Raw genomic sequence first — 72,089 nt, 5'->3', positions numbered from 1 at the left:
TTTGCAGAATAGATTTTATGGGCATGTTGGGTCTCCAATTTCTAGTCTCTGGTTAATCAGAAATAATTTTCTAGAAATCTGGAGCTACAAGATTTTATAAACCTCAACCCAAAGTAACTTCTGGACAGTTAGATGTAAGGTAGACTAGCTATGCTCTGAGTTCATAGAACAGTTAAGTCTTTATATTAATATCAATGAGATTAACTAAAATTTTCTGGTTTATGGAGAAGAAAGCAGTGTGGCATCTGATAATGGGTCTTGCAGATCTACGATATAACATCCTAGGGACTTTTAGCAGCAAGGACCTGGGCGAGAGGAAGATGGAGGAAGAGAGTGTATCATGGAGGGTACTCTTAGGAAGAACAAAGAGTGAGAAGATGGGACCAAGAAGAAGACCATGATGTCCTAGTTGAAGGGCATAACTCTGTCTCTTTTCAAAGGAGTCTTTTGAGATGAGTAAAGGATGGGTTGGAAATTCTTGATGGACCCTTCAATGTCATGATGTTTGCTTTGTCATTTCATAGACAGGGATACTGAGGCCTACAAGAGGTGCAAAAACCTTCCTTAAATCAGTAGCTAAAAAAATAAATAAATTTAAAAGAAAATCATGAGCAGTCTTCTAAGTTATAGTCTACTGAACACAGAAAAGTTATTGATAATGTTAAATATGATACTTCTGTGTCTAATATATCATATTTATGAGCAGGCAGAATCAACCAACCAAGCAATCCACATGGATAATCTTTTAAGTTTGCCAATGTGGTGGACTCATGATGAATTCAACAATGCTTCGGGTTTACTCGTTTGCCAAAATATTTCTGGATGTGATCTAGTCTGATTATTTTCTGTTATTGCATTTCAAATAACCACAGACTTAGTAGCTTTAAATAATATCCATAAATTAGCTCAGAGCTTTGTAGATCAGAAATCTGATGTGGCATGACTGGGTTCTGGCTTCAGGGTATCACAAGAGTGAAATTGAGGTGTCAACTAGATGAATTTTTTATCTAGAAGTTGTAGAGAAAATTCCTCACCCACGCTCATTCTTGTCTTTGGAAAAATTCAGATCTTTCTGATTTGTAGGACAGAGGTCTGAATTTTTTGCTGTGTTTCATCTAGGGGCTACACTAAGCTCCTAGAGGCTACAATTATTCTTTACCATGTGACTTCCTCTTCACCTATAAGATAGCATGCTTTTCATGTTTCAAATCTCTGACTACCTCTGTCTTTCACTCCTAGACATAATTTTTTTTTCTTTTTTTTTTTTTATTGTTGGGGATTCATTGAGGATACAATAAGCCAGGTTACACTGATTGCAATTGTTAGGTAAAGTCCCTCTTGCAATCATGTCTTGCCCCCATAAAGTGTAAATTTAAAGGCTGATATGTAGGCAAAGCCCTCATGGATAATCTCTTTATCTCAAGGTCAACTGATTTGAGACTTTAATTACAACTGCACAATGCTTTTTGCCATATAACATAATCATGGTATTAGTAATCACCATATTCACAGTCCTGCCAGTTATACTGAATATGTACATCCAAAAGCAGAAATCTTGGGCATAATCTTAGAATTTGCCCAATCACACAAGCTAACAGTATAGTGAATCTTACTGAAAAACAATATTTATTAAATAAGAAATTATTAACAAAACTTGCATGCAATGTGACTAACAATATGATGAACATCATAAGTGATTTAGAAATTACTTGAATAGATGTTTATACTTTTTGAATATGGCTCAAAATTAATAATAAAACACAATACAACAAAATTACTAGGTTACAGGCAGAAAAATATTGGGCAACTTTTAACATTCTTTTTGAGCCAAAGGCAGAAACCAAGACTTGCAGGAGAGTTTGGAATTGCCATCCAAACCAGATAGAGAAATAGCTCTTGCATATTAAAACCTATTTCAATAAAATAAAGCCTTAATATTGTATATTGCACCAATATAGTATCTTATGTAATAGCCAATGATGGTTTATAGAGACAGTTATTCATATACTAGATAAGATAAACTCTGTGCCTTGAGATTATAACCATTTCTTAAATGATACTTGCTGCTAAAAATACCCTCCCATACTTCTATCCAGAGATTATGCTAAGATGAAAGTGCAGACCATAAAATCTGAGTGCAGAGAACAAAGCAGACTAACTTGGAAGTCTGTAACATTGCTCCATTGGTGCATTTCTAGCTCCAAGGTTTAAGAACAAATTTTCCCAAGAGATAACATGAAGTAGTACCTGCAAATATATTAGAATGAAAATATAGAAATGAAAGCAACAATGACCCTGCTTCTGAAAATATTCACAAAGTGCATCCTCCAGCAATGCACAAAGCTTCTGTGTTTGGGATTGTATCAATGGGACAACAGCAACACTGCTGATCAAATTTGGGAGTCCAGATGTTGAACATCTGGACTTAACTTAACCTTCACTGTGGTCAGCTATCATGAGGATTCCCCATACATTTCCCCAAAAAAGCTATATTAGTTTGCAATCCCACCAACAGTGCATAGGGTTCTCCTCCTTACAATATAGCATGGTGTACTACTCAGCCATAAAGAAAGATGGAGACTTTACATTTTTTTGTATTTACCTGGATATATTTGTAGAACATTCTCCTAAGTGAAGTATCTAACGAATGGAAAAGCAATCATCCCTTGTACTTAATACTAAGTGGAAACTAGTAGATTAAGAACTATAGGCCAACATGAGAGAAAAAAACAAATTCAGCAATGGAGGAGGAGAAAGGGATTCATAAAATTCCCACCTAATGGGTACAATGTAGGGGTGAAGGACTCAATGCAACTTGAATCTTACCTTACAAATAATCATTAAATACCCTCATATTAATCTGAAATTAAAAAGAAGAGAAAAGAAAAGAAAAAGAAAAAACTTAAGAATTTGGTGACAAAATAATGATCCAGAAGTACCCTATTCTGGACCAGGCAGCCAAAGCAGATCTTGCCCCACCATTGACTTCCCTCAGTTAAAAGTATTTGTGCTCAAAAGTTTCAAATCCCATATTTTAACATCAAACTTTTTAAATAGATCTAGGAAAAGTTTTAATAATAAAATCATTATAATAGTAAACATTTTAAATTAAGTTTCAGATTTAATTTTCAGTATTCTTTGGCCAAAAGGCATATTTGTTACAATTATAGTTATAAATTCTGTATTTTGGATTATCCAACATTTTATTCTTCATTTTTTTTAAAGCCTAAGTTAACCATATAGTCATGTATTTCTGATCTTGAGCGAATTAGTAAAAAATTGTATTGATTTGCCTTTTTGCTTGATGAATGGGAATTTTTATTTTGTGAGAAACTACACTATTCAGGATCTGCATTCATCCTAATTATCTGCAAAGAAATACCTAAAGTAAAGTCAACATTGCCTTGAGTTTTTAAAACTTCTACTACAGCTGAATTTACATCTACTGGTAACAGTTTGTTTGCAGAAACATAAGAAATGGCATTTGTCTAAAACTACTTTGTATTAGACTTTAGCCATAAAATTAAGGAAAAATAACTTTAGAGGCCAAAGAATTATACTTTTCAGTGAGAAATTTATTTGTGGGCAAGGAAGTCATGACCAGGTTAAAAATCTTTTTTGTGTATTTATAAAATGGTCATAAATATTAAGGAGTTGGAGGAACAATGTTTTCTCTCAAATATTGGATTGAACAAATTGGACATTTATGTTTATATTAAAGTATAATATAAAATTAAAACATAAAGGTTTCAAAAATCCCTTGTAACACATATTGAAATATATAAATATAATTACATTATATCACACATATGTCAAGAACAAACTTTTCAGAAAAAATATATAATTTCTTAAGGATTTTTAGAAAGTCCATCTTTATTTTAAAACCAACATAGGGCTTGATTCATTTTTCTCCTTGAATTATTTAACAAAGTGAAGAAAAAATAGAAAACACAATTAAAGAATCAAAGAAATGTGTACATATAATATGCAATATTCTCTCTATTTAAATGATAAATAAGCTTGTAGGATTCTAAAATACTATCAGCTCACCCTTACTGTAATAGATACAATTTTTCTAATTGTTAGTCTCTATCTTTAAAATCTCACATCTTGCTGAATTTAACCTCAAATGGATTGTTAACTCTTTTAAAAGCCTATTCAGAGAAATAAGCTTTTAAAGTATCTTAACAGTTTCACGTCTACTTAGATGATTTGCTGAAATAAGCATGAGTCTTCAACATAGATTCTGATCAAAATTTCAAAAAGTCAATGACCTTTTCTCTTCCTAAATAAGCACATGAAGAGAGCAGATTTGTTAAAATAGGTTCATAACTAACAGACACGGTTTTAGTCAGAACTCCAAAGATCTCAAAGCAGAGGAAATTCTATCTGATTTTATTTTATTTCATTCCTATTTAATTTTATTTATTTATTTAGATAAGTGTGGGAGACGCATACAAAGATTATGATAAATTAGATTATTGATGCTTCTGAAACGATCCCCCCAGGAGCTGTCAAAAGACAAATTGACAACAAATTTATGTTAAAGATCTTAATTGGCTTTCACTGTGATCACAGACTTAGGGAACACTTCATTCTATGTTAGAATGAATGTTCTAATAAGCTGAGCAGAAGAGTTTTGCTTCCTAAAAAAGGACTGAAGCAGAAAGAGAGAACAGAAAGTGGGTTCCCCAATTCAAAGTTATTTTCCTTTTTAGGTGAAAGCCAAAGGGACTTCCTTATCACAGGAGCTAAAGGTAGTGTGTCTGGGGATTTGGCTATTATCTCTCTCTCTCCTGATTTCTCAGAAGATGGGATAAACAACTTAGTTTCGGCTGGTGGTGTGGAATTTCCGCCTGAGTGACTCCATTTGGTTTGGTCTGTTGAGTGCTGGAGCTCAGTCCAAACAAATAGTCTTCCACAAATTTTATTTAACAATAATAAAGCCAGCCGAGATTACAAAGAAAAAGTCATTAAATCACATAAAATGATGTGACAGGCATCTTAGGCATCAGCAATCTTCCCAGTCCCCTGCATTCATATATTCCTAAATTAGACGACAATTCCTCGGGGACGATTCTTTCTGGAGAGGCTCTGTCCCCACAGTCCTACTTGCTCCAACCACTCCTTACCCCAACACATGCATATTTTCTTTTCTGATATGTTTGACATTACTGTCGTTTAGTTAGTCCTTAATTATATTTTCTGCCAAATAGCCCTATTAAGATGACTTGGCATGTGTCTCCTGTGCCTCTGATATTTATAGTTTTCATTTAGTTTTGCATTTCAAAGAGAATTCTTGATTTAAATATTCTGTCCTATTGTACTTATAAATGCACTCATATTTATCAAATCATATATCCTGGATTTCAGTTTCTGAAATAACATCCTGGCACTCTTGGTTGGAATTTGACATTCTCATGGAATTTTTTTTTTTCCCTCAAGGAATAATATTATAAATGTTGGTAAGACTCCCAGGCAAGCCTAAAGCTCCTTTAACCCATAGTTGAGTATAATACAGATAATATAAATGAATTATTTATCAATGAATCCACAAGCCTGCACTGATTTCTAGTGGACAGAGGTCAGAGAGCATCTGAATATTGTGGGCTAAAGTGGGTGATAGGTGAACACTAAAACAGAGCAGGGCAAAAAAATACAAAGAACTGATAGATTTGTATGTGGGTGAGTTAAGCTTTTTCAGATTGTAATTAACAAAAATATAAGCAATTTCTCTCAAGTAATGAAACCTTATGGTATGGATCCTCAGGGAAGTAAGCGAGAACAGAAGAGAATTCCAGGGTCCTGAGAGCTGAAGTCGTGAGAGAAACTTGGAATGAATCTGAGACGAGAACAGCATGGGTGGCTGTCCAGACCCAGCAACAGCTGCAGCCATCTGGTTGTCATTTTGTGCCCTCTGCAGCAGTGCTGTGCTGTGAGCAGCTATTCTCTGTTTTACCTCTTTCAATTTCTCCAATGAGAGACTAGTATCGCAATACACAGTCCCCATCTAATGCCCTGAGGGCCACTTCATGGGCTGCTATTCACTCCATAGACTACCTCTGTTGGGAATGCCACCAATCTTCAATCTAGTCATTTGCTGTGAAAGTGATAAATGGAGCAGGTCATATGGCCTAGTTTGTCCTGGTTTGTCCCAGCTTACATCTATCATATTGGTATCATGAATAGCCCCTTTTCATTCTCAAAAAGTGTTTGGTTTGTGTACAAATTATATGGTTGCTCTATGCAGAATCACATTGAATGAAAGCACGAGGGTTTTTTAGGTCAGAAAATGCCTGCAGGAAGGCGAACACTGGCATTTACCCCAACCATCTGTCCAGTTCAGTAGGCTATCACCTCAGCAAGGGTCATCCATTAAATTGCTAGACTGTAGGACGCATTGTTACCAATAACATGCAACTCATCAGTTCTAGATGCAAATGCTACACTCAATTTTTTTTTATGGAGTGCACTGTTTTGTTCCAGGCACTATTACTGCAGGTGAAGCAGTAAACAGAATACATGAAAATCCTGCCCTGTGGTGTTTACACACAAGTAACTTAATTTTATAATTAAGGCAAGTATTTATTGAATACTTCTAAGTGCTGAGACTATTGTCATCATATTAAATACATTCTCATCATGTCCTAAAAATTACTGCATTGTGTGGGTCCTATCATCATCATGAATGAGTGAGCCAGACAGAACCATGTCAAGGTAAGACAGATGATGAGTGGTGGGCTTAAGACTTGAACCCAGACACTCTGGGTCTGAGTTCCTGATGAGGACCACTATAATAAAAGGATTCTCTGTTCATAGGAAATGTAGTCTCCCTCTTGCAAACTTCTTGGAATTATAGAAGATTATATGAGTTCAAATGAGGCCAGTTCCACTTAAAGTCCCAAAGAAAAATTGAAGTGACATCTGGACAAGCTATTACTGTCCATGACTTTTCCCGCCAATTTCCAACATATATGGGATAGTTGGTCAGATTTTTGTCCATTCCATGAAGAAACCCTTGAAGGCCCGTTACCCATTAACACCTCAACCTTGAAGGTTACATTTTTCTTAGATCACAGACATATACTTAGTCATTGTTCTCTAAGTCAATACCTCATCAGATTGATTGAGTTCTGAAACATTTTCATCCTATGTCCATGGAACAGAAAGATCTTCTGTTTCCATGGTTCCTTCTTGCTGACTCTGCCCTCCTTCTCTTTAACCTGGGCCCTTCTCCTTCCAAAGCAATCATGTGAGCATCAAAGATTCAATTTTTTTAATGTAAATAACTGAGATAGAAAAAGATTGTGCAAATTTTTCAGTAGAAAAAGATTATACAGATATTTCAGTAGCCTGTGTTTAAGTTGCTCAACTTAATTAGAAAGGTTTTCCTTAAAGATAACTTCATGACAAATACATTACCTGCTCTACTTCTCAAACATTGGCAATTCTAAGATGATATTTCTTTTAATCATCTTCTTAATATTGTGCAAGTTTTTGTTATTGAAACCTTTACCATTCACTTCATTATTTCTAGCTCCAAGATATTTTCTTGTGGACTTAACTCTCAGAAATCTTGACACACAATTGTAAGCTTCATAATCAACAGAAGAAATACTAAAGTTAACTTATTCTGGAATTTTGCAAATGGAGAACTCATAGTTGAAAGGAAATTAAATATACAAAAATTAATCATTTAATGTTGTCTATAGTATCTCAAAAACTGCAACTTTAAGCAAAACATCATATAAGGAAACCAATTATTTTTTTCATCAATGTTATAATGCAACAATATTGAAAAAAACGATGTTGTGGCATGACACCAATCTATCTCACAGCAACCTCAAACTCCTGAATTCAAGGGCTCTTCCTGCCTTTGTCTCCCAGAGTGCTAAGATTGCAGGTCTGAGCCACCAGCCCAGCCAAAACAATGTTATTTTGAAGATCTACTGTATGTCTTTTGTTTAAAACAGTAGTTTCCAAGAACCTGTGGAAACAATAAATGTTAGAAAATACCAGTGGTATTTACTATACATGCCAGCTCTCAACATTCAACAAACATTAACTAAATTATTTTCTCATTTTTTTTTTTGAAACAGTCTCACTGTGTCACCCAAGCTAGAGTGCCATGACATCATAGCTCACAACAACCACAAATTCCTAGGTTGAAGCTATCCTCTTTACTCACCTGAGTAGCTGAGTCTACAGGCACCTGCCACAATGCCCAGATAATTTTTTTCTGTTTTTAGTAGAGACATAGTCTTGCTCTTGCTCAGTCTAGTCTGGAATTCCTGAGTTCAAGTAATCCACCCTCCTTGGCCTCCCAATGTGTTGGGATTACAAGCATGAGCCACCATGCTCTGTCCTTCACTAAAATCTTAATGTGAGAAGGCACAAAGAAGTACAAGTTAGCCCAGCCTTTAAGAAATTTACATCGTTTATTTTAACCTGGATAGAGTTGGAACACATTCTTCTTAGTAAAGTATCACAAGAATGGAGAAGCAAGAATCCAATGTACTCAATTCTAATATGAAGCCAGTAGATGATCTAGTACATACCCACATAAGAGGAAAACTAACATCAATTCAAGGTGGAGGGGTGAGGAAAGAGAGAGCAGGGAGAGGGGAGAAGGTAGAGGGATGGAGGATTGCAGGGTATGGCACACCTCTTGGGGGCAGGACACAATTATAAGAGGAACTTAACCTAACAAATGCAAACTGTGTAACCTAATTATTTGTTATCAATGAACCCGAAACAATACCTAACAAATGCACACTGTGTACCCTTATTATTTGTACCCTCAATGAACCTGAAACAATAAAAAAAATTTATAATATAGCAAAGAAAACACACAGGCAATTAGTAGTATTTGCTAACATTTACCAAACACTTAGGTGGTGTTATCTACTATGCTAAACATTTTTCCTATGTTGTTTGATACTCAAAACACTCATTATTATTACATCATTCCCATCTTACAAATGAAGAAACCGATGTTCAGTGTTCAACAGTTTATTCAAGGACATATAGTTAGTAACTGAAAAATCTACAATTTGATGCCAATAATCTAACTCCAAAGACTGTACCCTAAACCCCACACCCTTACAAAACAATAGTCAATGTGTATCCTTCATAATCTTTTTAAAGTCATTTTAAATTAAAAAGATTTTTATGTGAAACTTAGTAAATGTAGAATGTAAATGTCTTAACACAATGACTAAGAAAATGCCAGGAAGGCTATGTAACCAGAGTGATGAAAATGTGTCAAACGGTCTATAAAACCAGTGTATTATGCCCCATGATTGCATTAATGTACACAGCTATGATTTAACAACAAAAAATAATAAAAATAGTAATAAATTAAAAAGATTTTAATTAAATCTTTTTAAATCTTTCTATTCTTGGCACATAGTGTCTGGAAAAATAACAACGTATTACTCATAATACTTTATTATCAGAGTACATTAGACTATTTGCCACCAAATCAATCACCTGTTGTGCATATTGCAAGGGTACATGTCAAAGATATTAACAGTAGAGTACAAATGTCTAAACACAACAATTAAATAAGTATGGTGAAGGCTATGTTAACCAGTTGGATGTAAACATTCCAAATTGTATGTAAAATCAGCACATTGTACCCCATAAATGAAGTAATGTATACAGTTATGATCTAATAAAAAAATATATATGTTCATGTGGTAGGTTCTATACCATCTTTTTTAATATAGTATATAATTTAATCCTTATGGCAGCCTATGAAATTATTATTATTATATGATAACATTATTGCATTTGAGAGACTGGCCAAGTTAAGAAATGCATTCAAGGACTACCCAAACATTAAGAAGCAGGGCTGGCATTTTCTATACAATTTGAAGAAAGGACTTGAGTATTTCTTTCCACCAAACTAACATTGTTTGAGACCTTAGAAAATGTAAAAGGTTTTTATATCCCAGAGAAGAATTCTTATACACTTCTTTCTTATTAAGTTGTCTGGGGTTGAGCTCGCACTAACAATGTAAAATGTCCCTGTTTCTGATGGATCTTCTTTCTTTAGTTCTAACATTGACCTGGAGGAACTCTTTTGGGAATTGTTGGAAGTATTTCTTCTCCAACATATGATCTTATTCTTCTCACCTGATATGAGAGATACTAGACGTTCATTCCGACTGTACTCTCAAGTCTCCTGCCTCAGCTAAATTTTCCCCTTCTGAAAATAAAGCTGCCACTAATACCGTGCGGGGAATTGAAAGACAAATTTTACTTGGCTTCTCCAAAGCTAAGTCCAAATGGAAGAATTCTTCCTTTAAGGTATTTTGTCCTAACTGGGCAATTATAGCTTGTCTCTTCTTAGCTAATTTTCCTAACTCTAACTCATTATTTACTCACTAAACCAGCTAGAAATTGCATTCATTTTAACTCTCTAGAGGTTTTGTTTGTTTGTTTGTTTGTTTGTTTCCTTTCTGGCTGAAAATAGAAAAGGAAAAAAAAAAAAGAATTACCTTAAATGATTGCATTTTGTCAAGTGGTGTGAATGGGAGATAGCTGGTTCCACTGTGGTGTTTAACTGTGGACTTTGGCTTCCTAACAAGGAACAAGGCTGACAGATCCACCCTCAAAAATTCAACAACATCACTTATTCTATCTATAATGTTAGGCCAAATACTTTGTAACAGCCTTGAGTCTCACCATCTTCACCCATAAAATGAAAAGTATATTTCTTAATACTAATCTCAAGGGACTACCGGAGAGCTTCTGTGAGCTAAGGTAAGAATAGTACTCAGCCCAAGTTCAGGTATAAAATATATGTATTCAGAAATATTATTAGCACCTCTCCCCTATTCTTTATTTTATTCATGCAGAGTTAACAAATCCCTTGTGGTTCCAGTTCAAAGCTATCAATTAATACAACCTTACCTAAAGCTTTTTTCCTACCAATATCCTTTACTGGAAACTTAAAAACACTATCAATATGTGCCATTATTATGTACCAGTAAAAACAGAGGCTGAGTGTGGTGGCTCAGGCCTGTAATCAATCCCAGTATTCTGGAAGGCCAAGGTGGGTGGATCACCTGAGCTTACAAGTTCGAGAGCAGCCTGAGCCAAAGTGAGACCTCGTCTCTAAAAACAGCCAGGTCTTGTGGTGGGCACCTCTAGTCCCAGCTACTTGGGAGGCTGAGGCAAGAGTATCACTTGAGCACAAGAGTTTGAGTTTGCTGTGAGTTATGATGCCATAGCACTCTACCTAAGGCAACAAAGTGAGATTGCCTCAAACAAACAAACAGAAAAACATTTTTCAGTCAGCTGGGTTATCTGGATATTAAAAAAATCAAGTTTGGGCATTTATTGTGTTATTCAATGTGTGTGGAAACAACACAAAAATACTGAGGTTGTCAAAAATGCATACACATTTTAAGAAAGAAAAAACTGTATAAAATTATAATACTCAAGTCATGTTTGACTTCTGCAATTACAGGAAGTGCTCAAACATGACTTGTATTCATCTTTTGTTATTGTTATACATTGAGCATTACAATTTTAGTACAATTCTTTCCTTTCTTAAAATGTGTATACACTTTTTTGGCACTCTGTGTATATTTTTGCTAGTACATGGAGAGAGAAAGATTATAAAATAAAGGATTAATAGTGATTGTCTCAGGGAAATGGGATAATGAGGCACTTTGACTTTTTCCTCTATTAAAAATTTCTATAATATTTTAATGTTTTATCAAGGAGCATAGATTACTTTTGTAATTAATGAAAACATTTTTGAAGGGCTAAAAAATAGATTACTTAAGTAAATTCAGATTCCTTTGAGATGCAGATCCATAGTGACAGTGTGGAAAATAACTTCAAGAGAACATGAAACGAGAGAGAAAGCTACTATGCTGGATGCTAGATTTAGGAATTCAAAAGGATGTTATTAAGCTCTAATTATGGGTTGAATCTGACTATAATCTAACAAGGATAAATAAAAAATCTAGAGCACAAGTCCAAAAATATAGTAGCATACACATAGCCTTTGGAGGGTTTAATTTTCTACAAGATTTATAAGAAATCAACGATCTATCTGTAATTTAATACACACTAAAAAGTAACATATTATTAAGGCCCATGCTCTCCTTTAATTCATCTTCAGAATGTGGAGATTGTCAGAATTATTCCATCTAGTCTGCATTAGTGAGTATAAAGTACCAGAACAAGAAAGAGTATCCTATTTTACCCTGAGCAATCATAACACATTTAGATGTAGTTTGGGGAATATGAGAGAATGAGCTTGTGGCCCACCAGAGTAAGTGCTGAGGAATGGTGTAAAAGTGGGTAGGAGGATTCAATATAATGGCATAAGAGCTGTGGGCTAAGTCTCTATGGAGAGGGAAGGCTTGTGTGGGACATTATAACTGACCTCACATATTATGAAGAGAAATTAGACTTCCTTATATGTGCCTTAAAAAGTAGCACAAAGAACAATGAGCATAATTTCCTGGGAGCTGGATTTCATTTAAATGTAATGAAAAACTTCTCAATAATTATATCTAATATTAGGATGCATTGACTGAAATAAAAAAGTTCAAAGCACTAGTGATTTTAAAACAAAAGTATTAGCTTTTTCTTTCACCAATGATCTCCAGTGAACCTTACAACTAAAAGGCTATTATTTTAGGATACACACACACACATTTTATTTCAGTCCTTCTATCTGGAATTTTCAGTAAAGTGAACATATACACTCTGAAAAGGTACCTTGGGGGGGGGACAGTGTGAACTTGATTGATTGATTGATTCTGAGACACCACCATTGCCATATAATTTGCTTAGGTTTTTTCCTATTGTTTTTGTATTATGAATCCATCTCTTAGCAAATGATAATAGTGTTAACAATGGCTAATGTGTATTAGTACTTACTATATACAGGGCATAATGCAAATGCTCTCCACTGATTAGCCCATGTAATCGTCACAACAACCCTAGTCCTTTAACATACATGTACTTCTAACTGTATTCAGTTAGGCTATGGCTATACCCATTTTACAGATGAAGAAGCAAAGAAATGACGTATGATTATTTTACTCATTGTTCCTTATACTGTTCCTTGGGGCACACAAAATGTAAGTCTAATGTTTCTTTGCAGACTCTCTGAAGTCAGTTTTATCATCTCACAATTCAGCAACATAAGCAATAGTTGGAAATATCAAGAGCCCCTCTCAAGACACTCCAACTCCAAAATCTAATTTCTTCATTTTTATATATTTTAGGGATAAAACAGAAGACCACTGAGAAAATCACCAAAAAATTTTTCTGTTACTAGAAATTTTAAAACAAAATTTTACTTCCAACAGAAAAAACAATTCTCCAACTAATTTTCAATGAATAAGTTATTAATTCTTTCTATATAGATATAAATGACCACTGATAAATTTTGGATGATAAAAACAATTTTGCAACAATATTTACTATTATTAATTGAAGACAAGTATCTTAGACTTCTTGGTAATTCATTGTTGACTCTCACAACAAAATCTTAAACTACCTTAAAGGAAATGTCCAATTTCTAGCCAATGAATTTCCACAAACGTATTCAATTCTAGATACATCTCAATGCTAAAATAATCTGCCAAAATTATTGCCTTTTGGTGTACCGAGGTTTGCATTTACCAAGTATTATTAAATGATATGTCCAAGATGCTCATTTTAAAATGTGGCTAAGATTTTGTTCTAATCTAGAAGAGCTCAGAGTCTTTAGGGATTACAGATACATAATAAGATTGTATCATCAAAATGAAAAAAAAAAGATCAAATATAGGCTAATCTAGGGTGCTATAGAGTGCACAAAGTTTAAAAATGTGTTAGTCAGGGACATGTCCAATAAAAAAAAAAATCTCCAAGTGATAAGAAAGTAAGCTTTGTGGAATAGTATTAGAAGGATTCTGAAGCAACATGCAGAATCTGAAAAAAATTATTCAGGAAGCAAAGCTATTCTGTATACATCAGAGGTTGGAAAGGGAACTCATCATCATTGGAACTCTTCTCTCTCTTGTCTCTTATTGTCTTTAATTTTTCCAACAGATAAGGGCTTTTTCTTTTCCATCTTAAAGAGCTGATAGGCAGTAAGATCTTTCCTCTTTAGTTCCTGTTATAGTAAGTTCTGCCATCTCCCTTCTACTGGAGTCAGAACATCCAAAACTGTAGCATAAGTGGGGAGAAGAGAAGGGTACTGGGCAGAAAAAAAGGCTATTATCATAACCTACCAAGGCACTTTGCTTAAAAGCTTCTAAAACATCAGAAAAGAGAGCTAGGCAAAAGTGTTTAAAAATTAGTTAGTTTTAATCTAAATCTTATACTAAAAGGGTAAAATTATAAGAATAAGCAAAGCTGGGGTGGTGCCTGTGGCTCAAGGAGTAGGGCTTCAGCCCCATATACCAGGGGTGGCAGGTTCAAGCCCAGCCTTGACCAAAAACTGCAAAAAAAAAAAAAAAAAGAATAAGCAAAGCTAACTCAGCAATCATCAACCTGATATTTGGCCTAGGTACAGTTTGAAGGGGAGATTACTAGAGATGGGCTGAAGTGTCAGGTAAGGGTCAAGTCATGGAGAACCTTGTATATTCTGCTGCAAATCAAAAATGATTGATTAACCTATATGATCCAAAAATCTTAAGTTTTAAATTTCTAAGTCTGCCTAAGATTTAATGAACATGTTATGTCCCTCATAGGCAAAAGTCTATGCTACCAAAACCCATACCTCTGTCCTTCATTTATTCACCACTCCTGTTCTTACTCCATCATACCATTTGTCTACTATAGCCTCAGCCTTATCAACTCTGATGGTGTCACACATTTGTATGGTAACAAGCTCAGGGCTGCACAAAATGGTGGCAACTCTTTTCTTCCTGGCAGGGTTTTGCATCTTCAATCACTTTTCTTTCTACCATTCTATTTTAACTGAGGGCATAAAATTCACTGAGTTTGCCAATCCATTCTGCATCCTGTTGTTTGAAATCTATTCATCATTTTATCCATAGAATTGCTTAGGAAGGAAGTCTTTCTTGAGACATGCATAGAGTGAAGGTCCAATATAAAATAAGTGGAACCAATGGAGAAATGAATTTGTTTCAGCTTCATTAATAATGTGTTTTATGTACCCTTTCAACCTTAGCCTCCCTCCAATTTATAGTTAATATTCCAAAGTCTTGATTGCAGAGTGTATACCCAAGAAAACTGTGCTGTTCTTTCTTTTGATATTTTTTTGTTCACATGCCAAGCACGGCTGTGCAGCCTTCTCAGGAGAATTCTATTTCAACTACAAAAAGTTGTTAACATAAGGCTGAGTCTGTACTATGACCCTATTATGACAGCTTGTTCAAAACTACAAAAGACAAAGGACATGGAAAGGTTTGGAAATCATGTCTGTTATCTACACACGTGGTCCCTACAATATGCTAACTTTGGGAAATGGTGGGGGCTACTGTCCTAGAAGAAAGCCCAAAGCAGTCAACCATTCCTGATTCTATTCAGCCATTCAATAGTAGGCAGCTCTTCAGAAACAAAACTAAATCCAACTGATGAAATGCAGGGATGGTAACTGTTTAGACTGGAAAGAGACTGGAAATATTAATAAAAATATTTATTAATTTGATTCAAATTATTCAGACTTTTAGGTAAATTCTGAGTTTTGCTATGGAATTCTCACTGCCTATGAAGGTGAAAAACCCCTCTGCAATTCCACTTTGCAAAATAGCTTGGACCATTTATTGTCAAGCTATACATATATATATATATACACACACACACACATACACACATGTACATATGTTATAATATCAAAATAAGAAAATTGAGCTCAAAATCATATAAACATTTATAAAACTATATAAAATACATGAACATTATTTTATATGATGAACAATTAGAAGTAATCAAAATGTCCAACAATAGGAAGATGATTTATGTGGCATATACAGCTCATGAAATGTTTTATAGCTGCTAAAAATTACATTGATAAAAGGTTGTAATACAAAAATGACATATTTATAATACAGGATGTTCATAAAGTTTGTGTGTAATAAATTGCACACAGGGTGGCGCCTGTGGCTCAGTGAGTAGGGCGCCGGCCCCATATACCGAGGGTGATGGGTTCAAGCCCAGCCCCGGCCAAACTGCAACAAAAAAATAGCCGGGCGTTGTGGCGGGCGCCTGTAGTCCCAGCTGCTCGGGAGGCTGAGGCAAGAGAATCACGTAGCCCAAGAGTTAGAGGTTGCTGTGAGCCGTGTGACGCCATGGCACTCTACCCGAGGGCGGTACAGTGAGACTCTGTCTCTACAAAAAAAAATAAATAAATAAATAAAAAGTAATAAATTGCACACAAACCTTATGGACACCCTGTATATTTAAAAAGTAAGCTCAAATATTATACATTCATTATGGTCATATTACATAAATGATGCACAAAAAAATGTTGTAGACAGATTATAGATACTTATATTTGTTCTCCCCCCAGTGTTTCTTGGTATTTTTTTACTGAGTATTCATTTTTAATAATAAAAATCTATAAGATAGTGCAAAGGTAGATAGTGAAGAGAAATTTATCAAAATCAGTTAAAAGTGAAAATGCCCACCTCCTACAACCAGTAAGTCCATTCATTCCTAGATACATAACCAGATGAAACTTTCACACTTCTACACAAGGATACAAGCACAGCATAGTTCATTATAACATTGATTAGCTACAAAAGAACAGTGAATAAACTGTTATTTTAATGAACATGAAATTCAGTAAGCCAGAGCTGCATGTGTCAACATAGGTAAATTTCAGAAGCATAATGTTGATAAAAAAAAAAAAAAAATCAAGCTGCAGAAAGTACACACTGTATAAATGACAGTTTTATAAAGTTGAAGACATGTGTATCCCTCCTTACAACTCAAGGGTTCGAAAACAAAGAACACAATGTAAAAATGAGAAGACATGACTAGACATTTCTTCAACAAAGACAAACAGGTATATGAAAATATGCTCTACATTACTATATGTTACTGAAAAATCAAATTAAAACCACAATAAGACATCATTTCACACCTGTTAGGATGTCTGTTGTCAAAAAAGCAAAGATAACGGGTTTTGATATGGAGAAATTGAAACTCTCGTGCAGTTAGCTGGAAGGTAAAACAGTATGGTCACAGTTGCTTTAGAGCAACATTGAGATTCAGAAGATGGAGAGTGGGGTGGTACCCGTAGCTCAGTGGGTAGGACTCTGGCCACATACACTGGAGCTGTCAGGTTCAAACCCTGCCTGGGACAACTAAAACAACAATGACAACTGCAACAAAAAAATAGCCGGGCATTGTGGTGTGCGCCTGTAATCCCAGCTACTTGGAATACTGAGGCAAGAGAATCACGTAAGCTCAAGAGTTGGAGGTTGCTGTGAGCTGTGATGCCACAGCACTCTACCAAGGGTGACAAAGTGAGACTCTGTCTCAAAAAAAGGCGGGGGGGTCAGTGCCTGTGGCTCAAAGGAGTAGGGCTCTGGCCCCATATGCTGGAGGTGGTAGGTTCAAATCCAGCCCCAGCCAAAAAAAAAAGATAGAGAATGACCTCTTTCCTCGTAAAGCATTAGTGCCACATGGCTGAATGCAAGCTCCATTTCCTAATGATGGGCCTGGTCCTGGCCTTTGTGTGTGGACTGGGGATTTTCCTCCTCTTACTCCCCTGCTTCATCAGTGATCCTTTCTCACCACCACCTGGGCAGAAAAGAAACATCAGGAAGCATTCAGTGGAGAAGAGGGAGCAGCCTAGAAACAAGAAAAGGAGCTACACCCAGAAAGCTTGCAGGAACTGCCAGAGAAAACTGCAGGGTGTTAGGGACTTGAGTTTACTTCTGCAGAGCCACCTTGGGGAAGCTTCCTGACAAGAGGGGCTCTCATCAGCCCTCATGCCCAAACCCCCCAGGAAAAATGTGCAAACCAACCATACATACCCCACTAGCCATGTGGGGAGAGTATGGGATACTTTTCCTGCCACATTGTCCACACTGGCATCCCCAGCACCATGCACCTCTGACCTCTACCCTGTCACCAAGAACAGTGACCTTCCCAGTTTGGGCTGGATCACATTCATCCCTGAGTGCCTCCCAGCCACCAGAGCCACTGGTTCCCCTAGAACGCCCTTTGCCCCAGCCATAGGCCTTTTCCCCTCCCACCCCTTGGCCCCCTCCTCCTATGGCCTGTCCTTTGCCTTCTCCTGACTCCAGCCTGGCTCATCCTCAGTGTGACTCAGTAGCACCCCCACTGGGCACTGTCCCACATAGCTTTTCTGTTTGCAATAACAACTCTTGGGTGCCTTCCTCAACCACCTGAGGCCTTGGTCACTCCAGCAATCCCAGTTCAGCCCTCTCCAGGAGCAGATGGCTACTAGAGCCAGCAGAGCCTGGATCCTCTCCACTAGCCCCAGGACACAACCCAGCAAAAGCATCTTTCCAACCATTCACCAGAGGCTTCATTCCAGGGAGACACCATACGCAGGCAGATGGAGGCTGGTGGCCCCGCTTTTGTCAACCCTGGTGTCCAGAACCTGCTAGAGATACTAATTTCCAGGTACATAGAACAAAAACAATGGAAGGAGAAAGAAATTGAGGGGTTGTTTCTGAAACAAAGAAGCCCAGAATCCCCTTGGAGGGGTCTCTGGGGAATATGTTCTCTGAGGAATATGTCTGAAAGATCTATCTTGTGATCTACAGGGCTCCCTACTGACAGTTCCAGGAGTTAGCTCTGATGAGGCCCTCAAGGAGTGACAAAAAAAATGACTTACAAGAGAGCCCAGATGAGTAGCTCACAGACACTCTGAAATCCCACATGAGCAGGAAGCTAGGGCAGATTGAGGGCGGAGGGACCCCGGGAATGGTCATCATTCCACGTTTGCTACTAACCAAGCCTTGGCCCCTTCAGAAAACGCAAACACGCACACGGAAACTGCGTATCTAGCATCCTTAAAGGGCGGGAATCCTGCGAGGACACCTTGTAGAAACTGCTCCTAGATGAGGGTAGGCAACATGTGCTGTAAGCACATGTCAAAAGGTTACAGCTGGGGCACAAGTGGAGCCTGCCCCCTAAGATCCTCAATGAGGAACATCTCATAATGAAAACAACTCAAGCCCTGCCCCTTCCGTTATACACCTGTCCTTCCTGTGCCACCTGTGAATTTAGAGATATTTCCACAGCTGAGGTTGCTAGTTTCCAGGGAGAAGATCCTTGGGAAGGTCCAGGAATGAGGGTGATAACAGAAAAGCCAGTGCCCATCCCGACTGGTCCTTTCCCTGTCTCCTCACCTGTGGGTGGAAATGTCGAAATGGACCTGAGAGGGACCCAGTACAGTGTCAGCCATGGGCACTCAGCGGCCCCTTCCGCTGGACAGAAGAGCAGGTGGACTTCTCAGCCCCTCTTAGGCAGAACCGGGCACAGTGAGACAGTCCTGGAGGCTAAGAGAGACAGCCTAGAGTTGAGTCCAATTCCAACCATGGCCAGGAATGAGCCAAAGGAGGAGGGGGAGAGTGTGGCCTCAGGAGACCTCCAGCCCAGACAGACAATGCTGGAACTCACCATAGGGCCCCAATCTTTAGAGGTCAAAGAGACTATGGAGCCAGTAGAGGCCAGGGACAAGAAGTTCCCTGCTTGGGAAGCCAGTGTGAGAGCAGACGCCCGTACCTTTAATGCCAGTCACATCTCGGGGGCTCTGGGGAGCAAACTCCCTACCCTCTACACTTTATATCCCCCAGGACCCAGAAGAGAGGTGCCTCAAGACACAGACTGTCGGCGACTGTGAGATTGCAGCAGAGATGGAGCCGGAGAGCCAGCCTGAAGGCCCTGCCCCTGATGTCTTTCTCTGAGACTACCCTGTTGGTGCCATCCTTGATGATCATGTCCCTGAAGTTCTCCTCACTGCAGACAGGTTGGCTTCTTGGTCCTTTTTGTCCAGTTTCCACAGCAAGTCCAGTGGTGACACTGAGGGTAGGGAGTAGCCAGAAGCTGAGGGAAACTGGGATCCTGAAACTCCAAGGTGCATGGCAGAGTCAAAGCAAGATGTTTGGCCCTACTGATGAGGAAGGCCCAAACAGAGAGACACAAACCAAGGGATCAGGGGAAAAGGCTTCTCAAGCCAGTGGGATGAACCACCTTGCCCAGGATAGAGAATTAGCAGAGTTGCTAAGAAACAAGTTTTCCCAGTCCCTGCCAAAGGAAGGACAGGCCCTACGGGAAGCTGCTTTAGGAACAAGATGTGGCAATTTCTGCAGTGAATTTTCCCAAGAAAGGCTCAGGGCAGGAAGACCCCCTGAGAAACTGCAAGACTGCATTAGCCATGAACCAATGCTGAGGACCCGTCACAAGCATGTAGTCTGTGGACTGCAGAATGGCTAGAGCCCAAGAGGACATGACCATTGCTGGACACAAGGTAGAGGAGAAAATTGGACCTAACCATGAACTTCCTGTCTCAAATTGGTACAACGAAGAACTCTAGGCCCCAGTGGGTAAATGGTCATTGTAGCTACCAATGGGGTTCCTCCCACTCACAGCAAAGGACAGTGATGAGTGACATGGCCTGCAGTCACCAAGCCACCCACAGGGGCCACAGCTGTCTCGTTCAGAATGGTGGCCCAGAGACAGCAAGTGGGTCTCCCCAGCCAGGTTTCACCAGCACAGGCCAAGGATGGCAAGAGCCTCTAGATACCCCAATTACTGCCCCAGGAACTAGCATCTACCTAGAGATACCTCACTTGCTAAACCAGATCCCATCTTTCACTATGGGAAAACTTTTCTCCCCAAAGTCCAATTCAGGAAGAGAGAACTTAATCTGACTTATACCAGCACATCTCCCATATGCTGAATGACTTCCACCTACCAAGACTCATAACCTTTCTTAATAGATATGTGTCATCTCAAAAGAAAAAATGAACAATAAAAATAAAATAAATAGTATAGTCACTGTAGAAAAAACAGCATAACTTATTGCTCAAAAATTAAAAATAGAACTATCATAAAATCCATGAATCCCGTTGAATAGATATACAAAAGAGTTAAAATTCAGACCTCAAAGAGATATTTGTATTCTCATGTTTATTGCTGCAATATTCACAATACCCAAGATATGAAAACAACCTGAATGTCCATCAACAGGTGAATAGATTTTTAAAATTGATAAATACGTACAATGGAGTATCATTCAGACACAAGAAAAAGAAAACTGCAAAATGCAATAACATGGATGAACCTGGAGCACAGCATGCTAAATAAAGTAAGCCAGTCACAGAAAGATAAATATGCATGATTCTAGGAGGATTCTAAACTAGTCACGCTCATAGAAATAGGGAGCAGAATGGTGGTTGCCAGGGGCTGGCAGAGGAGAAATAATGAACTATTACTGTTTGTCAGTCACAAAGGTTCCTTTATATAAGATGAGTAAGCTCTAGAGATCTCCAGTATGATATCTTACCTATGGTTAGCAATACTTTACACTTTAAAAATGGGAGGAGGATGGGCGAAGGGAGGGTGATTGGTGGGATTACACCTACTGTGCATCTTACAAGGGTACATGTGAAACTTAGTAAATGTAGAATATAAATGTCTTAACACAATAACTAAGAAAATGCCAGGAAGGCTATGTTAACCAGTGTGATGAAAATAGGTCAAATGGTCTATAAAACCAGTGTATGGTGCCCCATGATCGCATTAATGTATACAGCTATGATTTAATAATAAAAAAATGCAGTTAATATGCAATCAAAAAAGAAAACACTACTGTCTTAGCTCAGGCTGCTATAATACATATGAGAGACTAGGTGGCTTAAATAATGAACGTGATTTTCTCACAGTTGTGGAGACTGAGATGTCCATGAGAAGCGTCATCAGATTCAGTGTCTGTGAGCTACTGCTTCCTGACTTGCAAAGAGCTGCCATCTCACTGTCGCCTCATGTGGCCCTCAGAGAGAGCTCTGGTCTCTTCCTCCCACTTTACTTCATGTCCTCATCTAAACCTGATTACCTCCCACAGGTTCCCACCTCCAAATATCATCCCATTGGGGATTAGGGCTTCACCATAGGGATTTGGGACTAACACAAACATTGCCTCCATAGCAATCACAAAGAATATGTAATACATATAAGAATATATATCATATATTATATATCATATATATACCGTTCATGCATGCTTATATTTATAATAAAGGTTAATAAATGAAAGAAATGCATGGAAAAGATTGATACCAAGTTCAAATTGAAAAAAAAAAAATTAGCCAAGCATTTTGGCACATGCCTGTAGACCCAGCTACTAGGGAGGCTGAAGTAGGAGGATCACTTGAATCCAGGACTTTGAGGTTGCTTGAGTTAGGCTGATGTCATGGCACTCCAGCCTGAGCAACAGAGTGACTGGCTCAAAAAAATAAATAAATAAATAAAGTCAAGATGGCGTAAATCTCTCGGGGCAGAGGGAAGAGATTAGATTAGAAAAGAGATATAGATTTTATCTGTTATCTGTTATTTCTATGTTTCATTACTTTTTTAAAAAAAATAGGAAGAAATGATAAGATTTCAGAAAGTTTGGTGGTAGAGATTGAGGTCCTTACTTTATGTGTATCCTTTTTAATATGCTTGAAATATTTTATAATGACAGGTAAATATATTATTTCAATACATGCAAAATCAGGAAAAACAAATTCTGTTGTAAAAATACATCAAGTTTGCTTATTATTTTAGGCACGATAAGGTCACTATATTTTTACACATCACAATTTGGGGGGTATAAGAGATTAAAAGTTTTACTTAAAAATATGTGTCTATGTGAGCAGAAAATATCAGAACTTCTGTTTATATTCATTTTTATCAAAAATATAAAGAAATTAATCTTCACTAATTTAAAAAAAAATGTGTCTAAATGGTGGGAAGTGGGAGAACACAGACATACATCTGCACACTAATAGAAAAATCAAATAGTAAGTTGCAAGTTACTAAGTAAAAAAAGTAAGAATCGAAAATACTGGCAGTCTGAACAATGTTTTAATCTGGGTGATATTTAAGTTCCCAGAAGGACATATAGGGTATGTTCTCTGTGCTACGTTGGTGCTATTGGGGTTGGAAATCTGGCTCTATCACCTACCTATGCAACCTGGAACAAGTGACATATTCTGATTCAGTCTCCATGATTTTTTTTCTCATTTATTAATTATGAATAATAGGAATAATCACTTGTATGCAAAAGTAAGAAAAATGAGTTAATGCACAAAAAATGCTTAGAATTGTGCCTAGTTCCTTTATCATTTAGATATCAGCTCAAAGTCCATTTCTTCAGAGAGGACTTCACTGGGAATGCAATCCAAACCCCCATTCACTCTGTACCACACAACCCTGAGGTATCATCTTCATAGCACTTAACATTTTCTCATGTTATTTTACGTACCAATGTGTTTATTCAGTATTTCTACCTCCTTCCAGTACAATGCCAGCTCTGTGAAGGTAGGCTCATGTCTTCTTCACCTCTGTATTACCATAACTTGGGTCAGTGCCAGGAAAGAAACTTATTAAATGAAGAATAAAGAGAATGTCTCTAAGAGTGAGGGAGGCTTAACAAACTTGAATGTCTATTTCTGGATATTTTTCCAAATGTTATGGAAGTCAGATCAGATACATCCAGACAGATTTGATCAAAAGACTAACATGGCCAGGAGCCGTTCAATGCCCCCTATACACATATACACATAAGCCCCTTCAAATGATGTTGTTTCCACACATAACCACTTTGGACGTGGCAGAACTAACCAGCCGTATCGTATCATACAAACCTGTATTCCAGCTAAAGCTGATTGAGCTGTGCTTAGGTAATCATATCTTCTCAAGAGAATTTGAGCAAAATGCACATGGACACTTGTCACTTAATGTCGGTTGCTGCAGCTAAGAATTCATGATATAGTGAGAAGAATTTCGAGACCATACTGAGCCAGGTAAATTTTGAGTAAGCGGAAAAGTGAGATGAATAGAACACTAGCAAAAGCAAAAGAAGAATGACCACATATCTCCAGAAAAATGAATTCACTGCCTAATTTTCTAGTTCCCAATTCTACTACAAGATAAAATATGAACTTTGCAAAAAAAAATGTCAAAAAATAAAACAAAATATGAACTTTGCCTTAGGATCATAAAGATCTTCTGCATCCCATGATAAAATCCACTATTTTGTTAATATAAAAGGGTAACATTCTTTGAAATTTCATTGAAAATATTCATTCAAGAGCAAAAGTGATCCATGCTTATAGAAAAGAGTTAGAATTCATTCTAACGTCAATGAATAGCAATCAAGGCAAAACCCAATCAGAATAAAAGTCTTATGTTGTAAATATACTCATGGAAGGAAAAATCACTGTGAAGTCAAAGGGGCAAGAAAGTCCCTCAAAGCAGATTAGTGCTCCTTAAATGTCTACTCCCAGCACATGACTCAATGAAGTTCAGAGAACATAGTGGTTGCTCAAGAAACACGTTTGATTGATTCCAACACTCTGAATTTCTTCCCTTTTTTTTTCTTTTTCCTATTTTGCTGTAGGAGATGAGCTATGCTTTGATGCTTTTTACAACATCAAATCTTAACCCAAATGTCACTGGTACAGAAGAACACCCGAGTTCTTTTCATTCTACTGTTTTGTTTTATTTTGTTTTGTTTTCCTTTCCAGCAAAATATAATACCCCCAAGAGATGTGGTGAGCAATGAGTCTAAATTATTTGTGGGAAATTAAGTTTAAAAGACATCAACAAACTTCTTTGAATATGAACAGCAAAAGAACCCTAAAAAATTTCTTCCTTAGGAGCTAAGAAAGTAATTCCGGAAAGTCACAGTCTATTTTTTAAGAGGGAAAAAAGCATAAAAACAATAGGTTTAGCATAAGGATGGAAATGGAGTGCCAAGGGCTATTTATTTTAAAGATACAAAGTATTACATGAATAGTCAATAAATATGAATGCAAATCGTCTGAGTTTCACTCTGAAACATGCCAATAAAAACTTGGCTGGCTGAATATTATTCCCTATCATCCAGATGTGAAAATGTGGATGACATATAATAAAATATTTAAAAATACAGAATCTCTTATGTAAATCTGGATTCTGACTTCCCAGGAGCATCAGAAATCTTCCCTGACTCAGTAATCTCTGTGCTTCCCAGTTCCAAATTACCCAGAGAACATAAGTAAATAGCCATTGTTTAAAAAAATGCATTATTGTGCAGTAGAAAGTGTAAATTCTCTGAAAAATGCTAACGAAGTTTATCTTTCTGTTCAAAAAGTTTATTGTAAACTGTGACTTCCAGGAACATGACTCATTTGAATGAAAACAAAATAACAAACCAACAAATTACATCTGAGTTTTGTACAGACTCCCCACATCCCTCATGACTGGGTTAATTAGGTAGAAGGACCTCAAAATCCAGGACCTGTATAGCTTTTTTTTATGACTCAAAAGGTTATCCCTGGTCTTCCAGAACATAATGGGTTAAGAAGTCAAAATCCTTCATATATCATTACTTAAACCCTCAACAAAATGTATTTAAAGCCCTCTGAAAAAAGAGGTGTTAGGCAAATTCCAAATATGATTAGCATTTGAGGTTAGTAAAGTAGAAAAGATTTTAAAGGTCTGTCTTTAATCAAATCTTTGTCCATAATTAGAAAGGCCCTTACTTGCCTTGCAAAAGACAATCAAAGCAAAGAGAAGCTTTATTTGGATAGAGTACAGTAGCTATAGCTTGCTTCAGCAAGTTTTAAAGACTTTTTTCTCCTTTCCATCAAATAACCCCTAAAGTGTCATATTCTTGTTAGTTTCCGAGCAAAGGAAAGAAATACTCTATTAAAAATTTTATAGCTGAGTAAACCAAGTCCCAGAGCACAATAAAAAATACAGCAAAAAGAACAATAAGTTTTCACACTGTTGCTTTGTAAAATAAGTTTATTTCAGGTTATTTTCAGGCTTTCTTCAAAGTAAAAATAGATTTGTGACCAGAATTGACCCAGATTAGGCTCCCCATCTTGCTCTGTTCAAGTTATAACACTGCATCATGGGTTGCCTTCAATAGAAAAGTCATAAGTTATTCTTCTAAAACCTAAGACTTAATTAGATTTTTAAAGGCTTTTGGATACAGCCAAAGCTATCAGATTTTTTATCCAGATAAAAATGTGAATTTTTTAGGTGGCGCATGTGACTCAAAGGAGTAGGGTACTGGCCCCATATGACGGAGGTGGCAGGTTCAAACCCAGCCCCAGCCAAAAACTGCAAGAAAAAAAATTATGAATTTATTGTATTTTAAATTCTTCCAGAATATCCCTTGATAAAGGCCAGGGTAAGGAAAAAGTCAGTTCCTACACATTTGCCTCCCAGGAACCGAATAAAGACTGGCACATTCATTTATGGTCCCTTCCATATGATGGCCTTTGTCATAAACCAGTTTAATCAAATAAAATAATTTCTCCATTAGAGAACATCATCAATTGTAAAAAGCACCATTTGCTTAATTTCAAGTAATTTACACATCAATAGAAAGCATGCTTAACGTTGAATGTGGTAAAAATGCTCTAATCTGCATTAGAGCCAAGAAGATTCCAGTTCTCATATTTTCTGTAATAAAAATAGTGATTAGGCCAGGTGCAAGTGCTCATTCCTATAAATCCTAGCCCTCTGGAAGGCCAAGGCAGGTGAATCTCCTGAGCTCAGGAGTTTGAGAACAGCCTGAGCAAGAGTGACACCCTGTCTCTACTAAAAATAGAAAAACTAGCCAGGTGTAGTGGTAGGCCCCTATACTCCCAGCTACTCAGGGGCTGAGGGAAGAGACTCTCTTGAGCCCAAGAGTTTGAGGTTGCTGTGAGCTATGATGACACCAGGACGCTCTATCCAGGGAGACAGAAGAATACTGTCAACTTAGTGAACCTGTTGGCATCTGAAGGATGTTCAAGTATAGACAATTCGAAGTGTAGAAAACCAGGATATTGTCAGGTGCTGACTCCCTGAAATATTATGTGAGCAACCTTTGATAAGATAAAGCTGAGTTAATTTTTACCAAGGGAAGGGAATTTTTATCACTTCATTAGCAGAGTCTTAGTTTTATCTCTGAATAGTGAGTGCAAAGTTGCATACTTAATGATACTTAAGATTCTGGTTTAACATGGGTCTTTCAATTCATTGGCTTGATTAGGTTTGGTAAGAATCATGCTCTGTTAGTTTGTTATTGATGCTCATAGAAAGGCCAAGCTTTTTAGGCAAGTTCAGATAGTCTTAAGGAGTAGACAATCATCAGAGGCTATCTATTGAAGAGTTAAATAGTTTGATGCTAATTTAAATGGATTTTTCAGGAAGTTTAAAACAAACAATAAATTATTTACAACTTTGGTCTTCCTGGGAAGAAAATTGGAAAAAGTGGAGCAGTAAAGTCATGCTAATGTAGACAGTAAATTGCACAGGTGCAGATGCTTCAATTCTCAAGGTCCCTGAAGGCGGTGACCATACAATGTGCTATCTAAACTGAGATGCTTTTGAGACTAAAATGTACCTCTATTAATAATTGCATTGAGACAAACCTATAACCTGGGATACTCCCAATTAAAGCTGGTTGTATAGTTAACCTATGACAACAAGATGCCATACTTTCCAGGTACATAGTCTACATTCCTTCTCTGCCCCAAATAAGAGAATCGTGTAGCCTTCAATAAAGTTTTGTTTCCTAGATGAATCAGAATTTTATTTCTGAAAATAAGACACATCCCTGACTAAGGTGAGACCTAGATGAATCAGAATTTTATTTCTGAAAATAAGACACATCACTGACTAAGGTGAGACCTAATGTCATCCCGAGGACCAAGCATTGCAGCCAGAAGTTTTGAGATTCTGTTCTGTCTTAGGTTCATTTCCTGTACAGCTCCAAAAGTATCAGTAAAGGGAGATTGGGTATGTCATTTATAAGTAGAATTTTTGCTTTGTTAGCTTATTTCTGTTCAGGTTAGGCACAACAGGTATAGTAGTTAAGTGTACACAGTAGTTAGACTGCATGCATTCAAGTCCTGGCTAAGCTACTGACTAGCTAAGTAAACATGTGTGCCTCAATTTCCTTGTCTGCAATATGGGAATAATTGTAGCAGTATGCAATAGGTTGTTAGGAGGTGATCATGAGCTAATAAACATGAAATAGTTTGAACAGTACTGTAGCAAGGAGTTGGCAAACTACAGCCTGGGCCCATTGCCCCTTCTTGTATAGTCTGTGAGCTTAGAACGGTTTTCACATTTTTTAATAATTAGAAACAGAAGCAAAAATAATAATTTGTAACAAGTTAAAATTACATAAAATTAAAGCTTGAGTGACTATGTTAAAGTTTTATTGAAGTACAGGTAGGCTTGTTCTCTTATTTATCGTTTATAACTGTTTGTGCTACAATGACAAGAGTTGAGTAATTACAACAGAGACGAGAGGGTTTGGGCCTTTACAGAAAAAGTTTACTGATTCCTCCTATAGCAAATACTGTCTGTGCTCTCCTTGGATTCCCTTTCTTTACCAATTCTCTGTGCATCTACACTGGCTTTGTGTACTTTTACCATAAACTTTTTTTTTTTTTTTTGAGAGAGAGAGAGAGTCTCATTTTGTCGCTCTTGGTAGAATGTGGTGGTGTCATAGCTCACAGCAACCTCAAACTCTTGGGCTGAAGGGATCCTCTCACCTCATTTGTTTTCTTTTTTTGGGGGGGGGCTGGGGCTGGGTTTGAACCCGCTACCTCCAGCATATGGGGCCAGCGCCCTACCCCTTTGAGCCACAGGCGCCACCCACCTCATTTGTTTTCATTGTAGAGACAGGAGCCCACTCTTGCTCAGGCTGGTCTGAAACTCGTGGCCTCAAGCAATCCACCTCAGCCTTCCAGAGTGCCAAGATTACAGGTGTGAGCACACTTTTACTACAAACTTCTTCACTTTCACTCTCTTTAGAGGACTACCTTTGAGTGATTAGTACCACTTTGCACACACAATGGTTTAGAAATACCTGAGAGTTTACATTTCCCAGTCCTATCACAGCCCTGTGCCTATAACTAACTGGTATGCAAGTATGAAAGTACTGTCTCAAGTTGGGGTAGATTCTGAGGAGTGATTTATACTTCATAGATACTTCATTATTTCAGATACGTCTTAATGGGAAGTGGCTTATCTTACAGCCTGCCACTTCAGTATTTTGCCTTGATTAGAGATGGCAGGGTTGAGTTTTCCAATTACCACTACCTTTTCCCTTAAAATAAATAATTGTAAGAAGGAAAGCACTAAATTTAGTATAATCTCAAAAAAATTGTGTTCATTGTTCTGAAGCAATGATGCCATGTTATAATGTCTCCTTACTGCAGTTGCTTAGGTTTTGCTACTTAGTTTGATGCTTGTGGTCTGGTGATCTAGATTAAGCTTCACTTCTCCAGGTCCAGTCACTCGGCAGTTTTTGACTGCCCATTATCTACTAGGCCTTATGCTAACTACTGAGAACACAGTGAATGTAAGATAATGTACGCCTTGAAAAAGTCTGTATTTTTGTGAATTATTTATAATTTTATATGCTACTAGCTCTCCACATTTGGGGAGAGCTAAGCACAGTGATGTGCTGAATAAATACTTATTAAATGTAATTGTATCATTCTCAAGAATTTAAATCTATCTAGCCAAGACAGCTTAATTTCATATGCAATTTCTAGTAAAGGAACCACCGACATAATGCAACATGATGTAATATCACCAGAGATGGGCATCTGGCTGAGAACCTAAAGTCCTGATCCCTTCTGCCCACTCTATTAATATTTCCCTAAGTGACCCTAGAGAATTCATTTTATTCTCTGAACCTCAATTTCTTCACCTAGAAGATTAAGATGCCAGACCAGATTACACATGAGACTTGTTTCAGCTCTGAAATTCTGATTCCTCTCAACTCTCCAATTCTTTAGCAATGGCTGACTTCTCATGAACTAATAAACCTTACTTTAGGGTCTTATTCAATAGGCTATGTAATACAAAAGTTGTACTACAGAATTTTCAATGGGATAAACCTCATTTTGAGGGCAAAACCAATATGCCCCATGATTTATTCTGTCTACAATCTCAGGTATAAAAATAACATTTCCCCAATATATCATCCTTAGACTTCACTCTTTTACTTAAAAAAGTCTGTAATAAGTTCCAAAAATATTTATGAATTTTCTGCATCAGATTTGTAGACAGAACCAAGTTTCAACCAATTTCGTAATTTTCTGTTCCAACAAATTTCCTTGCTTTATGAAGTTATTTTCAGATTTTAAAATTCTTAATACATTCAAAGTTGTTATATTTTTTTTCTGACCATCTTTACCTCTTTCTTAGGTCCCTAGCCCTTAGTACAAGTCTTGAAGCTTGTAAAAATAGAGCATATTAGCAAAATAGCAGAATAGGATTTTCCAGCACTCATTTCATCCCAAAATATCAATTTGAGTAGCTACATATACATGAAAATCCCTTCACACTAGCTGGGAAATCCAGGAAAGAGATTACGGCATCTGAGTGGAGCACAAAAATAAGTAAAGATGAACTGAAGCATATAGGAAGAACAGTTTTACACCACCTCTCCTGCAAGGTTGGGCAGCACATTGCAAAAAGAGTTACCCTCCATATAGGGGAAGGAGAATGAAATGAGTATTCAACTTTGTTTTGTTTTGTTTTGGTTTTTTGAGACAGAGTCTCATTCTGTCTCACTGAGTAGAGTGCCAGGGCATCGTAGCTCACAGGAAACTCAAACTCTTGGGCTCAAGAGATTCTCTTGCCTCAGTTTCCCAAGTAGCTGGGACTATAGGTGCCCACCAAAATTCCCAGCTATTTTTAGAGATGGGGTCTCTCTAGTTCTATCTCAGGCTGTTCTCAAACTCCTGAGCTCAGACGATCCACTTACCTTGGCCTCCCAAAGTGCCAGCATTACTGGCGTGAGCCACTGACTCTAGCACCAAGACCACTCAGGCTCTGTGCCAATCCCAGCACCAGGCTCCCAGCCTGCCCGAGCACCAGGGCAGTCACCACAACTCCTGAATCCAGGCTAGCCTTTGCAGACCCAGAATCCAGACATAATCCGTCATTAGGCTAGCCCCTGGGAACCTAGGATATAGGCCCATACCACAGACTCAGGCACAAGGTTTATCACCACAGACCCATACTCAACCTATACCTGCAGAAACATACCTCAGTCCAGCCCTGAAAATCCAGGCTTCAGGCTGGCTTCTGTGGACATACCTGCTAGATCTGCCCTCCCACTGGCTTGAGATCCTGGCCAGCTCATCTGAAGACATCAGCAATGAGCCTATTGGTGGACTTCACCAGGATCTCTGGATGGGTTAATTAGTGAGGGGCTTTCCCTGGAAAAGTCAGTCTGTAGAGGTGGGAAGATGTGTCTAGTTCTTCAAATGCACAGACATCAATGCAAGGCCACAAGGATCACAAATAATCAGGAAAATATGACACCATGAAAGGAACAAAATATAGCACATGTTACTTACCCTACAGAAATTAAGATCTACAAACTGGCTACTAAATAATTTAAAGTAATCATCTGAAATAATTTCAGTGAGATACAAGAGAAACCAAAGTTAACCAAACAAAATTAGAAAAATAATAATTAAAAAATGAGAAATTTAACAGCTAGCTAGAAACCAGAAGAAAAGAAACAAATAGACATTCTGGGACTGAAGGACAGAATGATTAAACTGAAAAATTTTATGGAAAGTTTCAACAACTGATTTGATCCAACAGAAGAAAACAATCAAAGCAGTCAAAGCAATCTCAAGCAATAAGAACCAACTGGAAGCATCACATGATCTAACTTCAAGATGTACTACAAAGCTATAGTAACAAAACATAGTGGCATGGAAAGAGACATATAGACTAATGGAACAGAATGGAGAAGTCAGAAATGAACTTGCACTTTATGCAATCAAGTGGCCTTCAACAAGGGTGCCAAGAAGACACATGGGGAAAGGGTCGTCTCTTAAATATACTTCTGGGAAAACTGGACATACACATGCAGAAGACTGAAAGTGGGTCCTTATGCATGTATCGCACCGTCTGCAAAAATCAATTCAAAATGGATTAAAGACTTAACTGTAAAACTGTAGAGTAAAATACAAGAAAAATAGTTTTCAACATTAGGCAGTTATTCTTTTTTTGGATATGACACCAAAGCACAGGCAAGAAAAGCAAATGGGATTGCATCAAAGTGAAAAGTATTTGTACAGCAAAGAAAATAACAGAGTGAAGAGAAAAAATATAAGGAATGAGATAAAATATTTTAAAATCATACATCTGATAGTAATTAATATCCAGAATATAGAGAAACTCAACTCAATAGCAAGGAAACAACTCAATTTAAAAAAATGTCTGAATGGCCTGAGTAGACATGTCTCAGAAAAAAACATACAAATGGCCAACAGGTATATGAAAAGATGCTTGACACCACTAATTATACAGCAAGTGAAAAATAAAAACCACAATGAGATATCACCTCACCCCTGCTAGGATGGTCATGATAAAAAAGACAAAAGACAACAAATATTGGCAAGAATATGGATAAAAGGAACCTGTAGTATACTATTTATAAGAATTTAAATTGGTACATTATGGAAAACAGTATGGAGGTTTCTCAAAAAATAATGGAAAACAGTATGGAGGTCCCTCAAAAAGTTAAAAAATGGCATATGATCCAACAATCTCACTTTTTGATATATTTTCAAAGGAAATGAAATCAGTCCCAAAGCACTCCCATGTTAACTGCAATGTTCCTCACAATGGCCAAGATATGGAATCAAACTAAATGCCAGTCAACAGATGAATGGATAAAGAACATACTATATACATAAACATATATTATATACACAGTAATCATAGAATATTATTCAGTCTCACAGAAGAAGGAAATCCTATCATTTTCAACAATATGGATGAATGAAAGATATTCCAATAGGGGAAATAAGCCTGACACATAAAGAGAAACACGACATAACTTATCAGTAGACTCTTAAAAACTGGAACTTACAGAAGCAGAGAGTAGAGTGGTAGCTGTTAAGGACTGAGGGATGGGAGAAAGGGGAGATATTGATGAAAGGGTATAATTTTAACCATTCAGAATGAATAACTTGTGGAAATTCAATATAGTATAGTATAGTAACTATAATTAATAATACTCTATTGTATGCTTGAAATTCACTAAGAAAGTAAATGTTAAATGTTTTCACAACAAGAATAATTATGTGAGGTGATGGATATATTAATTAGCTTGATTGTGGTGATCATTTTACAATGTGTGTGTGTGTGTGTATACCTCACATTGAATACCAAAAGCATACACATTTTTATTTCTTAATTATGCCTCAATAATGCTGAACAAAAGACTTGTAGGAGTTTAAATCTAAAGCAGCTCTTGTTCCAAAAACAATATGAAATTTGGATATAGAAAGTAGGAGTAATTTGTTTGTATTATGATGTAAATAATTTATTATTTCATCACTCAGACACAATTTTAGATATGAAGTTGAGTGTTCTCTTCTTTCCAACTGTTTTTTTAATCAGAAATTCAGTTTTTTTATGATTCTAAATGTAAACACATAAGAGTTTTACTCCCTTCTTTTTCCTCATCTCCGAAACCATGCCTCTTTCTAAAGCCTTTCTCCAGTGGAAAGAAGGAGAATATTCTCACCACTAGTATCGATCCCTATGTGATTATCCACTGTTTTAACATTAATTGGACCCCAAATACCTGACATGATGCTAAACTTTAAGAATATAGAGGAAGAAGAAAGGAAAGCTTTCCCTTTCCCTTTTAAAGGTGTTAAATTACATTTTGAAGAAGGGAAGTTATAAAAAATAATATGGAGCCTTGAAGATGAGAAAATATACAAGGATTACAAGTACCCTAAAATGACTCAGGGACAGTGTCCTCCATTAACCACTCTTCAAACATCAGTGGAATGTATATGATTTATTACTGTTTCCTCTTCCTATGCTAGCCCTATTTCTATCTAATGAAAGAAAATAAAAGATATTTTTCTTTTGTAAAAATTTTGCCATTATCCATTTCCTTCTTTTCTTAGTTCACAATTTTTAATTTATCACCCAATCCCATCATTTTATTTTCCCATCTCCTAGGACTCATTGAAAGTAGGTTATTACTGTGTAAGTAAGGACCAATTTCAAATCAAGGTCAAGATCAATTCTACATTAAAATTCTGGACATAGAAGTATAAAAGTTAAGATAAAAAGATGAGAAAACAAATAACATAATCAGCAGTGTATGTTGTGGAGTTCTGGGTAAATAAGTCCCTTAAGATAATCTTTAAAAGAAAATGCACAAGTTGGAAAAAATAATTTAACAATAATTTACACTCTCTATAAAGAAAAAAGGAAACAGCACATTTGAAATTTGAACCCCCCCCCAAATTGCTTTTTTATGAACAGTGATTTACACTCTGTACATAGGAAAAAGAAAAAAGGAAACAGCACATTTGAATCCCCCCAGATTGCTTTTTTATAAACAGAGTCTTGTTTGTTCCCTACCCTCAAGATGTCCTTAATGAGCTAAAAATAAATGTAAATGATAATCTCTCCACAGACACCCACGTCATGTGTGTCATTCCAAATATGTTTGCCTATACACACACAAGCACATGTATGCACCCAAGATCCTTGCCCTATACTAAATTGTCAAATCCTATGATAAATAAGCAGCTTCAAAGACAAATTTTAGATAGAGGATCACAGTTATTCAAACTGAATAGATTTTCCACAATTATCTCTCACCCAAGTACACAGAAATGTGGCACAATCCACCTTTTCTACACATTTTCATTGTATACGCTCAGTACAGCCATGACTATGTCCCTTCTTTTTATCTTTGTAATTTAATTACTTAATCAACTTAATCAGAAAACGAATGCAAGGAAAGTATAGATAATTAAATGGAGATTTTACTGACATAAAATCTGGTCTGATTCTTTCTCTTTTGTCCAGTTCTGAACATAATATTTTGATAAATAACAGAGAATTTTAAAATACTCATTGGCTTCACTTTAGTCAAATGAAATGTGGAGAGAAAGAGGGAATTAAAATGTAGATTTTTTTTTTTTTGTTACTTTTTTCTTTGTTTCTTTCCATTGCGATAAAATTAAGTTACTGGCTAGGTGTGGTGACTCATGTTTGCAATTCTAACATTTTGGGTGGCTGAAATAAAAGGAACACTTGAGGCTAGGAGTTAGAGACCAGCCTGGGCAACATAATGAGACCCCATCTCTACAAAAAATAAAAAACTTAGTCAGGGATAGTGGAACATGCCCGTAGTCCTAGATACATAGGAGGCTGAGTCAGCAGGGTTTCTTGAGCCCAGGAGTTTGAAGCTGCCTTGTATTCTGATGATGCCACTGTACTCTAGCTCAGACAATGGAAAAAACCCTATTTCCAAAAAAAAAAAGCATAAAACAAACAAAAAAATTTAAAAAAAGAAAATTCAAATTGTCATAAGTATAAAATAACTTGTTATAAGAAGTTTCTTATAAGCCTTATGGTAACTACAAAGCAAGTATCTGTAATGAATACACTAAAAGTAAAAAGCAAGGAATTAAAACATGCCATCAAAGAAAATCACTAACCACAAAGAAAGACAGTTAGAAAAGAAGTAAGGAATATAGTCACAAAAGAACCAGAAAAAAAGCAACAAAATGGCAATAGTAAGTCCTAACTCATCAAGAAGAACATTAAATGTAAATGGACTAAATTACTCAATTAAAACATATGAAGTGGATGAATGGATTAAAAAAATGAGTCTGCAACAATGTGTGCCTGCAGAAAACTCACTTTATCTATAAAGACATACATATATAAAAGTGAAGGGATAGTAAAAGATATACCATGCAAATGGAAGCCAAATAAGAGCAAGAAAAGCTATACTTAGAAAATATAGACTTCAAGTTAAAAACTGTACAAAGAGATAAAGAAGGTCATTATATAATGCTAAAGGGGTCAATTTATAAAAACTATAAAATAATTATAAACATATATGCACCCAACACTGGGGCATCCAAATATGTAAAGCAAATATTAACATATCTAAAAGGAGAGATTGGCTGAAATACAATAGTAGTAGGGAATTTTAACACCCCAATTTCAGCAATGTTTACATCATCCAGCAGAAACATCAGTGTTACAACTATATTCTCTTCCAAATGAACTTAACTGATATTTATGGAACATTTCATCCAACTACTACAGAACACACATTTTTCTCATGAGCACAAGAAACATTCTATAGAATGGACCACGTGTTATGCCACAGAATAAGTCTCAACAAATTTTTAAGAAGCAGAAATATCAAGTTCTTTTCTGACAGCAATTGAATAAAACTAGAAGTTAGTAACAAGAATAACTTTGGAGACTTTAAAACTTCACGGATTAAACAAAATGTTCCCAAATAATCAATGGGTCAATCAAGAAATTAAGAAGGAAACCAAAATAACTCTTGAAACAAATGAAAAGGGAGACACAACATATCTGAACCTATGGGGGATTGTAAAGGCAGTAGTGAAAAGAAAGTCTATAATCAACAAATGCCTACATCGAAAAAGTAGAAAGACTTCAAATATACAACCTCATGAAGCACTTCAAAGAACTACAAAAGCAAGAGCAAACTGAGCCCCAAATTACTAGAAAAAAAGAAATAATAAAGATCACAGTAGACATAAATAAAATTGTGGCTAAGAAACAATGTGAAAGATTAATGAAACAAGAAGTTATTTCTTTGGAAAAGATGGACAGAATCACCCAAGCCTTTAGCTAGACTGAAAGAAAGAGAAAGAAAACCAAAATAAATAAAATAGGAGATGAAAAAGGAGGTATGATTACAGTCAATCTCTGCCATCTTACTCAACAATTTATGAGAATACCTGGGCTTTATAGATTTGACACTCATTTTATGGATACTTTATGCTAAAATCTTACCAAGAATAAGAAAAACCTCATATGCATTTCATATTGCATACTTTTCACATGTATTGTATGGCTTCTATTAGCAATATCAATATCAATAATTATAATAATAATCAATAATCTGTGTAGCATCATGGTGTGTCAGGTTCTGAGTTAATTACTTTATGTGCATTATCGTACATCTGTTCAAGATGACTTAATGAGGTAAGTACTATTAATAGAGGTAGTCATTTCTGAACATAATAGAACTAAAAACTGGTAGTTCTAGGTCTCCAATTCCAAGTTTGCATCACTTTAAAGAATAGAATGCTGACCACTTTCTCATCTACAGAAAAAAGGATTTTTGCTTACGATATACTTCAAATTTCTTTTTATTTTTTTCACAATCTTATTCTTAGATAAAAAGTACAACTTGCCCATCCTATCCTGGGTTTCACCAGCAATTCAAACTAACCACAACGTTGAAAATATACAGAAAAAATAAAAATAAACAATAAAAAAATAATACAAATAAAAAATGTAGTATAGCAACTATGTAGGTAATATTTATATTATATTAGGTATTATAAGTACACAAGGCATGTGCTTAAGTTATATGTAATTATGCCATTTAATATAAGGGATATAGTATTGCAGGTTTTAGTGTTTGTAGGGGTTCCAGAACCAATCCCCCATGGAGGCTGAAGGAAAACTATATATCGAACTCCTTATTAAGTCTTCCTTTCCCTAAGGCATGACAGAAACAACAAAACTCTAAACTCTACAAACAAGTCTAGTCATGGAAGCCGAAGAAAGCGCTGCAGCTGTGACCAAATCACAATTCAAACGCATGCTAAAATTCCCTCTCCTCAGATCACACAGGCAGAGAAAAAATTGTCACGGGATTATGATTCCATTTTCACAGACACTGAAGTGCAATCAAAGCAGACTGAACCAAATCTGTTGGAAAATAAATCATTATTACTCTTTACTCCTTAATCCTATAACTCTGGTTAGTCAGCATGGAGATGAGTTCTGCCTTGTCTGCACACCACAGTATTTGTATGTCCTTGATACTTGGCGATCCTATTCCCTGAAGATGAAGGCTTTGCTTCCATTTAATAAAATCACATCATAAAATGCAAATTAATGAATTTGGGGATTCCACAAACAGACACTTTGTCTTTATAGAGTTTAAGAAATCATGTTGTGCAATAGTTGAAAGTGTGTTCGATTTTTAATGAGAGTGAGTTTTAGTTTTTAAATCAGAGAAATCATGCACACATTTGTTTCATCTGCCCTTGGAGATTATAAACACCCAGAGGCAACTCATTTTTGCAGAGTATTTGCTGTCAAGAAGCAATGAAGTGCAAATGGAAGCCAATTGAACTTAGCGATTTGTTTACTCAGAAAGAAAACAGCTGGAGAAAAAATAGAGTATTTTAATAATTAGTCAGTCATGTTAGATAAGGGGCATTCCAGTATATGATCTAGCATTATAATAAGGAGGCTCCCACCTTGGATGATAAAGAATTAGCAATTAACCTTCTTCAAACTAAAGAAAAATGTCCTCAGAACCAGAAAAAAATAGAGAAACAGCCTTCAGTTTTGAATTTTATCCAGTAAATCTCAAAGTCAAAATAATTTCAAGTTTTACAAAATAAGGTTCTTTGAATGCATTTGCAAATAGGTTTTTGTGAGCCAGTGTTAAGTGTATTTAAGAAATTATAAATTATTATAGTTATCATAAGGAACTACTCTCAACTATTTTATAAGTTAATGTGGTCATTCTGATAATCTTTTAACCATAATGTGTACACCCATTGTAAATTGCCAAAAAAAAAAAAGAGAAGTCAATCTCTTCTGTAGCTCAATTACTAGTTACAAATTTAACTTTAAGAAGCATCCTCCTTTATTTACTTCAAAACTTTAACCATCATGCTTTCAGACAAAACACTCCTTAAAATGTAAAAGACACAGTCAAACAAGATTCAGAATCATGTACCACTGACCTATGGCGTTGTGACTATGGTCCAATGAGAACCCACACAATAAGAGCCAGGGAGGGAGACTTTATTCAGAGCTCACATTTTCACCTTCTGTCCACCTGCCAGAATGGAGAACCTGGACCCTTTCATTCCAGAGAAGTAGTCCAATTGTCAGTTCAGAAAGGTTGATCTAGACTTCAGATAGTGTGCTTTTGTGTAGCAATATCTCAACATATAGATTGGCCTTTGAAGGCTTGATGAAGAAGTGTAGAACTAAGCTAAATAATAGATAGCTGTGTCATACAGATCCCAAGGAGCATAAAAAACAAAGAAGTAGTCATTGTGTGAAGTTGTGCTTGGTACCTGGAGGGAAGAGAAACAAAGAAGAGACATGCAGAAATCAAAAGACTTCAAAATAGGCTTACAGAGAAATCACAATGGTTTATGGCCTCATTGGAAATCTCTAAATTTGTTGCAAGTCAAAATAATCTGATACACTGGAGGTACTGAGTTAGAACAACCTAAAAACAAGGGCTCAGAAAATGCTGCTGCCATTATTGTTATTGTGTGGTTGTTGAGGTTGCTGCTACTGTGGTCCTGCTGTGCCTCGAGATAGTCTGATAGAGCTGAAGAAAAGTATTTGCAAGCCTGTAGTCTTTGGAACCCAATACTACAAAGTAGCTGGGCTATCCAGAGACTTACAACATCCAGAGAAATATGACCACGTAATGCCAACATTACTTTCCTATAAAAATAGGCTCTTTTTCTCCTCCTTTGATCACACAGATGTGAATAAAATGAGATTTTATCAAAACCACTTTATCCTATTGTTACTTGCCCCAGAGATATAGTGTATTGCCCCCTCCTAGCATTGATGCAGACAATGAAACTTTCTAAAAGATTGCCAATTGCTTTGACATCAAAGCTAGAGAAAATGTAACTTATCCCAGAACCTTGTCCCAATCTGTCTCCAGCTCTGCAGCTGTCAAATCTGGCCTCTTAAAATGCCCTTGATTAAAGGAGTGAGCCAAAGAAAGAGTAATAGTCTGCCAAGTGAGGTGGCTGTAATCCTCAATATTGGTAATTACACTTCAAATACATTGAGCTTTGTTGTCGAAGCTCAGAAAGTAAAACTCGGATTCATCTAAACAAAATATGATTCAAATCTTGTAGGACTCAAAAAGCTAAGAATGTTCTACAGTATCTTCTGCAGCTAAATTACCTTCATTTATGATTTTGTCAGATCTCTCACTACAGCTTCTGTCTGATGTGGTCATTTGAGGAAATTTTAGGCAATTGTAGAAAATACTACTTGAGGCTCGTTTTTCTTAGGAAGAGTATCAAGTGTAACACTAGGCTTTATTGATGTAACATAAAATTGAAGCCTGTGCCACTTGTGGTCAACAGCTCTGAGATTTCATTGAGAAGAAAAAGCTCTCCTACCTCTCCTTCTCCAAAACCAGCAAGAGGAATTAATTCACCTAATAATGCCAAACATTTGCACCACAATCACATTCAAAGCCTGCCTTAATAATGGAGTTCTTGTATCTCTGTCAGTAAAAATGCATTGCTCTTCACTTTCACTGTGTCACATACCCAAAAGTTAGAAATATTTATAGAACTGGTCAATAATGAAGGGCAAATGTCTCCTATTGGTTAGCATCTGTGTTCTTCACTTTTATTGTTTTTTGTCTCATGAATAATAGGATGACTTTGTTCAACTTTCTATTCTGTATCAGTTAATGCATAATTTAATTGCTTCTACAATCAAGAGTGTCAAAGTGTATGTTATAGCCTTCTGCTTGTCTAACTTGTAGAAGGCCTGCTGCTGACAGAGCAGCATTAAATTAAACAGCTGCTTTCATAGTCCCTGAATGGGATGCATTCAGGACTTTCCATGCTTCTGTCTTAATTGGTACCAATTAAGTCACCTTTATGGAAGCATTTCTCCAAGATGTAAGAGCAAAAACATAAGAATTGTTATTATGTTTAACCCCCTCCCAACACAGTCAAATTAAAGCTAGTTTACCTGAGACAAAAATTATTTTTATTTTATTTATTTAATTTTTTTTCCTGAGGCAACATTTAAATCTTGATTATGGCTTTTAAAAACTTTTCTACCCAAAGTTCTCTCTACAGTTTCAACTTCACTCCTTCAGAACCTCCTTCGCAATGTATTTAAAAATAATCTTGAAACCCAATTTTACATTTTAAAAAGTCACATCTAGAAACTCCCTTCCCATGCTGTATTCTCTAAGCACTCCCAAAATAATTTAGGGATGGATGTGGTAAAATCCCTGGCTTAAGATATCATTTCAGAAACTAATCCAGCCAGAAAGTAATGCTGCTTGCATTGTCAGAGCTGTGGCTAAATTTCCTTTCATCACTAACAACATATTAATCTTGATACATACTTAGATCTCCGGTCTTGGCTATATAACCAAACCAGAACCAGCAGAACACTAAGAGTCTATCAGCACTATACCATGTATTGCTTCATTTTTCCATAATGCCATCCCACCCCTGTAGACCAGGAAAGAAATACCCAGACTTGTGTTTGGAAGCCTGACATTTATTATCATTGTTAATAGTAGAAATGGTGGTAATCATAGTTGTCATTTACCCAGTACTTACCATGGACCAGTCATGATGTTAAATATTCTGGATACTTTGTCCTTGCACTTAATAATTGAATATTTGAGAAAATATTATTTTTAGTGTTAGAAATCCTATGCATGAAATATTCAAAAGGTGATCTAGTTTTCTATGAAGTCTTTTTCTTAAACTATCAGAGAAGAACTTGCCTAATTAATTACATAGCTATCAGCCCTCTGGAAGAAGGAAAATAGATAAGAAATGTGTTGGGAGAATAAGTCCTGGTTACTTTCAACTGGGCAAAGAGAGCTGTGAAATCCAGGAAAGAAGGACAAAAAAAGAAAGAAAGTATTTCAAGAATAAGTCTTCAGGAATGATAATGATATCAAAGACCCAAGTAATACAGATATTACAGTGCCCAGGCAGAGAGAAGACAAAGAAAATACATTAATGGCTGCATAAGGAAAAGTGTCTACTATATTCATGTCACACATGAATAAGATTAAAGCACAGTAGGTAGGCAGTTTGGGGCCTGCATAGCTTAACATTGGCTTTGCATTCATTAACAAATTCAGTATTTAAATTTAGTAATGTTTTATCCACGTTAAAGTGGGATAAACATATGACTAGAAACCCCTGTTTTTATTGCACACTGAATCAGCAGTTGGAACTTAAGTAATAACCTTTCCAGGATTCAGTTTCATCAATTGTACAATGGAAATTAATCAAGCCACTCTGCAAACATTACACATTTTTAATGTCATAGTGTGTGAAATAATAAATAGGAATGCCCTTTGAAATAATAGAAAGCACTATAAAATGTAAAAAGTATTATTGTTTTGTGTCTGAATGCAGTCAACTCCAAACTGAGGGCTAGATACTATACTCTTTCATGATGAGGAGCACTGGACGACACAAAAAGTATCTAATAGACTACTACCTCAGTAACTGACAGTGAAAAGAGCATAATGCGAATGGTTCAAAACATCACTGGGAATGGTATCTGAAGGAAGAAAAATCTGAACATTTTCTTGTGTCCCTACCAATTGATTTAATCATCCATTTGTTAAATCTATAACCCCCCCACACACACACACCCAGGATGTTTTAAACTTACTTTCTCTTGTTGATTAGATATGAAGAATAGAATAGTAACTCTTATTATTGACCATAACATTAATACCAAGGTTTTTCATCTTGAAGAAAATTAACTTTATTAATAACTCCAATATTTTTGCCAAAATTTCCTATTTGACCAACCTTTAGTTAAGATCCTCTCAGTCCATCAAGGCCCCATCCTTGAATATGTTTTCCAAGAACCCAGTTTTTATCAAGAGTCCTGTCAGTTTCATTTAGTCAGAATCTTCCTGCTCTGATATCTACTCATCCTTCATATTTGATTGAATTCTTCATCCTCCACCATCTCTCACAATCTGATAACCCCAGTCAGCCTTCAACAAGAATTCTGTTAGCTTGAGTTAGCCACCATCTTCTCTGACTTTTGATATTCTCATATTAATCAACATTCTCCTTAACACCCCCACCCTGTTCATTGGCTATGAAGCCCTACTTTTTATTGTTGTATTCTGAGTTGGCCACAACCTCTTTCCTCATCTCCATTGCTGTAGTCTCTATACTATTCTAATCATTGTGAATAAAGTCTAAGCTTACTATTTTAACAAGTTTTATGAATCTTTTTTTTTTACTTCCCTCAAACATAAATGTTTTACAGCTCTTTAATTAGCCTCATTCAACTCATCTGAATTGTAAAAGTGTGGAAACCTGGGTTCTCTGTTAGATGCTGTCAGAATGGAGAAAGATCTTCTTATCAAATATTTTTCTGGAGAAAGCCTGCCCTGACTTGAAGTCATTTAGGTAACAAAGAAACTTTCAGGCATGAACTTAATTAAGGTCAACACTGATTGCTAGTGCCCTTATGCATCTGACAAAAGCAAGTGAAAATCTTCTTTGGAGGAAGGAAACATAATACCCTGTTATGAACTATTTCAGCAATTAACTTTTCAAACTACAATGTCCAGCATGAAAGCTGAAATTACTAGAAACATGTGGGAGACAAGAGACCATAAGAAAAAGAAAAGACAGACAATTAACTGAAAGTCAAACTTGAAAAGGTTGCAGGGGCCTGGAAACTATGAAAAGTGATACAGAGAACTTTAAAAATAAAAGTGAAAATGTTAAGAAATGTTAGAATATTTTTTTAGTCCATTGTGCTTCTATAAGAAAACATCACAGACTAGATAATTTATAAAGAAAGTAAATTTATTTTCTCAAAGTTCTGGGGAATGGAAAGTCCAAGATCAAGGCAGTGGCATCTGGTGTCAGGTGAAAGTCTAGTCTCTGCTTCCAAGATAGTGTCTTGACGCTGAATCTTCCAGGGGAGAGGAACACTGTCTCCTTACATGAGGGGAGGTGGAAGGGAAAAAGGGGTGAACTTCTTCCATCAAGCCCCTCTATAAGGGAAATCCCATTCATGAGGATAGAGCCTTCATGACTCAATCATCTACCAAAGGTGTACCAAAGGCTACACCTCCCAACACGGTAGCAATGGGGATTAAGTTTCAACACATGTCCTGGAGAGGACAAAAACATTCAAAACATAGCAGATATCATGGCAGAATTTGAGAATTCAATAAACACACCTGAAGATAGAATAAAGCATGAAGAGAAAGAGGTGTACTAAAAAATGAACAGCAATGATATAAATATGTGGAAGGCTCTGTATGAGAAGTGTTTATAGAAGACAATAGCAATTCTGTTTTAAAACAGATTATGTAACTACACACTTTACATATTATTATTTGTTTTATACAATCACTGTTCATTTATATTTGCATATATCTGATAGTATGTATATATGTGCAAAATAATATAGGAAAATAATAACATTTGAGTCTATATAAATGAGTTGAAATGTTCAAATGTCCTTGCAATGTCCATGGAAAGTTGAAAGTGCAGGTAAGACCCTTCTAAAGTATTCTCACCACACAGAGAGAAACAATTCTAACTAGAGAATGAAAAGTAAAAGTTATCACCCTGGGTAATGAGAAAGAAAGACATAGGCAGAGCTGATTGAACAGAAAGAAGGATGTAGTACTAATATGATCATTTTTACATTAAGGGAAATCAAGAGATACAGTAGAAAACTGATGGAAAGAAAAGGAGGTTTAAGGACAATAAAGCAACCAAATGAACCAATATAGAACCACGAGAAATAGAATAGCTTTCAAATGCGGGAGACACGAAGAGGTGACATGAGACGTTAAAATGAGTTAAATGTTCATTTTCATCTTGGGGTAGCAAGTTGATAAATTAGGAAACACTTTTATAAACTTTTCATTTTTATTTGAGGGAAATTACCTGGAAAACAAAAATAAAAAATAGTGTGGTGATACTATCTTAGTCTGGGACTGAGGATGGCAGAAGATGAAAGAGACTGCTGTTTTTTATTTTAAGTTCTTCCAGTTGATTATTTCATACTCTAGATCGATGAAGATTTAGATTATATGTATTAACATATGATTATATAGCTTTATATCATTAATACATGGATATAGCATATCATATTTATATCTAATATATGCTATACTGTTAACACAGCATATATTTCCTGTTAAATATAATTCCATATAATTTTATATATTGTATTTTGTATATACCCAAATTTTACATAGTTATAGATCCATACTGGGAGGTTAAACTATTATTAACCTTACGAGCTAACTTCATTTTCACTTGTCTTTATTTTCACTTGTCTTTAATAGAAGGTTGTTATAATCCTAGGTCAGGCTTTAGCAAGTTTAGAATAAAACAAATTAGATTTCAAATCTCTTTTCTGTCATAATGTAGCTATGTGACATATGAAAATTCACTTAGCTTTGTTGAGTCTCTATTTCCTCATCTATTAAAATAAGAAAACTTATAGCTACTTTCAGAAGTGTAGTGAAAGTTGGACATAACATTTTAAATACAAACCTTACCTTTATAAGTAAATTAAAATAGTCATTATTATTCAATGTTATTGCTATTCCTTTACTTAGTACACATTTTTTGGTCCTATTATGTGTAATAATTTTAGTAAGTTTTTGCCCACAAGAAATTAGTATAGTGGGAAGAGGCAGAGGATGCTGTGGGTGTAAGACCTCAGGGGGCAAGACATGATTGCAAGAGAGACTTTACCTAACAAATGCAATCAGTGTAACTGGGCTTATTGTACCCTCAGTGAATCCCCAACAATAAAAAAAAAGACTTCAGGGATGGCTTCATTGAATCACTGACATATGAACTAAATTGTGACAAATAATAAGCCACAGGTAAGGAAAGGCAATTTTAAGCAGAGGAAACAGCATGGGCAAACAACATAAATATAATATAATGTGTTATATTTTATGTTTTAGATAAGAAATTTGGAACTAGTAAATTTCTAGAGAGAGCCATTGAAGAATTTTAAGCAGGATAATTACTGTAATTGATATTAGAAAGATCACTCTGTTAACAATAATAAAAACAAGCTGAGAAATAGGAAGGAGAAAAGTTAAAGCAATTAAGATAGGTGGGACAATTTAAAATAACGTCATAGGAATTTGGGATATAAATGATGAAGACTTGGATTAAATCAGTAGGAAAGTCAAGAAGAGAAATTAAAAATTGAGAAGGTAGGTATTAGAGACACGTGCTGGCAATTTTGTAGGTAAACAAGGGAGAACTTAGAATGGGTTTGGAAAACGGGTGAATAGCAGCGATCAACTGAGATAAAAATAGAGGGAAATCAAGTCAGGACATATGAATTTGGGCAATCTCTGGGAAACAAACTATAAATTTCCAATGAGTAGTTGGATTTGTGGATCTGGGGCTTAGCAGGAAACTTGGGCTGAGGGACTGAATTTGGCTTGGTCACAGATAGTGTCTGAAAATATAAATTTAAACTAATTCTCCAAGGGAAATCATAGAAAGCGAGACGAGCACTTACTCCTTATATAAGAACCAGCCATTCTTATGCCATTACATTGTACAAAGCTGTACTTTCATTTACCCTAAATTTCCCAATTGAATGCTTATTGTTGTCCAAATGCAGTGATAGTTTTGCATGTCACATTCTATATATGTTTGTTTCCATTCCCAAACTAGACGAAGTTTTTCTAGGATACGGGCTATGTCATTGCTGTATAATCTCCTATTCCCAGCATACACTGTGGCACAGAGAATGCCCTAAATACATGTTTGCAGAGTTAATTCCTCACATCTCTGTTAGCCATGTAATTCTATTTCCCATCTTGTGTTTGAATCACAGCTGTTTATACAACTTTAATTCAAGCTACTTTTCTGTTCTCTGTCTCCTACTTTACACCACACTGTGTGTTACTGCTCATGTTTCTTTTAATAAATGTATGTCAGTGTAAAGCCACCCAGTCAACCATATGGAGCTCACTAATCATGACACAAGTCATAAGAGGACAAGTGAAACCTTAAAGAAGCTCAAGGTAGACACTTGCTTGTGTTTCCCAAATTATCGTTGATGAACAAGCCCTGGGCCAGAAATAAGGAAGAGAGATGGTATCATTGACATTGCAATTATTGGGCTAATTTTGATACTATCATTTTCTTTTCATTGAAATCAGCTCCCATAGAAAAATGCCCTGGTCTGGGGGAGACTTGCAGCCTATCCCAGGTCTATCCATCATGCAAAGATTTAACCTGAAGTTTTAGCAAAAATGGTGACATTTCTGCTGGATGAGAATTTTGTGAGGAGTAACATTTAGTAAAACATGAGAAACATTTTCTTTGAAAACTCTCCTTCCAAAAGAGACATTTTTCACAATGTTGAGTGCAATTGGAAAAAGAAGGTCACATTGAAGTCAGCTCCACAAAAACATTTGCTCACAAAAACTCCAGCAACAAATAAATAACATTTGGGAAATAATTGTCTTGCCCTGACTATATAAAAAGTCTTCAAATGCTTCGATACCTTCATTTTGAAATGACTGTCAACCTCAGAGGCTGTTTCTGATGATACATTACTGGTAACACTTGCACCTTGTTGTTTTCAGAGCTATTAACCAAATGTTAAATATTATGCAAGTGCCATTGGAAAAAATGTGTGTCTGAGATGCATTTAGTTTGTAATTTATTATTTAATATTCTCACAAGTAACTAAGCGAGAAAGAATATTTGGAACAAGGGCCATGTTTTGTCAAACAAGTAAAAGTTTCAAAAAGGTGAATTGATAAAAAAAATAAGTGATTTAGGCAGCGCCTGTAGCTCAGTGAGTAACGTGCCAGCCCCATATACCGAGGGTGGTGGGTTCAAACTCGACCCCGGCCAAACTGCAACAACAGCAACAAAAAAAAATAGGTGGGCATTGTGGCGAGTGCCTGTGGTCCCAGCTACTCAGGAGGCTGAGGCAAGAGAATCGCCTAAGCCCAAGAGCTGGAGGTTGCTGTGAACTGTGTGATGCCACAGCACTCTACCAAGGGCGACAAAGTAAGACTCTGTCTCAAAAAAAAAAAAAAAGTGATTTATTTTAGAGTAAAAACAATTAGAGCATGGCATATAAGTAATATGAAGGAGGGACATGGCCTAAATTTGACAGCACTTTTACACAAGTAGCAGTGACCTGTTTTCTTGTTTGCTTTGTTATCATCATTAATAATTAAAGACAGTTAAGAATTGCTTTTCTGTATTTAAGATCAAGTTATCATCATAAGGATCACTTAGGGAGAGCAGTGTGTTCCAATTTTTGCCAATGCAAGCATAGGCAATGTTTATAAAAGTCAAAAACTTAGCTCGTCATTAAAAAAGTGCATTTAGACACATAGAAATATCAACCAGAGAAAGCATTCTCAGACCAGTCCTCCCATCTAGCCAATAATTAGAGGCATAGCATCAGGATCTAGTGAGAGTCTTCTAGGATCCCACTCAAGTTCAAGGTCCTTGAGAACCAGCCTCCATTCTTAAGAGCCACTATATCTAGTATAACCATTCCAAAATCCCCTTAGTTTTAACCAAAGTTGCCACACTGTACATTTTCTTTTCTTTTCTTTTTTCTTTTCTTTCTTTTTTTTTTTTTTTTTTTTGAGACAAATTCTCACAATGTTGCCCTTGGTAGAGTGCCATGGAGTCACAGCTCACAGCAACCTCAGACTCTTGGGCTTAAGCAATTCTCTTGCCTCAGCCTCCGAAGTAGCTGGGACTACACAGGCACCTGCCACAATGCCTGAATTTATTTTTGTTGTTGCAGTTGTCATTGTCATTTAGCTGGCCCAGGCCAAGTTCAAACCCTCCATCCTTGATGAATGTGGCCAGCGCCATAACTACTGTGCTACCGGCTCCAAACCCACACTGTACATTTTAATATAGGGAGAATATTTTCCTTAGATATAACTTTAAAACACCACTGCCAGCTTCAATGATAAAGGGCAGAGAAGTATGAAAAAAATGAAACAAACATAAAAGGCAAGCAATTTTTCCAACCCCCATTACCCCATCTAATAAATAACACGTCACCATATTGCATAGCATTTCATTGTACATCAATAATTCAGTCACAAATTAATAGGTTGTTTAGTGCTGTGTTTGCCATGCCCCCTCAGAAAAATTAAAAGGCAAACAAACAAGACTACCATTTGGCAATGTGCCTACTGAATACCTTTGCAGTAACTGAATATTACTGAAAAACAGAGGACAATGACCATTCCTCAGAGATCTGTTTTAGTCCGTAATTGAGACTGTTGCCCAGGAATTCTTTGTCTCCATTCTTTAGAATAGGGCAGACAGTAAATTAAATGTTATTTGTCAAGGTCAATTCGTCTATTTTTTCCTCCATGCAGACAGGCGAGGTTTGAGACCACCATTACCTTATGTGGTGTCTATAGAAAGAATTCTCCCTCTCCACAGCAGAGCACAGAGCCCAGCCACAATGTACAATATCCTGCAGGAATGTACTGAAGGATTCTGGAATAAAACTTCCTGAAACTGAATCCCTATTCCTCCATTCATTAACCCTAGAGCCTTAGACAAATTACTCGACCTCTTTATGCCTCAGTGCCCTAATCTATAGTCCAGTCTCCTAATCTATAGTAGATCAACAGTTCTCAATCCGTGGGTCGTGACCCACAGGAACGGTATTAACGGGCCTTAGGAAGGTTGAGAATCACTGATGTAGATGTAGTAACTACTTCATGGAATTATTGTAAAAAAGACATAAAATAATGCAGATACAAAACGAATACAACAACCGGTACATGATAAGAACTGAAGAAAAGGTAGCTTTCATTGTCATCGTTATTCCTTGACCCTGAATGCATAGAGCCAACATAAAAGGGGGTGGAGATTAGAACCAAGGCTCACACATACCCAGTGTTGGGTGATGCCCTTTCCCTAAACTTCCGTGTAAATCTATGATGTTCCTGGAGCTTGAGGAGTTTCGAGGACAAAAATTTGAACTGTAGCCATAATGAGAGTTTACATCTCTATAATTATGTGTGAAGTCCTGGGAAAGGGAAGGAGGCAGTGGCGACAGGAAGAGGGTTCTGCCAAATTTGCAGAGGGGATGAAGAGCCCTAACATGGAAATTACATGAAGAAAGAATGACCTGGACCAGTGGGCCAGGTGTAGGATTAGAGAGGAGCAGTAATTCTGTGTACAGAGTCACTGTTATTTTGGGATACTCACAGTCCAGTTGTTTTAGTGGAGTATAAAAGAAAGAAAAAGCTACACATTCAACTTCTGTAGTAATTCAGAACACAAGCAACAATACTGGAGATGTGCCCTGCCCCCAACCTGAGCATAAGGCAGAAAGAGGGTGGCGAGTAAGCCTGTGAGGTGGATCAGTAGAGCTCTGAGCCTCAGCAGGTCAAGCCAGCTGAGACCAGAGCAGGGCTGCTCAGTTGTCAGAGGCAGCAGCTGCAAAGTTTAGGATCAGCCAACAGTGAGGTCAGCAGTTCTTCAGGGTGACAAAGGTGGAGGTGGTGGAAGGACCCAAGACAGACAGCTCAGTGTGGTGGCACAGCAGAGCAGCAGAAATCTACTCTGACAAGCAGATTTGCAGCCGTGTATAAAACACCTCCTGAGCCAGTCCAAAACCACAAAGGAGAATGTGCTATGCTGGGGGCCCCCACACTTTGAGCATGGATGCTGGAGGCTCTCTCTAGTCCTAGTCTCTGGCTGCGCAATCGTGGGACAGTGGTTTCCATGTACGTCTTGTCTTTGCCTTGCTCAGGAAAGCCCATGGTCATTTTTGTTGCAGCTGTCTAAATTCTAAGCAAAGATTCAATATTGACATGTTGGTTCAAAGATATTTCTAGTGATAACTGAGGCATAAGCTCAGATAGCTGCAAAGCTGCTCTTCTCTCCTCCAAATCCCAGAAGCCAGGTCACAGTGGTGTTACAGGTACAGATGTGACAGCTAAGCTGAAAACAAGGTCCTGCGCTCCCATTTAGGAGATTATTGAGCAGGGACATGGGGAATACCCTCAGGAGATTTCTTCTCCCATTCCTCCATTTTTCCTCAAGTAAAATATAGTTAAAATGAGTAACAACTTATAGAGCAGGTAAAGAAGAGAGGTTAACAGAGAATTATGATTATGCTCTTTAGTTTACTAACTTGTATATACAAGAAGTACCATGTTTTTAAATTTTAAAACTAAAATTTAAAAAAAAAGGCACTTCACTGAACAAAAAAGTCACATTCTGACCTCCCATCCCACCAGGCTGTTCCCGAACCTATCACCTCCCCTGGATTGAGCAAAGGTTGAGCATCATACAAAAAAATCAATGCATTTGGAAGGCCCTCCTGGTCAAGACTCATTAGTATTAGTCCCCACTGTCTATCTTGAGGATGCACGTGGTCTCTTCAGATTCTGCAGCTTTGCTATTGCTGTATCATTCTTGAGCCAGGAAATCTTTGAAAAGTGCTGGAGCCTCCAGGTTGGGAACTGAGCTTCCCCAGGGGCCCCATGTAGCCTTTACCTGAGCACATGACTCCTTCCCAATGTGGAATTACAGAGCAGAACAAGGGTCTCCACTACCAAAGCACACAAACCCCTCTACTCTTCCTCATGGAAAGAACATTTCTCTCTCCCCTCACTGCCCTCAGAAGTTTTTAGAATAAATGACTCTAAAAGTGAATTTTAAAGTAATATTTGCTTTCCACAAGGCCAAAATATCCTGGATCAAAAAACCCAGGAGCTTGACTTTCTGCTTGAATAAAGAAAGGGAGAGGTGGGAGGTACATGGATAAAAGCAGGTTCGAGTGTTTCTGTCCCCTCCAAAACTGTTGAAACTTAATCCCCAACACAACAGCGTCGGTAGGTGGGGCCTTTTGGAGGCTTTGCCCTCATGAATGGATTAAGTTGCAATGAAAAGGGCTTGCAGGAGTGGGCTCCCTGCCATTGGCCTTGTGAAGAAACAAGGTTTATGCCCACTTGACTTTCCACTTTCCACCATATGGAAATGCAACAAGAAGACTCTCCCTGGACACTGGATGCTGGTGGCCTTATCTTAGACTTCCCAGACTCCAGAACTGTGAGAAATATATTTTTGTTCTCTATACATAACCCAGTCTCAGATCTCCTGTTAGAGCAGCACATAAGTCAACCCCTCAAAAAATCATCTCGCTACAAGTGAAAAGCTATGGTGACGATTTAGTTATTTACTTGTCAAGCCCTGGCAAATGCTTACATGAGCGAGCCACTGTTCTGAGCACTTTTCAAATATTAACTTAATCCTCACAACAATCCTAGATTATCCTCCTTCTACACTGAAGAAAGCAAGGCACGGAGATTAGTTACTTGCTCCAGTTCACAGCTAGTCGGTACAGTGGTCTATATTCAAAGCCAGCCCATCAGGCTCCTTAGTCTCTGCCTTCGCCCACCCTGGGTGCTTCTTCCGGAAAGATGAGCTGGGTCTGCTGAGTGCTGTTCTGTTCCATTGCCATTCTCTTCTCTTGCTGCCTTCCTACCCTGAGCCACTGCAGCTCCCTCTACGTGACCCGCAATTCACTGGGCCCAAGTTTATATTCCAGAGTCTAAACCGCACATGAGGTCAGATCCTCTCACCTTGTTCCAATCTTTGCTTTTCGCTCCAGGCTATGTTATTACCTCTTCACTGTCCTCCGTGATGCTCTGACTTTAAGACAGATTTAGTTTTCAAGCTTCTGCCTTAAGAACCCCTCGACTTTTCCTCCTTGGACTCCCTTAACCGTCTTGACCAAGTTCTAACATCTGTGATCTAACTTTAACATGAGGCTTCCTGGCCAGTGTCCCTGTTTAGCTTGTTCCAGCCTCCCATGAGGAGGGAATAGGTGTGAGGTACAACTCTAAAAAAATACAATACATTCCGTATTCCTTCAACTCAGGAATCTCAAAACCCTTTTACAAATAAGACATCATTTTTTATTAATAAAATAAAGTTTGCATTTGTAATTTTTAGGCACTTAATACTTGAAAGTCTTCATTTTTCAAAATTTTATTACAAAACAATATGTTTTAGCAAATTAGAAAACAAAGCACTCACTTTATTACAGAGTATTTTTTATATTAAGAGATTGTTCTTATATTGTGCACATTTTCATAAGAACCTTGTGACAACTTCTTAAGGTAAATTACCTAAGAGATTTTTAATTGCTTCAAGCAATGGTTGTCAAAGATTTTTAACTGCAGTCTATAGTAAGAAAAACAAATAATGGTGCACAAGTGTTAAAACAAAAATTTCCTGTAATAATACTTAATTTTCCTTTGTGTAATACACTCTGATTTTGTGTATATTGTGCTATTTCCTTCTTTCAAATAAATCCATCAGTAAGTTATGCTTCAGATTGAAAAATAACCAACATGCTATTACTGGCTGATTAATTTTTGATAAACCCATCTACTCTTTGCTCCTTATACATACACACAGGCACTGCACAGAGAATCCATATTCCAAAAGTATACACTGGGAACAAACATTGTCTATCAAAACCTGGGTGTTTTCTCAAGCCTAACAACTATCAGGATAGTGTGTGAGCACATGGATTTCCTGTCCCTCTGGTCCAAGGGATCAATTTATCAAATACCAGAGGCTTTGTGTAAGACTCTATCCTAAAGCAAATGACACTGGTAGTAGTTGTTTCCTCGGCCCAAATGAGGTAGCTTTGACTGTGGGACATACATTATTTGTCAAAGGAGGGTTAAGTGATACTGGAGGTTTAGAAGGAGAGGTATTTAAATGCCAACAAAAAAACCGATAGCCGTTCTCTAGAATGGTATTTTCTGAATTTAAAAATCATACTGTATTAAAAATATGGCATTTCTACTAATCATTCACTTGACTTTGCAATCTTTTCTATGTCTATGATATAAAAATAAATAAGTTATTTCACAAATGTATCAGAAGGATCTAGGGAAGAGCCTAGGACAATGTTAAGATATTCCAAATAGGGGTCTCTCGCTGGAGTAGCCGCAGGAGAGCAGGGTAGGAGCTGCGAGCTGCAGCGGTGGGAGTCATGGCAGACAAGCATTTAGAAAGTTTCTTCAAAATCAGCCAGACATTGTGGCGGGTGCCTGTAGTCCCAGCTACTTGGGAGGCTGAGGCAATAGGAACTTCTGGACCTAAGAGTTTGAGGTTGCTTTGAGCTATAATGACACTATGGCACTCAGGACAACAGAGTGAGATTCTATCTCAAAAAATAAAAAATAATAGAAAATAGAAAGTTTCTTCTGCTCTTTGACCGAGTAAGGGTTGAAATGTATGCAGCCAAAACTGTAACCACAAAGACATTATGCTGCTGGAGAAATCTTGAGGAAAAGTATTGCAAGCGATAGCAGTGGCTGTTGGACCTGGCTCTAAAGGAAAAGGTGGAGAGCTTCAACCAGCCAATGTGAAACTTGGAGGTAAATTTCTTCTCTTAGAATATGGAGGCACCAAAGTAGCTCTAGATGACAAGGATTATTTCACATATAGAGATGGTGATATTCTTGGAAAGTATGGAGACTGAAATAGGTCACTATTGAAATCATGGCAACGTGACACTGCTCATTCTACTGAAGTTCTGAAATCTTCCAGCATGCAAATAACATCCACATCTCTCTTTTACGATGAACTAATGATGTCTAAACTGCTGATTTCTATTGTCTAAAATTTAGTTTCACTGGCCTGATAAGACATCTCCAAATTAAAAAAGCAATTCCAAATAATTTCCCTCACTAGAGTTCTTGAATCTTTACTCATTTGACAGGATTGGTAACCAAGATACTTTGAGACAACATCTTCAGCCTCCAGATTCAGCTCAGAGGATTATTCCACTGTGTAGAGGACATTTCAGCCAAGAGAAACTGAGCTAATAACTAGGATCAAACAGTCTAAGGAATACTTCATCGTGGTTATGTCACTGCCTTTCAGAGAACAATTATGAGGGAAGAAAGCACCTTATATTTTCAAGACCAAATGCTGTTTGAAAATAGGAGGTTCGATGCAGTACCTTGCTGTGGACTTGATCCTATATCTTCTCAGCCCTGAGAGCATTAAATGGTAAGGGTAAGATAACAGCCAAAAAACAGAAAGTACATAAAAAATACTGGTGGAGAGGGCACTGACAGCACTGTTTTTGCTTCAGACAAGAGAGTTAACATGAAATTGAAATGAAAAAAGGAAGCAAAATACTCCCCAACAAGTAGTAAAAGACAGGTGCTCCAGCTCTCTTGGGGGCGGACAATTCAAATTGATAGCATTTATACACGTTTCATGCCATCAAAACTCTAAGCCTGCCATTGCCTAGCAAATTGCTTAAATTATTTATTCATTTCAAAAATACCTTATCATCTCCCTTGGGGTCAGTCACCCTTCTCTTTCAAAAATTTATTCAAAAATCACTGTCCTACTTTTGTCTTACATTTTGTGTAGCTATAACAGAATACCCAAAACTGGGAAATTTATAAAGAACAAAGGTTTATGTCTTGCAGTTCTGTAGATTAAGGTGAGCATTTAATGCTATCCAGAATTCCTCCTAAATTTTTCTAGTCCACCTTCCTTTGCACTTTCTTAGATGATAGAGAACCTACACCTATCTCCTCATACTTCAAACGCCTTCTATTCTACCCTTACTCCCCCTTGGAAACTGATGACCATACTTACTCCATAGAGAGAAAATTAGAACTAGCGGAAGACAAATTCCATGAATGCCACCATCTACTAACACTTGCACTCACGTACTTGGCCCCTTGTTCTGTTGCTATAGATGAGATTACTGATGCAACCATACAAAGTCAAACCTTCCATTTTGTGCTATATGCCTTTGCCTCTCTCCTATGACATCAGAGCTTCATCCTTTACTGAATCATTGCCCTTGGTATACAAAAAAATTCTTTTTGAGCCACTATTCATGCCACTTACATGTTTTTATCTTTGATCCCATTTGCAGAAAACCTTTTTCAAAGGGTTGTCTACATAGTCTCTGGCACACGTTTTTGCCTACATATTCTCTGGCACTAATTCTCCTTTACACACATCCCATCAGGCTTTAAAATTGCTTGGGTTAATGTCACAAAGGACCTCCATGTAGCTAAAAACAACTGTCAATTTTCAGTCTTCATCTTATTTCCTAGAGTTGATCATTCTCTTCTCTTGATGCATTTTTTTTTTTTTTTACAGTTTCTAAAAGTCTACATGTCTCTCAAGTTTCTTGCCTCTGCACAAATCATTCCTATTCCTTCTCAATCCCCTTTGTGGCCCAAAGTCTTCTCACTGAAGTGCCTCAGGACTTCTTCCTTAATTGCCTCCCAGAGGAGGATTTACTATGAAGATAATGAAGTTCAATCCCAGCTTCAGTAGCACGTCCTTACATGAGCCCATTTCAAGGGGTCTAGGAGGGCCCTAGAAACCTGTTCATAGTTTTAAATTGTAATTGGTTAAGACTGCCTTTCCCCTCATCTCCTCGTCTTTCTATCACATTTTCTTGCATCCAGGTATTATTGGAGTGGCAGCAGCCATTTCAGAGATGTAATAGGATATTTTTTCATGTTGTTTTGTCATTTCACTTGTTAAGTTAATGCTGGCTACCTCATAAAGGAGTGGGCTTCAAAGAATACTCCAACTACCGATGTGCTAGGGGGCATGTTGTGATACGAATGTGTTCTGAGGCACCTGAGAAGGAAAAGGGGGTTTAAAATATATGGATCCATAAGCTGGTCTATGGAAAATTCTTCCAATCTTTGAATATGTATAATTAATACCTAATCACAATGGAAGCCCTTTTCTGTCAGGAACACAGTAACAGAGCATGTCAATTATAAATGTATAACTTCTTCCTTTTTTGACAAGAATAATGTGCAAATTTATTAGAATTCCTATGTTTATAGGGTATAAACCTGCATCAGTATTACACCAAGTATGTCTGTGAATAAAGTCATGTAACTTATCCATCTCAGGAACCAATGACAAAAATACAGATTCAGATAAATTATCTGTATTTACTATGAAAACACTTCTGCACTGCTGGTGGAAATGCAAACGAATACGTTCCTTTTGGAAAGATGTTTGGAGATCACTTAAGGATCTAAAACTAAATGTGTCAAACGGTCTATAAAACCAGTGTATGGTGCCCCATGATCGCATTAATGTACACAGCTATGATTTAATAAAAAAAAAAAATTGAAGTTAGGGGCAGGAGGGATTGGTGTGCTCCCACCTAAGGGGCACAATGTAAGGGTATACGGCACACTCTTCGGGGAGAGGCACAACCACAATAGGGACCTCCCCTAACAAATGTAAACATTGTAACCTAATCATTTGTACCCTCATAATAATCTGAATTTTTTTATATGAAGCATATATAAAGTGTGTGCATATAATGTAAAAAAATAATGAAACAAATGCTCGTGTAGCAAACATCCAGGCTGAGAAATAGGAAATAGCCTCCCATTGGCTTTCCCTGATTTTATCTCCTTCCTCCCCCCAAAGGTAATTATTATCCTGATTTTTGTTAAAATTATCCTTCCCTTGCTTACTTTATATTCTTCCTCCCTATAAATCTATTCCAAAATAAAAAAAAATAAAAAAATAAAGGATCTAAAAATAGACCTGCCATTCAATCCTTCACTTCCTCTACTATGTATATATCCAGAAGATCAAAAATCACATTATAACAAAGATATTTTGACCATAATGTTTCTTTGCAGCTCAATTAAGAATTTCTAAGTCATGGAAGAAGGCCAAGTGCCCATCAATCCATGAATGGATTAAAAAATTGTGGTATATGTACACCATGGAATATTATGCAACCTTAAAAAAGGATGGAGACTTTACCTCTTTCGTGTTTACATGGATGGAGCTGGAACATATTCTTCTTAGCAGAGTATCTCCAGAATGGAAGAAAAAGTATCCAATGTACTCAGCCCTACTATGAAACCAATTTATAAGCACCCACACTTTCATATGAAAGCCATAACCCAACTATAGCCCAAGAAGAAGGGGAAAGAGGACGGGAGGGGAGGGCAGGGGGGAGGATGGCTGGAGGGAGGGTAATTGGTGGGACCACACCTATGGTGCATTTTACAGGGATACAAGTTAAATCTACTAAGTGTAGAATATAAATGTCTTAACACAATAACTAAGAAAATGTGGTGAAGGCTATGTTAACCAGTTTAACGAAAGTATTTTAAATTGTATATAAAACCAGCACATTGTACCCCGTAATTGCATCAATGAATATGATTTAATTTTCAAAAAAGGAAAAAGAGAAACAAAAAAAAATTTCAAAATTATTGTCATAGGGAATGATATTAGTATAAAAATACTGTTATTTTTCTGGCCTTTGTACTGTTTATAGATTATTCAGTGTTTTAAAATGTATCATGCGCTTTTTTCTCTTTTATGCTTAGTATCTGTTTCATGTTGTCCTGCCTGTGTGTTCATAATTCTGGGTTCTGTTCCTCTAAGCGGGTCCTTCACCATATTGAAGCAGACCCTGGAATGCCGCATCACTCCTGCTGCTTCTCTTCCACACCTACACGCACCCTGTTGGGGATCCATCCCGTCATGGATTTGTGTCAACACCAAAGACCCACAGACTCCTATCTCAAGACCAGACCCCTCTCTGGGTCTCCAGATTTTAATGAATGTCTAATAAATTCATTTAAAAATGCATGTGCCTAAAATCCAATTCCTTTATAAAACCAAAACTGCTTCCCCTGCTGGTCTTTCCAAAGACAGATATTGGTGACTCCATATTTCCTGTTGCTCAAGCCAAAACTTTGAACTCTTTTCTCTGAGCCTTAGATGCTAATCCTGTTCGTTCTACAGACTATATCCAGAAGGCTTCTCATCATATCGCTGCTCCCTCGCTGGTCCAAGACCCCATCTTTTCATGCCTGGATTACAAACAAGCAAATACAAGATCCTACTTCTACTTCTGCCCACCTTGCTCCCCAAACCCTCCCACATAAATACCATAAGTCAGTTCATGTCTCTCCTAGGCTCAAAACCCTGCCCTGGCATCCCATTTCAATCAGGAGGAAAGGAAAAGTCCCAACAATGACCACTAGACACTACTCATTTGTCCCCTTCTCTTTTTATTCTATGACATTATCTCTCACCACATTCCCCTCTATCCCTCTACTCCAAGGACACAAACCTTTCATGTCCTCAAATATCTAAGCCTACTGCCTGAATCTTTGGCTGTGGCTGCTGCTTCTGTTTGATATGGTCTTTCCTCACAATCTTCAGAGCTATAATCGCTCATGTCTTTCAAGTCAAATGCCACCTTCTCAATGAAACCTACTCTTGACTATCCTATACAAGTTTCAACACTTTCCATCTCCATTCCAAATACTCTTATCCCTGCTTTATGTAATCTTTTTTCTGCACCGTGTAAGATCACACCTTCTCACATTTTATATAATTAATTTAATTATGCTATCAGAAATCTGTACCTGCAACTAGCCTTGTATACACACACAAACACACACACACACAACACATATACGCACATCCCTGTATGTAAAATTGGTGATAAGGGGATGTTTCTTGTTTAAATTACTCAGGTATACCAGAGTGTATGCGCTCAAATAGTTTTTGTATTAATAAATAGTTAGAATATGTTTGTTATAATAGTAACTCATGCAAATAAGATCAATAGCTACTAATGCTTATTTTTCTTAAAAATAGAAGTAGAAAATGTGTATTTTTAATGTATTATTTAAGTTTAGTTTTTTAAAATCTTTTTGTTGTTGTTGCTTATTTGTAGGGGTTTGGTTGTTGTGTCGTTTCTTGGTTGTTTTTATCAGGAAGTGGATATAGAGGACAGAAAGAATTTTTGAAAGGATTTTTGAAATATTTCCAGGACTATGGAAAGGAAGAATAAGAAGTAGTGAAACGACCTCATCAGTTAGAATGCCATGAACTTTCTCCCTGGAGTCTATTGTGCCAGTATTGCTCCCAAGACCCCTACCCTTTCTATCTCTCCACTAAAATTTTGTTTTTTATGAGAAAAACTCAGGTCGATCCCCCACAGGTGTCTTCTCATGAATTACAATCAGCGTCAGAACCACTAAGACCTAAAATAGTGTTTTAAGAAACCATGTCCACAGAAGTGGGCATTGCTACAAAGTAGGGTATCAGATATACAGATTGAGCTGACATTTTCAAATCTTTTACAAAAGCAGTGAGACACTGCCTCTACCAAAAAATACAAAAATTAGCCATGTGTCACGGTGAGCACCTGGATGGGGCACTCTAGCTCAGGAGTTTAAGGGTTTGAGGTTGCAGTGAGCTATGTTGATGCCACTGTGCTCTAGCTGGGGAGAAAGAGCAAGACTCTGTCTCCAAAAAAAAAAAAAAGGAAGATACCCAGCTTTTAATATTTTTTAAAGTATCCCTAAAAACGTCAAAATGTTTCTATTTTCATAAGAAAATGTAGGATGTTCCAGATGTATGTTTCTGAAAAATTAATCCTATCTTTATACATTTGAGTTCTTTATTTTACAAACTAAAAAAAATTAGGACACTTTTTGAGAACCGAGGGCTGGGAAGCAGAATTTATTTATCAGTATATTCTGCTGTATTAGCATGATTAGCTACATTATAGGAAAGAAATACATGTACCAACTGATACATTAATGAGACACCATAAAAATAAGCCTTGAGTACGGAGTAAAAAAGCCGACCTTCCAAAACAAAGGGCCTGAAAAGAAAGTCACTTATATCAGCATCTAGGTCACCCAGATGACTTTGGTACATTCTCTAGATACATAAAAATAAGTATAATGACATTAGATAAGCCTGGGGGAAATTAAGAGAAAATGAAAATATGTTGAAAATTTTGTCTTTTAAAACACAGATAACATTAAACTCTGATACAAAAAAAGTAAATAAATGCAAGCATGTATGTTACAACCAAACAGTAATTTCTTAAACAATAGAAATCAAAACTATAATTTCCAAGTCAAAAGAGAAAATAAACAATTTCAAAAAAAATTGATCAACTCAACAGAATATGGGAAAGGAGAAAAAAGTAGAAAAGAAGCATGGAAAACTCAAAATAGAAGATAAAAGTTGGCAAAAACAATTTCAAGTATATCCATTACCAAAAAAACATGAAATCCCTAGTTAAAAAAAAAAAAAAAACAGAAAACTCAATTTTATTTTCTTCTGAAAAGGTATTTAAAGTAAATGATATAAGAAGGTAAAAATAGAGGAAAAGCAAATACTAAATAAGGTTATTAAAATATTAATATCAGAAAATACAGACTTTAGAGAAAAATAAGAATCAAAAGACACAGTGAACCGTTACCATGGCTTTAAATATGGAAGAACAAATATTTATTTATTAAGTCAACAAACAGTTTTTGATAGCCTTCAGTATGTCATGAACAAGTTGAGAACACATCAGCGTAGAAACAGAACAAAACAAAATACATAATAGAGAAAAATACCACTTACTGTTCATCAAATAAAATGAAACTTCACAATAAATATAATAAAACTTTTAAGATTATAAGATTAAATCAAAAAATGATAACGTATAACTTGAAATTATAATAACCATAATTATAATTATTCTTTATAATCATAATGATATTTGATTAAAGACAAAAATGAATAAATTAAACAATATGTTAATGAATGAATTCATCTTGTAACAGTATCAGCTTTTTCCAAAGTAACCTATAAATTCAAAACAATTCCCACTTCAGTTTTTCTTTAAATTGATGTAGTTTTAATACAATTTCAAAACAGAAATTTTTATGGAAGAAACTTAGGAAATTCCTTTATTACTTTTTTTTATTTTGAGACAATTATAGTATCTTGTGTAGTTGTAAGAAATAGTACAAAAAGATCAGCACATGTGCCCTTTACCCAGTTCCTCCAATGATAACATCTCACAAGGCTCCACCCTTGCAAGCTGTTACACATATCAGCAGCCCTTTCCTTTTCGTTGCCAAATCATACTCCATGGTATGGCTGTACCACAGTTTGTTTACCCATTCACTTGCTGAAGAATATCTAGTTGCTTCCAATTGGGAGCTATTATGAGTAAAGCTTCTGTGAACATTCCTATACAGATTTTGTATGAACAAACATTTTTTATTCCTCTGGGTTAAAAGTATGATGATACAATTGTGAGGTCTTATAGTGGTTGCATGTTTTGTTTTGAAAAACCTGCCAAGTTATTAAGCAGAGCGCCTATATCATTCTACAGTTTATGTTTACATTACATTTTACATCCCACCAGCAATGAATAATATAGTTCCCCTGCCTTATCACTACCATTCCATTTCATCACTATTTTTTTTCTACTTCTGGCCATTCTATTCGGTCTGTAGTACACCTTATCATTGTAACTAGAATTTATATTTCCCTAATGACTAATGATATTAATATCTTTTCATATACACTTTTCATCTGTGTATTCTCTTTATTGAAATGTCTGTTCATGTCTTTTGCTCAATTTTCTAATTGGATCGTTTGGGGGGTGTTATTCTTGAGTGTTGGAAGTTCTTTATATATTCTAGACAGAAGTCCTACTTCACATACATAGTATGCAACCATTTTCCCTACATATAGCTTATTTCTTCATCCTCCTAGTTGTGTCTTTTCTTTTCTTTTTTTTCTAGTAGTGTCTTCTGCAGAGCAAAATTTTAAATTCTTCATGAGCTCTAGTTTATTAATTTTTCCTTTTTATATATTCTTTTGTTATCAACTCTAATTCTGTCTATCTCTAAAACCCAAAGATTATTTCCTATCTTTCTCTAAAGATTTTTTCTTCTTCTGTTTTTTCTAAGTCTATGATGCACGTTCTCTATAGTTTTCTATTGATCTAGGAGCCTTTACTCTCCACTAATACAGCAGTGCGTTGATTACCATAACTATATAAAGAAATTTAAATCAGGTAGCGTGATTTCTCTCATTTCTTCTTTTTCTTTTTTCTTTTAGAGATTTCCTTAGGTTTCCTAAGACCAGCACCATTTCTTATAAATTTTACAATAAATCTGTCTACATGTATAAAAATGGCTTGCTGAGATTGTAATGTAATGGCATTAAACCTGTAAATAAACTTTGGAAACATCGATAGCTTTGCAGTATTTTGTTGCCATGTCTTCTGTGGACTTTACAATATTTTACAATGTTGGGTCTTCTATAGCTTTGACTTTCTTTTATCAGCGTTTTATAATTTTCAGCATACAGATTCTTTACATTTTGTTAAATTCATACCTAAGTCTTTCACTTTCTTTGGAGTTGACATAAATGTCACGTTTTTAATTTCTATTTGCACATATTCATTACCAGTACATAGAAATGTAATTGATTTTTGTGTGTTGATTTCATATCCTATAATCTTGGTAAAGGCACTTACTAGTTCCAGGAGTTTTGTTTTGTTGGACTCCTTGGAATTTAAAAGAAGTTATATATCTTCCTTTTGAATCTGCATGTCTTTTCCCCCTTCTTCCATGCCCTTTTGCAGTGGCTAGAAATTCCAGTTATTATGTTGAATAAAAGTGATGCCAGGAAATTGACTTTAATATTCATACACAAGGCCAAGAATAGCCATGCTACTTGTGAAGTACAAGATCCCCTCAGAGCTGTGGCCTGGGGTGCAGTGGCACTGGTACCTGGGGTGCAGTTGCTCTCGCTGCAACAGTGGCAAAGACGTGTAAGGCCTGAGTTGCTCGTGGAGCAGCAGGGGAGCCAGAGCTGGGGACATGGCACAAGCAGAGCTGCAGCAGCTCTGGGTTCCAGGGCCTGGACTGACTCACTGTGGTAGTGAAACTGGTGTCAGGGGCACAGATATGTGCACAGGAGACTGTGGCTCTGTAGCCTGGGGACTGGGCTAGCCCACGGTGGTGGTGGCTGCAGTGTCTGCCATACTGGCACACATGGTGCAGCTGTGCACCCAAGGTCTGGAATGCAGCTATGTGAGAAGCGGTGCAAGTACAGTTCCGGGGGCCACGACACAGACTAGCCCTCTGTGGCTTAGATGTCAGAGATGCAGCTGCTCGGAGTGGCCGTGAAGCCAGGGCCCAAATCACAGGTGTGCACAGAGCAACCAGGCTCCAAGGCCCAAGGCAGGGGTAACCTGGAGCAGCAGGGGCTCTAGTATTTGAGGTGTGGTGGGCACATAGGGTGCAGCATTTAGCCAGATCTAGAACGTGGGCACACATGGAGGAACCATGTGGCCAGGTCTGGAGTGCTGCATACTTGGTGCCGTCACAGTGCCTGGGTCTGGGCGCACACAGGGCTGGGAAGGGTAGCAGCCTTGGTCTACAAGTGGCACCACAACAGCTCCTACTTGAGGCGGGGTGACCTCAGCGTCGTGCCCTCTGGGCATGCATGGGGAGGAAGTTCTTGGGTACATTAGTGACAAAAGGTTCTGGTGTCTCCTGCAGAGCAGGCCACTAGGGTCTGCTGTGGCATTCACACTTAGCTGTTACTGACAACTTCTCCCCTTCTTTGTTCCTAACCGTCTCCAGACAGCTGAGCTATGTCAATCTCCCCAGAAATCCTTTCTGTACAGTTATTCTCCATTTTTAGCTCTGCTGTGTTGCTACAGATTCTTAATTAGACCCTTGAGCCCTCCCGAGTCTGTTTTCATTTGTTGACAGCTATTTGTTCCTTTTGCTTAGGGGATAAAGGCAGGTACTTCCTACTTTTCCATCTTGCTAATGTCACTGAAAAAATAATTTGGAGATATAAAGTTGTCATAAAATACAACCTGTAAGACGATTTAAGCTTCTAAAACCAATTAAAGCAAAAGTAAAGAATATATTGGTTCAATATGCATGTGTATTTAGCAAAACAAAGAAAACAACAGACAAGCAAATGAGAAACACGGCACTCTGATTACTGGTTACTTTGATTGACAAGAAGACAAAAAGATGGGATTAAGAGATATGCAGGTGGCATCAGGAGTATTATGTTCTCTTTCTTAAGTTGGATAGAGAAAACAAATGTTTGTTTTACCACTCTTCTTTTTAATTTAAATACATCATCTTATTCGTAACGAATATCTCATAATTTTTACAGAGATAAAACATATCCATACCAAAATCATGATCGCAGCTATTTCTCAGGGGAGCAGGAAGGAAACTGAACTTCAGATCCTGGCTGAAAAGGACTTTCATCCTAATTATTTATTCTTTTTTTTTTTTTTTTGTAGAGACAGAGTCTCACTATACCGCCCTCGGGTAGAGTGCCGTGGCGTCACACAGCTCACAGCAACCTCTAACTCATGGACTTACGTGATTCTCTTGCCTCAGCCTCCCGAGCAGCTGGGACTACAGGCGCCCGCCACAACGCCTGGCTAATTTTTTTTTTTTTGTGCAGTTTGGCCGGGGCTGGGTTTGAACCCGCCACCCTCGGCAAATGGGGCGGGCGCCCTACTCACTGAGCCACAGGCGCCGCCCAATTATTTATTCTTTTAACAACAGTGGAAGAACATGTAGCAAAATAACCAAAATATTCAAGGTACCAATTCTGAGGGTAGGTGCAGGGGATACAGACCTTTGCTATATTATTCTTTTCAATTTTCCAATTTGAATTATTCTCAAAATAAACACTTGTACGTCCATCTCCTTTGGGCTGGGGTTGTAAATGTCATAGACAGAGAATCACTAGACAAATAGATTTCTAGGAAGATCGGTTATAGAATAAGAATGTGAAGAGTAACAATGTAGACATTCTGTTTTATCTTCTGAGATACACAAAAAGCAGTAATGTGATGCATCACGAAATAGCACTCAGCTCCTGGCTGCACTGATAGATAAACAATTTCAGTCTATACCCCATCTTTATATTGCATACATTTTACACTGCCTAAATCTCCATGGGATCTCTTTCTGACAACAAAATTAGCAGAAGGTGAGCAGTAAAATATGTTTTATTTAAGGGGAGGAAATACCAGTATGAATCTATTTACTAGAAATCAGTAACACTATTCCAAATATAAGCAATCACTGACTATAAATACATTTTAAGGGCTATATCTACCTTATGAGCCAATAAAATAACTTGCAGTGCCATTGAAACCCACAAAATTCTAAAAGATATCATTTGAATTCTCAAAGGCATAGCAGTCAGAAAGTGTGCTTTTGAAAGCTGAGGACAGAAATGCGCAGAATGGAAAGATAGAATCTTCAACTAAACGAGAGTTTTGTGTAACCCAGGAAGAGAAGTGAAATTGATATGTCAAAGAACTTGGAGAGTGAAATATGGAAACTATCAAAACCAATGGAAGGAAAATGCATGAGAAGATAAGAAAATTCTAGGTGAAAATTGAGGAAAGAGTCATTGAAAATGTCAAATGCTTTAAAATGGCCACAGGAAAGTACATGCCACTTCTCTGAGGAGAAAAGACTACTCCGTATCAGCAGAAAATTGAGGGTTTGCAAATACACGTGCAGTTTATAGAATGCCATTAAAATATATTGCCATTCCCTCTTCTGTGCCTGACTATTTGCAGTCCAGCTAATTGAGATTGAGAGACTATTTCACTAGCCCTGAAGCTCACTGACACTCAAAGATTAACATAAGTTACAAACCCAGGATGGCAGGGTGGGTGTCTGATTTATCATTTTTCTCTCTTCAGCACTTATTATAATACTTTGTTCATAATATGTACTTGATAAATTTACTATACAAAATAAAACCATCCCTGCTAGAGAAAAGAGGTCTGTTTTACCATCTTAATGACGAAATGTGTGCTAAGATAAATTAAATATTTTCTGACAGCTAGGTAATAGGAAACACCAGATTACCCACATCACTATACTTGGAGATAGCTGTCTTGATAGGGCTTTCTGAAACATGGTATTGCAAATGTGCGTTGTGCTCAGTAAATGAAAGCTTTATCATCAGAGCGTCGGTGTGGGATAATAAAAACAGCTCCTCACTAAGAGACTCAGATAAAAGACTACTACCTCTTAGACCATTTAGTGTGAGATCTTCAAGAAATCACTTTACTTCCCTGGCCAAAGGAAGCCAAGGTTTCCCTATTTGGAAGATGAGACTGTTAGACTAGGTGATTTCTGAGGTCCCTTCTAAGTCTTTTAGATACTCTCTTAAGTGAATCCACAAAAAAGCAAAGCATAACATATGATTTCTTTAGACTGCACTTTGTTTAAAAGATCTTTCCTCCCTCTGCGTGATTTAAAAACCAAAACAAACTAGGAAATGCAGTTTCCCACAGCAGCCCAGCAGGGCTTTCCTAACTAGGTAGTGATGTACTGAAAACACCAGCAGAGCCGTATGAACTTAGTGAAAACAAAATTGTTTCCTCTAAAATTAGTGTGTGTGAAAAGACCTATTAGGGAGTAATGGGGTTCAGACATGTGGAACAACATCATGGCTAATTTGACAGAATGGGAGACCCACACTGCAGCCCTCCCAGCATGTCAGCCTGGCAGGGGAAACCGGGCACTGAAAATGAATAATCGATAACCTCTGCCCCGTTTGCCTGTCCCACTTCAGGTATGCTCCATTCTATGGAAAGCACAGCCTCAGTCGATACCTATGGTTTGAAGAAATTGGCTCTGCTAAGGCAAGGTGATAATTCCCTGTTCTTGCAAGGTATGCTAAAGCCAATTTCCCTTAAATAAAAAAAAAAAAAAACTGAAAAAGATCAAGGAAAACATACAATGAAACCAAAATAGTATTAACTGAAATGAATGTGGAAAACCAAAATGAGTTGCATAAACCTTTTGACTTGGAGGCGCACATTAATTCAACGTATCTATATACACAGAAATCTACCTTTTATGAATTTCAACATTTCAAATTTCCTTTGATGAGTTAGAAATAGTTCCCCAATATGTAAATTAGATATAAATCATTGGGATACAATATAGATATAATTTCTTTTTAAAATTTTCTCTAATAGTGCATGTATTATGGACCCTAAATAAAGAAACCTGGTATGTGATTATTTGGTACAGAATCCTACCTTACAAAAAGACTCTTCTGGAATAAACAAGCAATTTCTGCGAAACTCAATGCTCTGTATTGCAAATGAAGGCTCTCTAGACTTCAGGCTTTACTTTTTAACTTTAATCATTAACTTTTTCTTTTACATGTCTGATTAGGCTTAATGAGTTAGCTAGGTTAATGAAGTGTGATGTCCCATTAAATACATCAACTGACAACAATTAATTCCTCAGAGCGTGTTCTCTGTTGATTGATTATATTTATCAGTGTAGAAGAATTTAAGTGATGTAAATCTCTCAGCAGAAAATAAGAGTTGCAAACTCTGAGAGTTAATTCAAAGATAATTATTATTTTCTGTAAGAAAACTTTGTCCATCCATTCAGAAAATGAGTCTGTTGACTTGTCAACAAATTAAGGAAAACTTCACAGAAATGGGTTATCGGTCAATTTTTTAAAAAGCCCATTACACTGAAAGTCTTAGCTAGGAACTACCTCATGGTACAGTGTTATCTACAGCTGTTACCTTAACTCTAAGAAGTACCTCATTGAAGTACTATATGAAAAGCAATATGAAGTTTAGAGAATTAGAAAGAAAGATCAGAAATGTAGAAAAGTGGGAGGGAGACAAGATGGCGGACTGAAGCCAGCTTTCAACAGAGGCTCCCGTCCAGAAGGAGAGTTAAGGGACAGGAATTTAGTAAGTATCCTGGTGGACTTGAGCCTCACCAGGAGAGAAGGTTGAAGAACGCACATCAACACGGCTGAGGCAAGCTGTGATCACAAGGACGCAAACAAAAGGTACAAAATCCACCACCAAGCGGACGGGAGTCCCCCTCCCCCATGAGACAGGCTCAAGAGCCCCACAATTGAACAAGCGGGCAGAAATTAAAGGCCCTCCCACTACACTCCACGGGAGAGACCTTCTAAAAACTGGACCTACATCCCCTACTGGGGTGCCGTGGCGTTCTCCTGCCGGACATAGGGCTGAATAAAACTTTGGGAATCCTTTGCCGGCAACCCTGAATCCCCGGCGCTCCCCTCCTGCCCACTGAGGTCTGGAGGCCTGTCCCCCAGGACTTCGGATCCTTGGGTGATTTCTCAAGGGGAGTGGACAGTCCCCGAGTTGCGACTGGTCAGCATTGACTCTGAGGCGCGCGAGTGAGGAGAGGGCACCGGGCTGAGGGGGAGTCACGCCTCGGCGGCACTTCCCTGCGGTGCAGTGCACCAACCCTCCCCGGGCATACGGGGCCCAAGACTGAATCAGACTCTGGCCTCCCCGCTGAGAGCTGAGAACCCCTACTCTCACTCGGGGTCTGAGGGCCCATCCCCCAGGAATTCGGATCCTTGGGTGATTTCTCCAGGGGAGTGCACAGTGCCTGAGCTGCGTCAGGTCAGCGCTGACTCTGGGAGCGAGGAGAGGGCACTCTGCTGAGGGGAAATCAAGCCTTGGCAGCACTTCCCTGCAGTGCAGTACAGGAGCCCTCCCTGGGCCGTAGTGTTGCGTAAAACTGAATGAAATTCTAGCTTCCCCCCCCACTCCCAATCAGGGTCTGGGGGCCCATCCCCCAAGAGTTCTGATTCTTGGGGGATCTCTTGAGGGGGGTGGACCCAGCACAAACTGTGGCCGCTCAGTGCTGACTCTGGGGCGCGGGATAGAGGAGAAAAGGGTCGCCTGAGTGCCCACACCAGAGCAGCAGTTCCCTAGAGGTAGATCAACAGCCGTTTTTTCTTTAACGGCAGAACGCTCACTTCTGGATATTCTGAGGCCATACCCCCTGTCTCCCTGGGCAACCAGAGGAGGCCACCGGTGAGCGGGGGATTTCCTACACGGCTTACAAACCCGGGAAGCTTCCAGGGCGGGGCCGACCCAGAGAGGTGTTCAGACACAAATCTCCAGCAGCAAAGACGTTTGAACTCAAAACAGCCCATCTTCTGTAGGCGATTTTGACAGGAACAGAGACAGAACCCCGCAAAGTTGTCTGTTCTGTTCTGTTAGCAGCATCCATCAGGGACGGGGCTAAGCCTGAGTGAACACCTCCTTCCCATCACCTGCATCAAACACTCAAAGATGTCAGGCCCCATCTCCTCCTGCTAGATAGCGGCAGTCTGTGGGGGCCTGGCAGACTTCCTTGCGATTCAGGCAGGTGCAAACCCGTGGAGTGTCTGTTCACTACAGGCAACTGGGTTAGCCATCTGCAGAGATACCAGTGACTGGGTCCGACGGAGGGGCAAAGTGGGGAAGGAGACGTCAACCTTCCTAGACTGCTCTGTTTGCTGGGTGGCTCCTCCTGACTCCACGCTGCACTGGGGTGAGCCGTGTCAGAGGAGTCACCAGGCCCCTGTGATCCAGTCCCCAGAGACCTCTTGAACTCTCCCACCCGAGACAAGTGCCGATTGAGACAGTTGATTTGGACCTTTTGAACTGGGCTAATAGACTGAGGACTTTTCAGGCGGTGCCCTGGGTGTGCGATTGTAGGAAGGTTTGATTCTCCTTTTCCAAATGGGGCCAGAGGTGGGCAGGCGGGGTGACTTAATTGCTGATTTTTCCACACAGCTGAGACTTCAAGCCAGAGTAGAACTTGCAATAGGATCGAACAGAAACCAGCTGAAAACAAGACAGAACCACTTTGCTCCACCACACCAGACAGGGCCCCAGTTTCTCAGGCCACAACACTGTACGGGCCCTTGATAAAACCCCAGGGGAAAAACCAAAGGGAGTAAAATAACCATGGGGCGGAATCAGCGGAAAAACTCTGGTAACATGAATAACCAGAATAGATCTACCCCCCCAAGAAAAGATACGGCAGATGTGATTGAAGATCCCATTCATAAACAACTGGCTGAGATGTCAGAAATTGAATTCAGAATTTGGATTGCAGACAAGATTAATAAAATGGAATTAGGAATTCGAGGAGAAATTCAAAAATTGTCTCAAGAATTTAACGAATTTAAAGACAAAACCACCAAAGACTTACACACACTGAAGCAAGAACTTACAGCCCTCAAAGATATGAAAAATACAGTAGAATCCCTCAGTAACAGAATGGAGCAAGCAGAAGAAAGGATTTCTGACATTGAAGATAAAGTCTTCGAACGCTCCCAATCTCTCAAAGAGGAAGAGAAATGGAGAGCAAAAATGGATCACTCACTCAGAGAACTCTCAGATAATTCGAAAAAAAGCAACATAAGGATTATAGGAATTTCTGAGAACGATGAAGTCACCTCCGAGGGCACAGAGGCCCTTCTGCACGAAATTATGAAAGAAAATTTTCCAGACATGCCTAGAGAATCTGAAATTCAGATAGCAGACAGCTTCAGAACCCCAGCACGATTCAACCCCAATAAGTCATCCCCCAGACATATCATAATTAGCTTCACTAAAGTTAACATGAAAGAGAAGATTCTCAAAGCAGCCCGGCGAAAGAAAACTATAACATACAAAGGTAAGAAATTTAGAATAACTGCAGATCTCTCTGCTGAAACTTTTCAAGCCAGAAGAGGCTGGTCATCAAATTTTAATCTCCTAAAGCAAAAAAACTTTCAACCCAGGATCTTGTATCCAGCTAAACTGAGTTTCATCTATGATGGAGAAATTAAATACTTCAATGACATTCATATGTTGAAAAAATTTGCCATAAGTAAACCAGCTCTTCAGGATGTTCTCAGACCTATCCTCCACAATGACCAACCCAATCCTATACCACAAAAGTAAACTCACTCAGAAACTTCGGATCAAACTCCAACTTCCACACTGGCGAAAGGATTAAAAATGTCCACTGGACCTTTGAAAAACTCGATACCCAAAATTCCACCAGACTTATCAATACTCTCCATCAATGTGAATGGCTTAAACTGTCCTCTAAAGAGGCTTAGGTTAGCTGACTGGATACAAAAACTCAAGCCAGATATTTGTTGCATACAAGAGTCACATCTCAACTTAAAAGACAAATACAGACTCAGGGTGAAAGGATGGTCATCCATATTTCAGGCAAATGGTAATCAGAAAAAAGAAGGTGTTGCAATTTTATTTGCAGATACAGTAGGCTTTAAATCATCAAAAGTAAGGAAGGACAAGAATGGTCACTTCATATTTGTTAAGGGTAA

General features: G+C 37.5%; 1 pseudogene; it reads left to right on the top strand.

The window, feature by feature from the left end:
• Positions 1 to 20,582: 20,582 nt before the first annotated feature.
• Positions 20,583 to 54,570, top strand: LOC128585443 (10 kDa heat shock protein, mitochondrial-like; annotated as a pseudogene).
• Positions 54,571 to 72,089: the final 17,519 nt, after the last annotated feature.

Source organism: Nycticebus coucang, chromosome 5 (assembly GCF_027406575.1).
Source record: "Nycticebus coucang isolate mNycCou1 chromosome 5, mNycCou1.pri, whole genome shotgun sequence".
NCBI classification, from domain to species: Eukaryota; Metazoa; Chordata; class Mammalia; order Primates; family Lorisidae; genus Nycticebus; species Nycticebus coucang.
The sequence above is the reverse complement of the archived record's forward strand: the minus strand, read 5'-3'. Positions and strand labels throughout refer to the sequence as shown.